The sequence below is a fragment of the Cupressus sempervirens genome, chromosome 7 (assembly GCF_028749045.1).
Source record: "Cupressus sempervirens isolate cs-2001-9-10 chromosome 7, ASM2874904v1, whole genome shotgun sequence".
NCBI lineage: Eukaryota > Viridiplantae > Streptophyta > Pinopsida > Cupressales > Cupressaceae > Cupressus > Cupressus sempervirens.
In genome coordinates, this window is record NC_143124.1 from 444,081,900 (window position 1) to 444,153,988 (window position 72,089).

The window sequence follows — 72,089 nt, forward strand, 5'->3', positions numbered from 1 at the left end:
AAATTTGTACGTACTTGGAAATCTCTTAAACCATGTGCTAATTCTATTTCCCTTTGCATAACATTAGAATCTCCATTACAATGAGCTTCTTTAACCAATGAAGATACACCTTCCCATGTTAATGTCCGACCAGAATGTTGACATCTTTCAATCCATACCATCATCCAATCAAGATTTTTTGCAATATACAAATGTAGTGCATCCCACTCTTGAGCACCTGTACAAAAAAAAATAGACAACTTATAACCGATTTATTTTGAAGATTCAGAAATAATTTATTACAATAACATCTTATAATTTATTAAATCTCACTTTCCTCAATGTACCTTTCCCCATCAAGTACTCCCCTTCTAATTTTTTAAAAGGCTTGAGATTCCAAATGGGATCTACATGGATATTTGATGCAAACTTAGGAAGATATTCAGTAATGTACACCATAGTCTGGTATACCATATATCCCTCTACCATAGAACCCTCAAGATGTGCTCTTTGTTGAACCAAAGCCTTCAAAGATTTCAAGTGCCTCTCAACCATCCACATTGACCTAGTGTGTACAGGTCCACATAATTCAATCTTCTCAACTAGGTGTATGAGGTAGTGTTCCTGTGCATTGAAAAAAGTTGGAGGTAGACACTTTTGCATTTCACAAAGTAAATGAGAAATTCTTCTCTTCCAATAGTTTATATCTTCTTTATGGATTTTTTTAGATGAAAACCACCTACATTAAGAGATTCAAGTCACAAAAAATATATAGATACAAGACTTTACAAAATAATATACAATAGAATACATAGCAAGAAAAATAAATCACGAATATAATAAATATATACAACAAATTGAACAAATATTATTGCTTACCTCATGTATTTTCCAAGATCGTATATCACTTGTTTGATGTTATTGTTAAAGGGCTCTGGGAGAGATAGAGGAAGCACATACTGTAGTAATTATATACCAATCATTTCATTATTTTTCTAACATAACATAACAAATAGTACATGTAGTTTATGAATATGTTGTAAATACAGAAGAACATAACTTACCTTGATGAGAGTATGCCAATCATGCGTTTTGAGCCCTGGCCCAAATTCACTTTTTTTTTATATGAGATTTTTTATGTTCCCAGCAAATCCTGTGGGAAATCAAATTTTTCTTATGACTTCTTTTATGGCATCACTTTGCTGCTCTATTAATAACCAAGGAAGGGCACTTATATTAATCTGATCTCTGTTGCTATTTGAGTGAATGAAATTCTTCAATGCATGATTGGATTCATGAATGTCATTAAAAATTTTGACAATTTTTTCTTTGTCACACCTTCCATCCAATATTTTCCACAATGTCTCTATTATATTCTTTCCAATATGTATAGTATCAAACAAATACACAATTTGTAAGTGCTCATAGTAGGGCAACCTGCTAAATTGTTTGGGATAGCTTTTTAGTCCCTTTGGAAGGTTGTCAATACTACCTTGATGACCTTCATGATCATCAATTACACAATTAGTAAACAAAAATCACAATAGAAATATATAAATTACAAGCATAAACCATTAGGTGGAACGACATTACCTCGATGATTAATTCTATTATATTCCAACTTCCATAGGCAAGGTGTCATTCTTTGTGGCTTTGATGTAGTCTCTTCTTTCCCATTGAAAAGATGTTTTTTCGTACTTCGATACTTATGATTCCAGTGGAGAAAGCATCTACACTCATCAAACACCTACTTTCCTAAAAAAATTGAATGACGAGATTTCATCTTTGGACCACAAACTGGACATGCAAGTTTTCCCTTTGTTTGAAGACCTACAAGATAATGATATAATTAGATTATTAAATATGTTGATTTTTATAATTAGAATTATTGTGTGCAACTTGAATTCACTATAACATACCACAAAAATGTGTTAGCCCTAGGGCATCATGTATTGTCCATGCAAGTATTGCATGGAATTGAAATTGTCTTTGTCCTATTGGTCTAGACACGTCATACGTAGTGACACCATTCCATAACTCCACCAACTCATTGATAAGAGGCTCAATATATACATTCATATCTTTAACTTGATATTTACCTACATGAATGAACAGTAACATTACATAATTATTGTGACCATTCTACTACAAGATTTGTAAGTACATGTAAATTAATAACTATCAAATGATAAGATACCTAGAATAATCATTGCCAACATAATGTGCTCCCTCTTTATTGACATCCATGGAGGAATGTTATTGTTGATAACAAAAATAGGCCACACTGAGTAAATAGATCTCATCTCTCCAAATGGATTAACATCATCCGCTGCCAATGAAAGCCTGAGATTATGAGGTTCTTCTTTGAAGTGTTGCCACTTTTCCTCTATGTGCATCAATTTTGAACCATCCAAAGGGATTCAAATAATTTCATCTCGACTTTTATTGTGTGCATGATAATCCATAAATTGAGCCAAGCTACTACACCTGAATAATTGTCACATCCGTGGAATAATGGGGATGTAAAAAAGAACCTTTTGAGGCACCTTTTTTGTTAGTTGATTTGTTCGATATCTACTCATATGACATACAGGGCATTGTGTTGCAAATTCATGTTCTTTATAATATATAATATGATCATTGGGACAAGCATGTACTGCTTGATACTCCATTTCAATATCTTTCATAATAGCAAATAATTCTCGATATAAGCAAGGTAGAATATTTGATGATGGTAACAAAAACTTGCCTATCAATCTATAGCAAAAAATATAAGTTGTTAATATAAACAATATTAGTGGTACATTATTCACCCTTTGTTAACTATAAAGACATATATGACATACCTTAACATATTTGACATTGTTATGTTGGATAAACCATTCATAACCTTCAAGTTCAACAACAACAATACAACAAAGAGAAGAGTTGTTTGGGAGTCTTTGTATAGGGGCTCGTATTCCTTCTCAAGTAGAGGTACATCGAGGCTATCATCATCATCATGATCAGATACGCTTGGACTAAATGTGTCATGGATCAATGTATGTATACCATCATCTTCAATTGTGTTTTCTAGTGCATGATCGTCATCTTCCATGGGATCATTATCTTCACCTTGGATATTCGCACCTCCATGTTCCTCCACTTTGAAAACCATATTCATCAAATTTTTGTGGTTCATATCATGTACTTCCCTGGGGAGATCAACCTATATAAAATTGATTAACATAAATAACCCATGATCATCAACTCATCGTCAAGTGATTTCATATGTATATAAATTGTTAAAATGATATAATGAATAACTTACCAGTGGATGATAGTCATGCCCCCCTTCAATGTGACCATTCTCCCTACAATGTCTCTTAACTATTTTGATTAGCAGTCTTCTATGGTTTAAGCCCTTAAAAATTTTGCAAGGACAATAACATTTTCCATCACCATTTCTTTTCAAGTTAGGCCACAATCTAGCAATTGTCTCCCTATTTTGTTCTTCACTTATATTATCTGACATGATCGTTCTTTGTAGGAAGCAAAAATTGGGCTATGAAAACTTTGGTCTACAACTTTCACAAACTAACCAAAACTGTTGAAAGTACACAAATCTTCTTAGACCTAGCTAAATACTTTGATATTTTAAAAATACTTTATTTGACTTTATTCCTAAGACATTTAACTCAATCACCTTTTATAACATTCAGTCAATTTCTCTAGGAAAATTTGTGGATAAGATTATTTGTAAAACTTTGACCAACCGCTTGAAGGTCTTATTTCAAGAGACCTTACAACATTAAGCCACTAAAAGAAATTTCAAAACATATAAGCTAAAAGTCTATTTAAAATATACATTAGATTAAAAAATATACAATTTTTATACCTGAGCACATGGCTATAACTCGTGCAACAACCTTCTTTTTTAGCTGTAGAAGCTCTCCAACAATCAAATTATACAAGCTACAAGGCCTAACAGCAATTTCAAAACATATAAGCTACAAGTCTAGTTAAAATATACATTAGATTAAAAAATATACAATTTTCATACCCGAGTGCATGGCTATAATTTGTGCAATGACCTTCTTGCTTAGTTGTAGAAGCTCTCCACCAATCAAATTATACAAGCTACAAGGCCTAACAGCAATTTTAAAACATATGAGCTACAAGTCTAGTTAAAATATACATTAGATAAAAATATATATACAATTTTCATACCGGTCGAGCGTGTGGCTATAACTCGTGCAACGACCTTTTTTCTTAGCTATAGAAGCTCTCCAGCAATCAAATTATACAAGCTACAAGGCCTAACAACAGTTTCAAAACATATAAGCTACAAGGCAAGACATATTACATGACATGGAAAAAGGAACAAAATTTACAAGCTTTAGCAAGACAGATTAAATGACATCATAGTGCTAGAGAGATCACAATTATATGAGTCAAACATAGTCATGAAAAAGCACATTAATTAGTTATTATATGCAATTAAAAGATATATATAGTTAGATACTAACATCCATAGGGCATATTGAAGAAATGAAATGGTCATATAGATTTCATATGGGATTTTGAAGATGTTAGTGTTCTAAGGCAAAGAATCCATTCATATAACCATAATGACTCTATTAAGGTTGATTCTAGTGAAAAAAAGACTTGAAATTTTTGAAACTCTCGTGCAACAAGATATAACTGAAGAGGTTGAGATGCACCTAGTGGAAAAGTAGGAATCTCCAACCATAGTTCAATCATCAATTGAGATCCTGTCTGATGCAGAGTAAAATGCTTTGGAAGCACCAACAAACTTTTGGCACCTTGGAACAACAAAGCAACTAAAATCACCACCAGTCTTCTACAACCTCCACCAAGTTATACAAGGCTTGACTCACCTTACAAGGAGGATTTTACTAAGGTTTGCTACTACTGCTTGAACTCACAGACTTAACACTTCATGAAATGTTGCAACTCTTCTTCTTCTCACTTATACAATCCAAGAATCACACACCAACTTGGCACAAGGTGATCAAGCAACCCCAAACATCATAGCATAAATGGAAACCAAAACAAACATCAATACACCCAAACAAATTAGGTCTTATGACAAACTTGCTATTACCAGTCATAAGGTAAATTGTAGCACTTGACTCTTATACCATACACACACCAAGAATGCAATTGACACTTCAGGGCTTCTAAACACCTTGGACAGTTAAAACAATTCCAACATGACCAAAATAAGGTGAAACAAAGGTTGGAAACCTTGCCAATCACTTACCGTGCAAACTGCTACAACCAACCAAACAAGTACCTAGGTTTCTTAGCACTATTTTTCACCAATAACTCAAATTGTTTACAAAGGACCAAGCAAACAAAAGACACATTCAAACACCCTTTTCAAAGTACCAAAAGACTCCAAAGTTTCAAAACCCAACTCCACTCTAGCATACCATAACCTTAATCTTGCACTCAGGCCTAATTAGTAACTTTAGGCTTGGTGTACAATGAAAAGGCTAAAAATATGGGTGCATGGATTAGTTCTTCAACTCTAGTATGTTCCCCTAGTCAAGTTTAAGATGCCTTGCCTCCACACCAAGTCCCAAGTTCCCCTTTCACTCTAACTCATCAAATTGGAAAAACAAGGTCTAATACATGGGTATTATTAGACCTAGGGCTTGCTCTTAAAAATGCCTGCTGCAATCTCCTGCCTTTGAGCTTTTGACATTTGATAATACACTACCCTAGTTTTCTCCATGCCAAATTGGAGAAAATTCCAACAGTGGGAATTCAAACTAGGGTCATTTCTTTGGCCAAAACCCTTTTTTTGAGGGTTTCATAGGTAGCAAGGAAGAAAAATAGATATCTTGCAAATGAAAATTGATCTTTCCTTGAAGCCAATGCCAAAACCTCTTAAAATGAAACTTCCAACTTTTCAATGCAAAACAGCCATCGTACAACCTTTAGGAGTCCGTATAGTACAGAAAAAATAGTCAAAATGGCCCAAAAATAGCAAATTTTATTGATTTCAAAGCAAGTACATCAATTCTCGTGCATCCAATGGATTTTTTGAGGCTTTATAGGCTTGTACGATGTGGGAAAAACCACCCCATGGTAGTTGTAGCCATTAGGAGTGGTTTTCATTAGGAGTTATAACATTTTGCAAAAAGTTGCTAATGCAACTTTTGCAATTTTGTGCATTTTTTAATATTTTAACTAGCCACCATTCTAAAAAGGTTCTAAACCTTCCAAATGCTTATTCCTAGACTTTAGACCTCTAAAAAAACCTAGAAAACAACGAATAAATCCAACTCCACCCTAGGACCAATTGATGCCCAGGTTCATATTGTTACCTGGGTTCTTGTGTCTATTACAATGGTGGATGGCCTTGAGGATATTTATTAATCCTAGGCCTTATGACATTGCATAAAACATAAAACAAAAAAAAACAAAAAAAATTGTTTAGGTGCTCTGCACCACTGTCTCGGAGTGATGATATTGTGAAGCAGCAAGAAGAAGGGTTGTTAATTGTGGAGTTGGTTGCTAGAGTTGATGCTAATGCTTCTAATTCTAAAGAACCTAAGTCTCAAGGGGTACATTCTAGTGTTGATGTTTAGAATGAAAAAAATGTGACAAATAAATTTTCTCCTAAAGCCATTGAAGGTAGTCAAATCTCTAATACACCAGATATTGAAGAGGGAGATATTCTTGTTGAATTAGATGATGTTGAGATTGCTTCAAGTAATCTGGATAGTTTCACAGGAGATATTGAACTAGTATCTCATGATGAGGATAAGTGTGAAATGCAAGGTGAAGGTTCTACACATCTAGCATTTGTCTTTCCCTCTAAAGAAATGATAGAAAATTTAAATTAGACACCAAAATCAACGTTGGTTAAGCCATCTTCTTTAGTTTTATGTATCCTTGTCTAAAATCAAAGAGTTTATTTGAGAAGCGAGATTAGTTCTTCTTTGTAGTCTATATTTTTAAAATATTTTAAAAATATATTTTCAATCGAAAAACTATTTTCATTTAATTTTCTTTCATTGGATTATTTTCTATTGGATCAAGTCATCTATTTAATGAGAAATCATTAGGAAATTATAATGAGGGTTTTATCTATTTTTCTAAATATTTTATAATGTTTCTATTGGACCAAAATCAAGAATAGTTCATCACAAAATTAAGAAGGGTTCTATCATTCTATATATATATATTGTGTTATATCCATTGGATCAAGTGGTCTAATCAAGGAGATGCCATCGCAAAATCTCAAAGAGGGTTTTATCTTTCCTCTAAATGTTCTATGATGTCTCAATTAGATCAATGATCAAGGAGAGCTCATCAGAAAATCTCAAAGAAGTTTTACCAATTTTTCTAAATAGTCCAACATGTGTCTCTTGGATCAAGCATCAAAGAGAGGTTATCTCAAAATTCCAAAGAGGTTTATCAATTTCTCTATATGTTCTATGATGTCTCTATCAAATCAAGTGGTCTAATCAAGAAAATTTTCCATGTTCAATAATGTCTCCATTAGATCAAGTGGTCAAATCAAGGAAGTGTTCTATGTTCAATAATGTCTATATTGGATCAAGTGGTCCGATCAAGGAGAGGTCATTGCAAAATCTTAAAGAAAGTCTTATCTATTTTTTTATATGTTGTATTATGTCTCTATTGAATCAAGTGATCTAATCAAAGAAAGGTCATCTAAACATTTCCAATACAAACTTGTATATTTCTGAAAGTATTATATAATGTCTGTAATATCTATTGAAAAAGATTTGATTTATTTCTCTAACTGTTATATGTTCTTATTTATGAGGACTAGCCTTAAATAATTTTTTTCTAAATGTGATAAGTGAGCTTATCTCATGGAGGGTCTGAGTATCATTCATTATACCCTCAAGTTGAAGAGGAAGAACCTCGGGGTCCTACAGTTAGGATTTATTGTGTAGCCAACCCCAACTTTTTCATGCCTGCCCATGGCCAGCTTGATGTCCTTTCTTTAGGAACCCCAATGATCCTCACCAGGTAACTTCCTTTTGTAATCTTAAAATATTTTCAGGAAATGTATTATTAATTTACTTGAACTTGAATGTGGCTCTTTTTTAACATCAACATTTATTTCTCTTGGTAGAAATGGATCAAGGTGGATTCGTGGGGTCTTAGGAATAGTGATATTCAATGTAACAGTGATATCAACAGTGCTTTAAGATAGTATGCATCTCTTAGACAGTACGATATCACCAACTTCCTCAACACTTTCTACAAAATTACTATTAGTTACACATTTGACAAATTAATTCTTCATCATTCTGTGAGGATTAGACTCTCACATCCATGGAATGATCATTCTTCCATGTAGAAACTCAAAACTGGTTAGAAAAAGAAAGCAAATTCCTTAACCTTCTCAGCAAATAAATGAACCAAGGTAGCAACAATGGTTTCAAAACATTCACAGAACTTTTATAGAGATCTACTAATGTCCTTAGATCATTGACATGTCATGGAATGTGAAATCAAACAACCATCAATAAGGAAAATGTCAAAATGATTGTTTTGTGAATGATTACGCAATGATTTTGTGAAGATTGTTCTTACCATAGATTGTTCCCTTTTCCTGAAGATGCCCTTGATTTCTATGAAGAATATGAGTATGTTCGAGGTTCTGGAGGAAGAAATGTATGTTGGCCATTTTCTAGTTGGTATTGGAGGGTTTGTGCAAGAACATTATATCCTCTTCTTCTGGTTTTGTCAGTATGTCGGCAGTGCACCCTTCTCCAAATCAATATAATGTGACAGAAGGTCGAAAATGTTTGAAATGGCATATATTTTATGCCACAGAACAAAACCCATGTGCCAAATGTTTTTTTTTTTAATTATAGCCCGACGACATCATAATTGTGACACCTATGTTGCCTGATGTTGCAATTGCGATGTCATCAGGCTATAATTGAAAAAAAAAAGCCAAAAACACATAGCATTTTCCTACCGTCACAAATTAGCGTTGCAAATTGACCCCTAATGTATTAGTGTGTGAATATTGTTATGTTGCAAGTTATTTTTCATGTTATTTTCATTTTACTACAACTCGGTAAAAAATAAGTCCATGGTTGGTAATAACTAATTTTTATTACTATTAATCAGTTAACACAAAACAAAGAATGGATAGTTTTGAATAAAGTGATTAAATGAGTTAAATGCAAAGTTGAATGAATACACCAAGTGAAAGTTCATAATGATTATGATTTTTTTTGGTACTAAAATTGTTTAAAGGGACTATAGATAATTGATCCTATTGGAAATGTAAGAGTAACTGAGAGGAGAGGGGTAAATCATTTACCACAAAAAAAAAAATCCTAGTCCCTTAAGATGTAACTCAGTTAGCATTGAAATACTTGGTTAACATAGTAACTCAGTTTACATTAAGAATGACTTCCACTCAATAAACATTCTATTAATACTAGATGTATGCATTCTTACTTTTTTAACACTAAACATGTAGATCTTATGATATTAACTATGATTAACCTTAATTAACTTAGTTGTAGAATAATAAAGCAAATAACATGAACACAAGAGACACCAAGATTTAACATGGAAACCAAATTTGGGAAAAACCACCAATTGCAACTAGTTACTATTTTTCACTCTTCTAAAGTGAGCTAGGTTAGGAGCCAACCTTGTTAATGGTTACAAAAAATAGCGTTAGGTGTGACCCTATTAAAGGATTTAGTCCACCCTATTAGGAGTGGCCTTGTTAGAGGTCTTTAGACACTTCAATCTAGAAATTCCACCTTGGTAGAGGATTTGGAAAATAGTTGTTAAGCTAACTCTATTAGGAGATTTGATTCATTGCTACAATTATTAGAGAGTAACAATGATATGACCCAATTGTTAATGCAATTGTATTTGCTGATTTTGGATCTCAGTTTTGGCTTAAATACTTGATCCTTCTTGATCAGAATGTTCTTTACATTTCATTCAACTCATAATTCACTTCCTTGATTTATCTTTTCAATCCCATGCTTCTTATCCATTCAATCCTCAACTTGACCTTATACTTATATGTTTTACGTTGTTAAGTTAGCTTGAATACAATTTCAAACAACTAAAATTCAACCCATGACTCAGCTAGAACTAACCAACAAAACTAATATAGGAAAGTCCTTCATTAGCCAACCGAACTTGGTCAACACAAACTCAAAAACAATTTTCCTTCAAACTTCCTTTGGTAACCAAGTGACCTTGGTTAACACTCATTCCATGCCAACTTTTCTTTGGTAACCAAGTGAGCTTGGTAAACATTGTCTTCCTACAAGCTCCCTTTGGTAACTGAGTGAGCTCGGTTAACACTAACTCTAAACTTGGTTAACATTGAGATGCTTGTCATACATTAGAACTTCCTTTGACTCCCGAGTGAGCTTGACATACACTGATTGCTCAATATATACTTGACATTTGTGTAACATCAGAGAGAATGTACAATTGAATAATTGTATCCAATAGATCCCCCCCCCCCCCTCTCAATTATCTAACATGGGCATCATCATTGGAACTGAAACAATCAAAGTTTTTAGGATCACTTATTCAAATGTTGAAAATAGAGAAATAAAAGATAAATAAGGGCATGACATCTATAAAAAAATAAAGCATATACCTGACATACATATCTCATACCTTGCCTTATATTGTTAATGCTCATATGTACAACTTTCCTAAAGAAATGGTTTTTTATCATTTTTCTTTTTCAAGAAATATTCAAAAACTATGATTTTTTACAAAAAAATGTTAAAATAAAAAAGAGAAACCCAAGGCAGCTTGTTTAAGATTCGACATAAATCTTATGATAAGAATGGAATATCGGCATTGGCATAAATCTATAGTTTAATTTTATTGGTTTTATAATTTTTTATGGTCTTGCGGTCAAAATTTTATCATGAAGATGTATATGAACTCCTTGAGGTCTATAAGTCAATAATGAATATAGATTTTCTTCCTCTATAGAGTAGTTTAAATGTCTTCGAGTTGAGATTGGAATATGCATAAATATTGGAAATAAGGTTTATATTTCTCAGTAAGAATGTCTCTAAGATCTGATCGAGAGGGACTTTTAATATGAATTAATATTCTTCAAGTTCTATTTGAGGTCAATTAAATCTATATGATGCAGGAGCATCCAGAGGTATAAGGGCAATCTTGTGTCACCCAAAAAAATGTACTTACACTTAGTTTTTATTTCATGTGTTTTCATTTTTGGACACCCATTTGGGTAAAATAAAGGTTCCAACTCTCACAGTTCCACTATCAGTGTGCTAGAAAATCTCAAAAAAATAGGAGTATGTATTTGGGCCATCATTTTGGTAAACTAGAAGGTGTGAATTAGCCAGATGAATTTAATTGTGATTTAGAGCATTCCAGAAAAAGAATTAGGTCAAGAGGCCCCACGGTTTGAAAGTTATTGCAGTTTTTCAGGTTTTGGAGACCTCTTAAGAATGCTTCAAAGTTAAGTTAGGGGCATTAAATTACCTCAAAAAGGGTCAAAAAATGGGGGACGAGAAAAGATTTTCCATAGAGCTATAGAGCACTTCGAGAGCTTTCCAAAAATGTAAACGGTTCGTCAATCAGAGCTACGGTTCAAAAGTTATACCTCCCGAAAGTTTGGTTACCATTTTTGGATTCTTGTAGATTTGCGCCAACTTCTAATGCAACTTCTAGAGCCTTCTATTTGGTCATTGGATGCCTACTAGCACTTTTTAGAATGTATTCCTAGTCCTTAACCCTTTGGGGTCTATTTAAGAAGATTCCTAGCATTGTAAAAGGCAGTTCGGAGTGGAGTTTGAGAGGAGGTACTAAAAGGAGAAATTATCTCCACATTTATGCTATTGTAAGCCCTTAGGGCATGTTTTGAAGTTTATTTTCTCTATATTTAATGTACTATCTTATTTTTTAGTTAATACGATTTCCCTTTTTTTGTTGTGTCCATTCTGCTCTTGGGTTGTGTCCCCATCACTATATTATTTTTTGATTTACCTAAAGGTCCTCCTAATTACTAGCTCTTGGTCAAGCGGTGGAATATGTTGTGCTTTGCAGATTGATGTTATTGTTATTTCAATTGTACTAGACTTGCTAGAAGGGAAGAAAGCTACCTCTCTATATTTTGTATTTGTCATCAATAAAGGTATCTTCCTTGATGTAAACTTTATATAATTCTTGTGAAGGAAAAATGTAATACTCTTGGAAGGGTTATTAAGACTAATAAATGTATTGTTTAAACTACTAGACATGTAATAATAACCAACTGGTTATTAATTAAAATCTTTGATTGGTCATCTAGGGTAGAAACATGAATTTTAATTTGAATTTGTTTGTTTCCAAACTAAATAAGTCTTGGGCAAGTCTAGAGGTTTTCTTTTCTCTATTCTTTCCTACTACTACCTACACTAAATAGAGTTTGTACTTCATTTTTTAGTAAATTAATAAAATTATTTGGGCCTTGGCCTTTTATCAATAAAAAATTAAAAAATTTAAAAAATAAATTGAAAATCAATAAATCAAAACCAACTAAAAGGTACTCCACATGTAGTACCTTGTTAGGCCATGTCATAATGGTTCACAAGGTAAAAGTACAAACCCATGTCACACTTTTTATAAAGAAAATTGTTAACACCACTAAAATTATTATATTCCAATAACATAAAAAATGGCATTTCTATTTGGAATTTGTATATGAGGTAAACTAATGAAATGTGTTCAAATTGACGAAGTTTATGTCTATTGTTTTCAATATTTTTTTTGAATTGTACTTGGTGTATTTTGGTTTGAAAAAATCTAATATTTCAATTGTTGAGAACTACTAAAAATTAGGGGGTCTAGTTCCCACTAAAGTACTATATGTAAATAAACTTGTTTTCTTCTTATTTTAAAATCAATTGGCATATATAGTCAAGGCATTAAAAATAAATTTTTGTTTTCGATATACATATTTTCTTCATTATAATAATTTGAAATCCAACTTACTCTAATTCAAATGTTAGAATATCTACTTGTAATATTTTATAATTAAAATATATTATATCTAATCAAAACGCTTTAAAATTTATATGAGCATATTTTTAACTTCAACCTCTAAAAAAGGGTATTTTTTTTCTTTAATAGAGTAGATTTTAATAGAGAAATTAGTTGCAAAAGTCATAAGTTCTATAATTGTCAACATTATGTTGATTTAGTTTTCACATCACTGGTTTCTATTAGAATGATCCTAGCTTAAACCACTAGCTGACTACCAAGGTCATGTGGGCAACCATGCCATTTTAGTCTCGTATTTAGAGGGTTTCTTTTGGATTTTAATAAAATAAAAAATACTTATATGTGAATTGATTAAATTAAATTTGTGAATAAATTAATTATTTTTAACAAAGAATTTTTTTGTATTAAAGGGTGATTTTTCAAATAAATTGGAAAAAAGGATTGACTTTTTAAGTAATTTTGTTTTATACTTAACCTTTTCCTATTTTTAATTTATTTTTTGTTTTATTTTTACAAATTAAAAAACTCAAACTAATGAGATTTATGAACTTATAAATATTATAAATCATTTTTTTATTGGGTATATGTGGTTTTCTATGTGTATGTGAATTGAATTTCTAAATTTCAATAGTTTGTACAATGGGGAATAAAAGGACAAGATCAAGGATGTATAATCGAAAAAGAGATGACAAAATAGAAGGTCATATAAAACATAATCAATAACAACTTGATGTTCAAGAACATGTTGATGTTGAAGAAGTTGATGTTGGAAATATAAGAGGGGTAACTGAGAGGGGAGGGGTGAATTAGTTACCACTAAAATTAATCCTAGATCCCTTAGATGTCAGTACATAACATAAACTTCACTGAAAATACTAATGCTCAATAAATACACAGGCACTCGCTTTACACTAGTAAATGTTGTAACTCGGCAAGCACTAAAATAGCAACTGTAACTCAGCAAATGAAAATCTTAAGATATTATCAATAATTAACCTTATTTAACTTAGTTGCATACATAAAAGAAATATCATGAACATAAGTGACACCAAGATTTAACATGGAAACCCAATTTGGGAAAATGACCAATTGCAACTAGTTACTAATTTTTATTCTTCTGAAGTGAGCCTTGTTACGAGCCAACCCTGTTAAAGGTTTCAAAACACACTAGTAGGTGTGACCCTATTAGAGGATTTAATCACCCTATTAGGAGTGGCCTTGTTAGAGGTCTTTAGATACTTCAATCATGAAATGCCACCTTATTAGAGGATTTACTAATAGTTTTTAAGCCAACTCTATTAAGAGATTTAGATCATTGCTACAATGGTTAGAGAGTAACAATGAGATGACTTAATTCCTGATGCAACTAAATTGCTTATTATAGATCTCAATTCTAGCTTGTATACTTGATCCTTTTTTATTGAATGTATCTTTGTAGCTCAACAAGGATATTCTTCTTATCCTTCTAATTCACTTCCTCTAAGCATCTTCAAACCTTCTTTTCCACTTTAACACATTCAATCCTCAACTTGACCTTATATTTATATCATACACATTGTCAAGTCAGCTTGAATACAACTTAGAATACTTACTATTCATCTCCTTAGTCAACTAGAACCAACAAACAAAACTATTGAATTCAATATTCCAAAATAAGAAAATCCTTTGTTAGTCGGCCCTGCTCAGTAGACACTAACTTAGAAATGATTTTCTTATGTTAACCAAGTGAACTCAATAGACACTATCTTCTAAACTTGGAATACTTTGGAATACTTTGGTAGCCACAAGAAACTATCTTCAATGCCCAAGTGAGCTTGGCATACACTAACTAGTAAATATATGACATTTTGTGTAACATCAAAGACAATATATAATTAACCAATTATTTTCAACAATCTCCATCTTTGGCATTGATGGAAACACATGTCATAATAAAATGAATTTTTAGAGCAAGAAAAAAGTAAGGATCGTATCCTTAGTTTAATTCTAATTCTCATCCATGAGAACTCTCTCTATCAGTGTAAACTCCCTCTATCTTCAGTTACTCACTCTATTAGCAAACTTTGTCTTCAACATGCTCTTCTGATAGAAAATTTTGACTCTTTGATATCAGGCCAAGTTCTTCTTCTTCTCTAACATCTTTAAACAAATTTTTTGAAATGTATATTCTTCCTTTTTAGAAAATTTCTTTGATATGACAGCAAACTCTCCCTCTTTTAAATCTCATGCGAAAGATAATAATTTGAGAATACTAGTGTACCTCATGTACTAATTCATATACAATGTGCCTTTTTCAATATTGCATCAACAAACTGATCTTCAACATGTTTTGTTTGATGCATCACTAAACTTCATTTAGTGAGCTTCAAATAAGGGAATGACCCCTAACTTACCTCTTAGATACAAAAATGCATCCTTAAGTAATGGTTGAGTGAATATATCTATAATTTGTTCTTCTGTATTCACATATTCCAATCTTACCTCTTTATCTTGTACCAATTCTCTCAAAAAATGATATTGTATAGGAATGTTCTTGGTTTTGGTATGCATCATAGGGTTCTTTGATATATTAATTGCACTGGTGTTATCACATAAGATAACTACTAGATCCTTGATATCTATCTTCATACCTGCCAATAGTTGCTTGAATCAAATAATATTGGAGCAATTAATTGTTATTGCTACATCCTTTGCCTCTGTTGTAGACTGAGAAATACAATTATGCTTGTCACTTGTCCAAGACACTAGTCTTTTACCAAGAAAGAATGCTCCACCATTGGTGCTCTTCCTGTCACCAACACTTCCTGCCCAATCAGCATCTGTGAATGCTTTCATATCTAAATTACCTCCTTTTTATACCATAATCCATAGTCTTCAATACCCTTTAGATACCTCATGATTCTCTTAATTTCCATCATATAGTTTTCTTTAGGATTTTCTAAGAATCTTTCCACCATACCAACTATTGATCTGATATCAGGCCTTGTATGTACTATATATTGTAGTTTTCCAATTATTGATCTATATGTGGTCTGATCTACCTACTTGGAATAATCATTTTTGGAAAGCTTATGTCCAGTAGACATAGGTGTTCAAATTGGTCTTGAATCTTCTATTCCAAAAAAATTTAGTATCTCCTTGATATATTTGGATTGAGTAATGTAGATACCATCTTTCTTCTATTAAATTTGCAATCCAACAAAGAATTTTATCTCTTCAAACATGGACATTTCAAATTCTTTACTCATCTCTTCTAAAAAAAAATTGCATAAGTCATCATTTCCAATAAATAATGTGTCATCCACAAATATTTCTACCAACACAATCTTCTTGTCTATTCCTTCTTTGATGTGCAAGCTACTATTATTATTTGTTCTTTGAAAACCAATCCTTATCAAGTAGTTATGAAGTCTTACATACCAAGCTCTGGGAGCTTTCTTAAGACAATACAATGCTTTGTGCAATTTACAAACCATATCCTTTTTTCTAGGATCCACAAAACCTTCAAGTTGTTCTATGTAGACTTCCTCTTCAAGAATGTAGATTTTACATCCATTTGATAAACTTTAAATCCTCTATGTGTAGCATAAGCAAGTAAAGTTCTAACACCTTCTAATCTTTCAATAGGAGAAATTTTTTTACCATAATCAATACCTTCTTGAGAATAGCCTTTGCATACTAACCTTGCTTTGTTTCTAGAAACTTCTCAATCTTCATTTAGCTTATTTCTAAAAACCTAATTTGTACCAATTACATTTTTATCCTTGGGTCTAGGAACAAGAGTCCAAGTCTTAGTCCTCTCTATCTATTCTATCTCTTCATTCATAGCTTCAATCTAACTTTCATTATCCAAAGCATCTTTCACTAATCTAGGTTCAAATTCAATAAGCAAACATGTACCTTTCAATTTATTTCTAGTCATTGTTCCATCTGACTTGTCTCCAATGATTTGATCAAGTGTATGGTGCCTTCTAACATATCTTGATAACATAGGTGATTTGGATTTAGAACTTGTTCCACTAGCTTCTCCATGATCTTCTATATCAAGCTTAGGACCCAATGTCTATGACTTAGATCCATTAGACTTTGTTTTGCTCTGGCAATTGCTTGATAGCTTTTGACTACAACTTGGGTCCTTCAGACTATGACTCAAGTTGCAATGGCTGCAACTTGATAGCCATTGGATATTTTGGGGACTCAGGAGGTGAAGTCTACTAACTTCCAATTAGATTTGGCAATGTATTAGGTTCATAATAGACATTCCCAAATTCTTTATTGCTTTCTTCTTTACTTGTTTCTACAAACTCATCAATTATTACATGTGTACTTTCTATGATTTTATGAGTTGATAAGTTCAAACATTTATATGTTTTACTTCTATAGGAGTATCCTAGGAATATGCCTTCATCACCTTTGACATCAAATTTACCTTTCTAGACTCTTTCAAAATATAAAATTTTCTACCAAATACTTTCAAGTAATTTACATTAGGTTTGTAGCCATACCATAGCTCATAAGGAGTTTGATTTGAGTCTTTCTTCAGCTATACACTATTCAAGGTATACACTACAGTACTGATTGCTTACTTCCAGTATTTGATTGCAACACTCTTTTCTATCATCAAAGTTCTTGCACAACCCATGATGGATCCATTCCTTCTTTCAACCATACCATTCTATTGTGGTGTACCAAGGGCTAATACTTGTCTCTTAGTTCCTAGTTCAATGCAAAATTCACTGAATTCATTGGAAATGAATTCACCACCTCTATCTGATGTTAAACACTTCAGCTTCTTTCCAATTTTTCTCTACTCTTGCATATATGTTGCAGTCATCATTCCAAAGTAATCATCAACAAAAGAATAAAATACTTATCTCAACTATAGATTTCTATTATGTATGAACTAGCTCCAAGACTTCTTTAGAATGATAGTCCCTACTTTTGAAACTTGTCTTTGCCATCTTACCAATTTAACAATTTATTCATAGGCCAATATCAAATTTTCTCATACTAAGAATACCTCTCACTCTTTTTTTCTTGCTTATCTTGATTTGATTATCAAATTTCACATGACATAACCTTTTATGCCATAAGTAGTTTTCTTCTACTTGAGCAATAAAACATGAACTTTCATTGAGATCTAGGTAGAATAGTTTACCTTTTGTTTATTTACTAGATCCAACCAGATTTTCTTTTCCATCCAATAGCTTGGCCTTCCCATTTATGAATTCTACCTTAAATCCAATGTTATTTAACTATTCCACACCTAGTAGATTATGCTTTAGTCCTTCAACCCAATAAGCATTATCACATCTAAGTTCATTGGTTAGTGAGATACAACCTTTTCTCTTTATGTAGCATGGTTCATTGTTCCTAAATCTCACACTTCCACCATCATAATATTCTATATGTTCATACTTTATTTTGTCACCAATCATATGATGTGAGTAGCCACTATCAATAATCCATGTATCATTTTTGCTAGCATGAGAGATACATACCATTTTATCTTCTTCATCATTAGATTCATCTTTTACAACAATATAAACCATTTCATAATCTTCACTACTATCTAAATCTTTAGATATAAAATAAGATTTCTTACCTTTGTCCTTGTAGTCCTTGAAGTTCTTGAAATACTTCTTGCCTTTGTACTTGTTGTGCTTATTTTCATCTGTTCCTTCTTTGTTTGGACATTTTGTAGCAATGTGTCCAACTTCTTGACAAGAGAAACATATTAAAGGGATTTTACTTTTATGCTTTCCTTTTCCTTTGGGATACCTTCTTGAAAGCAATGCTTCAATGGCTTAAAGATCATTTTCAAAACTATCTTCATCTTCACTTTTAGATTATTTTCTTTTAGACCTTTTAGCTTTCTTCTTGAGTGATACCTTGACTTCAAATGCAAACTCAAGATTGCTAGAACTAGGAGTATAATTATCATAGTTATCTAGTTCAAATGTAGTCAATCTTCCAATTAGAGCATCCAAATTTATCTTGTTATTTTTATCACATCGCATCTCTTGAATAAGAAACACTCTGATTCTATAGATAGGAAGAAGGGTTTTGAGTACCATGCTTACTGTTGGCCAAATTTACCTTCCTGCAAAAATCACCACATTTGAATTTAAATGATAAATGGATGCTTCCCATGCTTTTAAATATTAAAATACCATGGAGATACTAAATAAATGAAATAAAAACATTATAATATTTCCAAAGTTTATTTATAGCTACTGCAACTTTCCACATCATTAGATCTTGCACAGATCTACGACAGGTGCTTTCCCACTTCTTCAAACTAAATGACCTTTACATAAAGTCAGCAAGTGCCTCGCCACCATGTGGCATGTGGGTCCCATTCCCATGGGTAGAAGATGAAGAAAGGTATCATGTTTGTGGTTAGGTATAAGTTGGAATACAGCTAAGAATCTATTGGTTGATGCTTTCTCACATTCTTTCTTTTGCTAAACCTTCTAACAATGCAGGCAAGTGTCGTTGTGACATCTGTACCAGTGGGTCCATAATTTTAAAGCAAGAATTACAAGTTATGAGAATTTCCATGATTTTTGATCTTTGGAAGATTGCTGATCCACTCTTTACCACTTCATGAAAACACTTGAACATTAACCAAAGTAGTAAAGTGCACTTTTGACACGTGGATTTAGTGATGTCATCACCTTGCTTGTTGAATCAATGTGGAATCATTCGGTAGCTATCAAAACATGAGGATAAAGTGCATCATGTCACTAGTTGACTTGGTTGATAGGGTTAATACAGTGGGACTGACAGATCTTACTATTCATCTCGTAGAGATCAACAGATGGTAGTTCACTGCATTATGGAAGTGTATGAAGGTTAAGAAAAGTGGTAATGCACTACTTGATGTGTGGATAGGTGGAACCACTAGGGCTTGAAAGTGGTTTTGGTTGGATGCCAAATTGTATTGAGTAGTCCATGGGCCCAAGATATTAAATGTGGTAGGCACAGTAATAATAAAGATTTTCATCGATCGTTGATCTTCCGTAGAACAATGATCAATGCTTTCCCACATTGTGAAATTGTGAGAACTTTAGACATTATGGGGAAGCACCTAAAGAATACATGCCTTTATGAGCCCAAGAAGATAACCCTATAGTTAACATTAGCAATTAGGTTGACATTTTTTGTTAACTTCCACAATTAAGTTTGAAGAAGGTGTAATTAGTTAAAAGTGATATGGTCAACTACGTAGAGACTTTGTGGGGTAGAAAAATGAAATAGTATTATTGGTCCATGTGGCCCATCTTGGTTGTAGGATTTGGTTGACCTGTTGATTTTGTTGGTTCATCTAGCCAACTATGAAGAAGAGATCTTTTTCTTGTACAATTCGATCTTCATGATCGATTTCAACCACTCTCCAATGAATGCCATGCCTAGTGAATGGTGGAAAATGCTCCACCACCTCTAGTTTTATCCATCTACTTGGTTAGAGTGACATAATGGTGTCACTCTATCTTTTCAAGGCTCTATTTTGGAAAAATATTGGATTTCATTATATTTGAATCTATACCAAGATCATATTTTTCCCAGAGCTATATGATTATTCTCTGAAGCATTTAAGACAATGGTTGTGGAGTAACTCTAGTTAGAAATATCTCAGTTATGCTTGAGGTATAAAGGAAAATTTTATAATCTTTGTAAGGGTTGATCTTTCTCTAATTCTCTAGTATTTCTTTCATGCATACTACTATAATTTCTCATGGCTCTGAACCATTGTAATCCTCTCCTGAGTCTCTTTTAGCCATTAACACACTATGCAAGGTTATTTGCCTCTGGTTAATTTTTTTGCCTATGTTCTACAAATTGAATGATTTTATCTACTTTTAACATTCGAATGATATTAAGTGAAGATTCTTCCTATAGCATTCTCTTATTTCTTGATCTACATGTAATTATTGAATTAAGCAAGGTCTAAATCTATATTCTTTGAGGTTACAACTAGTTGATTGTACATTCATGGGCAAAGATAAGTTCAAACACTCTATTTTGGTGCATCACCCCTTTAGGTTAGAGTAGGTAGATTTGCTTTCATATGCATCCTTTTTCCTCTCCAAGAGTAGTTAGGTGCACCCTGATAGCAAAGGAAGTCAACCTTCTTTAGAGACTCAACCTTATAGTTAAAGTCCCACAACTTGGAGGTTGTTTCCATGTTTCACAAGGTTTTCCTTAGGTAAAAACTTTGGACAAGGGTGCAAAATTTTGTGACAAAATTTTTTGGCATGCCCAATGGGACTAAGTTCAAGAAGATTTCAATTTGATGCTAAGGAAATAGTTTTGCTCTTAGTAGTCCAGGCCTTAAAAGGTTCATTTCCACAAAGCACTTGGTGACTCTACACCCTTCATATCTGGTTCTAGGCTGAAGTTATTGTCATTCATGCCCAAAGCTGAAACAAGGGCATATTCTAGAGGTAATTTTCAATATCAAGAACTCTCATTTTCAAATACTAAAAGAAGAAAGACTAGATTGTCTCTATAACTAGTTAGGAATATAGAAGAAATACATACCCCTACAAGATCAATTTCCACTCCTCCTATTGTGAGATCTCAACCTAGAATTCCATAAGCTCATATTAATAGAAAACTTGCTTATATGGCTAGAGCTAATGTATTTTCCAACTTTAATGGTGGAATTCCTCTATTATTAGCCCAAAGACATGACATACCAGTAGTTGCACTTAAAAGTATACCTAAATTTATTGGTAAAACTTCTATCTCTCCCTTGGAACATATTCAAGAGGTTGTAAATGTATATAACATCCATGGTATTATAGAATATGATGTGACCATTAGACTCCTAGATTCATTTTTAAAAGGAAAAGCCCTGCAATGGTATAGGAGTCTATCACATGGTTCTATAATAGATTAGGGTGGATTAGGAGTAGGACTTTGTAAACACTTTGAGGAAAAAAGTGACTATTTGTCACTTTTAGAATATCTAACTACTATAAAAAGAATCCCCCATGAATGTATGATCAATTTCAATTATAAATTTCAAAAAACATGGGATAGAATACCTTCAGTGAAGTGTACCCCTAGTAATGCCTTCTTGCATTACCTCAAAGCTTTTAACAATGACATTGCCACCACAATCCAAACCATGGGAGGAGACACTTCACCTGATGATTATGAAATCACAATAAGGGTAGAAAACATATTGATACAAGGAGGAAAGTTAGACTCAAGGCCTCCTATGCACTTCTTCCCTAATGTCTCAAATCACCAACCAGCAATGGCCCCTATTCCCATAAATTCCACATCACAATCCCTTGCTCTAGTCCCTCAAGTTTCCACATCTTCAAATGGAATAGATGAAATAAGGAGATGATCTAGTCTATGATGTTAAACATAGATGAAAGATAGCAAGGCCAAGAGAAAAAATTGGAAGATAGCTTCTCTATGATGCAAAAAGTGGGCAACAAAGCGGTGATGTTGGAGAGGTAGCAAGCTCAAGGTAGTAAAGCTCATCAATTGCAATTTCAAACTCCAAATAGTGGTAGGTCTCTAAATCATAATTATGGGAACAATTCTTTTGATCAAAGTAAGTAGAATAGTCATGCTTCTACCTCAAATGATGACCAAAGCAGGGCCATAGTTCCTCAAAACAATATGGCCCAAGATCAAGTTTTTTGTCCCTCTTGTAACTACTCCTATGACTATTGCATGTGTCAAAAGGTTGAATCCTATTTGGATTTGACCATTCAAGAGCCTATAGTAGGACAATCATACAAGGAGAATCAATCCAAAGATGCCTCATATATGCAAAGACAAGGTGATTTCTCCTTTATGTATCATCGGGTGGAGGAACATTGTAATGTAAACTAGGATTTCCATTGCTCACAACACTAGGAGCAAAAGAAGAGCTATTGAAGATGCTACTCCTCCTCCTCCTCCTAATCAAGCTTCAACTTCAAATGCAATGCCTCATGTACAAGCAACAGATGATTGAGCCAATGCTCCTCTATGAAAAAAATAGAGTAATTCTAGAGGAGATGTGAATAGTCCCCAAGTTGTCCCATCTCAACCTCCTACACATGTAGTTCCCAAGGCTTCTACCAAAGTACCTAATGCCTCATTTAGTGTGGTAGAATAGATGAAGAAGAAAAATGTGAATATTTCTAGTGGGATGTTGTTGCTACTATACCCATGCAAAAGAGGTTGTTGCAGCATGAGTTGGAAAGTATTGAACCAAAGGATCAACCACCTAGAATGGAAAGTGCCACAAGCCTAGTACAATCATCAAAGGAGGTAGAAACAAGTAAAAATGTTAGACCTCCTCCTTTTTATGTTTCTCTAATTATAGGAGATAAGATAGTCCACAATTGCATGATTGATTCAGGGGCTAGTAGTTCAATGATGCCTAGGTGTGTTGATGATGCTTTAGAAATAAAATGTGAGCCCATTGTTAGGGATGTACTACAATTGGATTGTAGTACTATGAAGACTATAGGAATACTTAGGAATGTAGAAATGGCCCTAAATGCATACTCTAGTTGTACTATAACTCAAGATACATCCATTGCTAAAGTCAAGCCACATTTTGCCATTTGTCTGTCAAGAGACTTCACTACCTAAATAGGTGGTTACATATCTTTTGATTGGTCATATATGCTTTTTAGAACAAGATATGGGACCAAGGCTTCAATTAGAGTAGAGCCTCTAGCCCTCCATCATATTGAACCCTACACCCCTAATCTCTTCAATATGAATTGCACTATCCTAGAAATGGATTAGAATGACAGTGTGAATGAGCCATCCACTTCTCTAGCAGAGATACCTGATTTTCTCCTAGATGAATGAGATAATGCATATTAATTTGATCCCATATTAGAAACCCTTGAGATAGGTCTTGGTACATATTATATGTCAAAAAAGGATGTTCTTGTCCCTAACCTTATGAAAACCAAAAAAGATATGAGTGGGATATGGAGTATGTATTTTGATGGATCAAGGAATAAGAATGGATTAGGGGTGGGTGTGATGTTGATTTCTCCTATACATAAGTAAGGTACTACTTATCTTTTAGACTCCAATTTAGTTGTACCAATAATGTGGCCAAGTATGAGTCCTTGATTCAGGGTCTTCTATTGGCTCACAAAAGAGGAATTCAAACTTTGAGTGTATATGAAGATAGTGAGTTGGTGATTAATCAAGTTGGAAATTAGAATATCACTAAGAATGGCACAATGGAGTCTTATAAAAATAGAGTATGGTATTTTCTTGGAATTTTTTATGCATTTAATATTCAGAGCATCCCTAGAAAATAAAATAGACATGTTGATAGACTTGCAGCAATAGATGCATCTTATGATGTACCAAGGAATCTTTGGGAAGAAAAGAGGCAACAAATCAAAATGGTAGTTAGGCATACAATTCTTAAAAACAACACTAATTGGAAAGTCTTTGAGTCTGATGCACAAATTGTAAATTTCTTAGAGAATGAGGTAGAATTATCAAAGAGAAACTAGTCTGGGCTACATGAACAGTATGGAGATCAGATCATCAATCTCAATTTGAGAAAATTGCCTAAAGGTCTCATTACCTTAGAGAGTGTTTTCAACCCTAATGACCAAGCAAGAGGTAGAGTCATGAACTTAGCTATTGACAAAGATAATTATACACTAGTTATGGTTGTTGATGGAAAGACCTTAAACTTAGAAAAGGTATGCTCTAAAAATGAGCAAGAGAATTTCATTCACCTATGTCAATAATTTAATGGTATATTTTCTTGCACATATGATGATTTAAAAGGTTTTGACCCAAGGTTGTTTTAGCATACCATAGACTTAATTGATAGTGTCAAACCAGTAAGACAAAAATAAAGGCAAGTGAATCCTAAAATTGAGCCATTAATGAGAAAAGAGCTATCCATTCTGATTGAGGCTAATATAATTTTCCCTATCAAGAACTTATCATGGGTAGAAAACCTTGTCCTTGTTAGGAAGAAGAATGGAGATATTAGATTGTGTGTGGATTTTAGGGTTCTTAACAAAGCTTCTCTTAATGATCACCATCCCCTTCCTTTCATGGAATAGATTTTTTCCAAGGTCAGTGGCTTGAAGAGGTTCTCATTTCTTGATGAATTCTTTGGTTACAATCAGGTGCTGGTCAAAGAGTCTAATAGATATAAGACTACATTCACCACCAAGTGGGGCACCTATGCTTATAATAAGATGTCTTTTGGTCTAATGAATGTAGGTGCCATGTTTCAAAAGGAAATGTAGATGGCCTTCAAAAATATGATTGAAATTTTTTTATTGGTTTACCTTGATGATATCACAATGTATTCAAAGAATGTAGAAGATCATTTTGGTCATCTCAGATGAGTGCTCATAAGGTGTAGAGAGTTTGAGGTATCCATTAACCCAAGTGTGTCTTCTCTACCAATCAAGGAAAATTATTAGGACACATTGTTTCAAAGGATAGTTTGCCTATTGATCTAGAGAGAACAAAGGTGATACTTGCTCTCTCTTCCTAGTCATAAGAAGGGTCTACATAGTTTTCTTAGTAGAATAAATTTTTGAGGATTTGTATCCCTAATTTAGCTACCATGGGGAAACCTCTTACAGCCATGCTTAAGAAGAATATGGTCTTTTTGTGGAAAAAGGAATGGAAGGTAAGTTTTGAAGAAATCAAAGTAGCAATAGTCTCAATGCCTACTCTTATCAATCTAAACTTTGAGAAGGATTTCATTCTCTATAATTTAGTTGGTGAGTCAAGTATCTTTGCTATCTTGACTCAAACAAATGATAAGAATGAATAACAGCCTATTGCCTTCTTTAGTGAAGGGCTTAAGGGATATGAAGACAAATATAATTATGTAGAGAAGCAAGTCCTTGTAGTCATCAGAGCTTTGAATAAATTTAGACACCTTCTATCTCAGAACAAGATCCATTTATCTGTACCCCATGCCAGTGTAAAGGATTTCCTTTTGAGAAAACATATTAGTGAGAAGAGAGTTGGTTGGATTACTAAAGTAATGGAATATGATGTTGACATCCAGATTACCAATTTGATAAGAGGGAAGGGATTGTGCAAACAGATGATTTTGTCTCAGGAGTTAGATGAGGAGGGATATTGATAGAATAACAAGAAGTAAGAAATGGTAATCCAAAGAATTGGATGAATGAAATGATGACCTTCTTGATAAAAAGTGGATACCCTCAAGGATTAGATAGAACTAAAATGAGACAATATAAGCTACAGTCAATTCCTTATGTCATAGTTGATGGTATCCTTTTCAGGAGAGATTTTAATGGAGCCCTATTAAGATGCATTAACATAGAATAAGCTAAAATAATGATCAAAGAGCTTCATGATGGTCCTAATCGTGGCCACTTCTCAGCAAGGACAACTACAATGAAGATCATGAGGGCTAGTTACTACTGGCTATCCTTGTTCCATGATTGTCATAAGTATGTAAGGAAGTGTGAAAAATGTGTCTTCTTCTCTAGTAAGAAAAAGCTTGCAACTCTTCCTCTTCATCCCATTCAGGTGGATTGGCCTTTTTCTCAATGGGGCTTGGATTTCATAGGCCCTATCAATGCTTCTTCTAGCTCTAGTCACAAGTGGGTTTTAGCTACTATAGATTACTTTACCAGATGGACAGAAGAAATAGAATTAAAGGATGCCACAAAATCTTCTGTTATTGAAATCCTTGATGGAATCATGACCAAGTTTGGTGCCCCTTCAACCATTATTTTAGATAATGTAAAATATTTTGTAGGAGCTCAGATTTGTGCATGGGAAGTTGATCATAATATCTACTTGAGCACATCCTCAAACTACTACCCTCAACGCAATGGATTGGCTAAGTCATCCTAAAAAAACCTAATTAGGATTATGAAAAGGACTATAGAAGACAATAAGAGATGTTGGTATCAAAAGTTGAGGATAGCACTATGGACTAATGGAATAACACCTAAGAGGCCCATAGAAAATTCACCCTTTAAGTTGGTATATGGCAAGGAAGCAAGGCTTCCAATTTCACTAGAGTTTCTATCCCTAGAACTAGCTCATTAGTTGGAGTTAATGGAAAATGATGTCATGATAGTAAGAATAACAAAATTGATGGAACTAGAAGAGAAAAGGAAATAGGCTATGCAAATTCTAGAAACACATCAGCAACAGGTTAAAAAGAGTTTTGATAGGAAGGTTAGGGTCAAAATCTTCATAAAAAGTGATCTAATATTAAGATGGGATGTAGACAGGGAAAAACTAGGGAGTCACTAAAAATTCAATACACTATGGAGTGGTCCCTATGTGGTTATCAGTTGCAAACAGGCCAATGCTTTCATTTAAGCAGACCTAATGGTGAAATTCTGCCTATTCTAGTTAATGGAATATATCTTATATCCTACTTCTGATAAAGGATGAGTACTTCATGTATATAATTTAGGTTAGTTTTCTTTCTTGTTTCTTATTTTACAAGAAGTGCATGAGCATATGTGTTTTGCAAAGGTTGCAAAAGAACTTTGGTTCCTAGTTCCAGTTGTAGAGAGGCAGTTTTGAGGTTTCCTAGGTATGTTTTCTATGATTTTTAGGGTTTTTTGTTGAGTTTTTTTATTTTTATGACCCTATAGCCCAATGGATGCTTCAGGCCACTAGCCTATGCATAGCTGGCTTGCATCCCCTCTGAGTTGCTAGAATTGTTGGTCAAATTTGCCTTCCTGCCAAAATTACCACATTTGAATTTAAATGATAAACAGACACTTCCCACATTTTTAAATATTCAAATACCATGGAAATATGGTTTAATAAAATAAAAACCTTATAATATTTCCAAATTTTTTTTTTGGTTACTACAATTTTCTATACCATCAAATCTTGCCCAAATCTATAGCAGGCGCTTTCCCACTTCTTCAAACTGAATGACCTTTACATAAAGTGGGCAAGTGCCTTGCTGCCATGTTGTGTATGGATCCCATTCCCATGGGTCAAAGATGAAGAAAGGTATTATGTTGGCAGTTAGGTATGAGTTGGAATATGGCTAAGTATCTATTGGTCGTCACTTTCTTGCATTCTATCTTTTGTTAGACCTTCTGACAATGTGGGCAAGCATTGTTGTGACATCTATACTAGTGGGCCTATAATTTTAAAGCAAGAATTACAAGTTATGAGAATTTTTTTGATCGTCAATATTTGGAAGATTGATGATCTATGCTTTATTGCTTCACGAAAATACTCAAATATTAACCAAAGTGGTAAAGTGCCCTGTTGACATGTGGATTTAGTGATATCATTGTCTTTCTTGTTGAATCAATGTGGAATCATTTGGTGGGTGCCAAAACATGTGGATAAAGTACATCATGTCACTGGTTAACTTGGTTGATAGGGTTAATATAGTGGGACCATTAGATCTTACCATTCATCTCATAGAGATCAATGGGTGGCACTTAACCACATTATGGATGTGTCCAAAGGTTAAGAAAAGTGGTAATATGCCTACTTGACACATGGACAGGTGGAGCTACTAGGGCTTAAAAGTGGTGTCAATTGGATATCAGGTCATGTTTAGTAGTTCACAAACCCAAGATATTAAATGGGGTAGGCTTAGTAATAATAAATATTTTCATCGATTGTCGATCTTCTATAGATTGACGATCAACCCTTTCCCACATTATGAAATTGTGAGAACTTTAGACATTGTGAGGAAGCACCTGAAGGACACATGCCTTTGTGGGCCTGAGGAGATAACCATATAGTTAACATTGTCAATTGGGTTAGCATATTTTGTTAACTATTGTGGTTAAGTTTGAAGAAGGTGTGGTTAGTCAAAAGTGATATAGTCAACCACGTAGAGACTTTGTGGAGTGGCAAAATCAAACAAGATTATTGGCCCACGTGGCCCATCTTAGTTGTAGGATTTAGTTGACCTACTAATTTTGTTGGTTCATCGAGCCAACTATGAAGAAGAGATGTTTTTCTTGTATGATCTAATTTTCATGATTGGTTTCAACCACCCTCAAATGAATGCCATGCCCAGTGAATGGTAGAAGGCACTCTACCACCTATGGTTTTATCCATCTACTTGGTCAGAGAAACTTAACGATGCCATTCTATCTTCTTAAGGCTCTATTTTGGAAAAATATTGGATTTCATTGTATTTGAATATGTACCAAGATTAGATTTTCCCAAGAGTTGTATGATTATTCTTTGAAGCATTTAAGATAGTGGTTGTGGAGTAACTCTAGTTAGAAATATCTCAGTTATGCCTAAGCTATAAAGGGATATTTTGTAATCTTTGTAAGGGTTGATCTTTCTTTGATTCTCTAGTATTGCTTTCATGCATACTAATATAATTTCTCATATCTTTGAACCTTTGTAATCCTCTACTGAGTCTCTTTTAGCCATTAACACACTATGCAAGGTTATTTGTCTCTAGTTAATATTTTTGCCTATGTTCTACAATTTTCATGATTGTATCTACTTTTAACATTTGAATGATATTAAGTGAAGCTTCTTCCTATAGCATTATCTTGTTGTCTGATCTACATGTAATTGTTGAATTAAGCAAGGTCTGAATCTATATTCTTTGAGGTTACAACTTGTTGATTGTGCATTCATGGGTAGAGATAAGTTCAAACACTCTATTTTTAGTGCATCACCCCTTTAGGTTAGAGTAGGTAGATTTTATTTCATGCATCCCTTCTCCTTTTTCCTCTCCAAGAGTAGTTAGGTGCACCCTAATAGCAAAGGAAGTTGGCCTTCTCTAGAGACTCAACCTCATAGTTCAAGTCCCATAGCTTGGAGGTTGTTTCCATGTCTCACAAGGTTGTCCTTAGGTAAAAAATTTGGACAAGGGTGTGAAATTTTGTGACAACACTTACCACTTTTACATCTTTAATTGTTCCTCCAGAGGCTTTGATAGCATTGACACCAGCTTTGATTCTCTCAATATATTTTGCAATGTTTTCATCCTCTCTCATTTTCATTTGATCAAACTACCCTCTCAAGGTTTTTGCCTTGTCTCTTTTTATGTTATCATCACCTCTATAGATATCCTTTAGTTTGGTCCACATGTCATGAGTAGTACCACATCCTTTCACCTCACAAAACTCATTATAGTTTAGAGCTTATGCAATGTCAATCATCATGATGTTATGATTTTTCTTTTCAGCAATCTCTTCCATAGTCAATATTCTAGTAGGAGCCTTGTAAGAATTTTCCAAGTATTTCAAAATTGAATCACTAATGGTTTCCAAGTGAAAATTTATAAGTTCTTCCCATGTCTAGAATTTATCTTTGTTCAACTTGGGAATCTCTCTCCTTTAAGAAATCATGATCTTTAGCATAGGTCCTTGAAACCTTGCTCTAAAAGCACCAAGTGGCTCTGATGCCAATTGTTGGAAATATAAGAGGAGTAACTAAGAGGGGAGGGGTGAATCAATTACAACTAAAATAAATCCCAAATCCCTTAGATGTTAGTACATAACATAAAATTCATTGAAAATACTGATGATTGGTAAATACACAAGCACTCAATTTACACTAGTAAATATTATAACTCGGCAAGCACTAAAGTAGTAACTATAACTTAGAAAATGCAAATCTTAAGATATTATAATTGACTAACCTTATTTAACTTAGTTGTATACATAAAATAAATAGCATGAACACAAGTGACACCAAAATTTAACATGGAAACCCAATTTGGGAAAAACAACCAATTGCAACTAGTTACTAATTTTCACACTTCTGAAGTGAGCCCTATTAGGAGCCAACGCTATTAAAGGTTACAAAGCACACTATTAGTTGTGACCCTATTAGAGGATTTAATCACCCTATTAGGAGTGGCCTTGTTAGAGGTCTTTAGACACTTCAATCTAGAAATGCCACCTTGTTAGAGGATTTACAAATAGTTGTTAATCTAACTCCATTAAGAGATTTAGATCACTACTACAATGGTTAGAGAGTAACAATGAGATGAATTGATTTCTAATGAAACTAAATTGCTGATTAAAGATCTCAATTCTAGCTTGTATACTTTATCCTTTATGATTGAATGTATCTTTGTAGCTCAACAAGAATATTTTGCTTATTCTTCTAATTCACTTCCTCTAAGCATCTTCAAATATTCTTTTCAATTTTCACACATTCAATCCTCAACTTGACCATATATTTATATCATACACATTATCAAGTAGGCTTGAATACAACTTAGAATACTTAATATTCATCTCCTTATTCTACTAGAATGAACAAACAAAACTATTAAATTCAATATGCCAAAACAAGAAAATCCTTCGTTAGTTTGCCCTGCTTGGTAGACACTAACTCAAAAATGATTTTCCTGTGTTAACCAAGTGAACTTGGTGTTAGTCTTAGATTGGTTTTGACAATTGAGTGTTAGCACACTTAAGAAATTATCTTAGTTGGTGTTGAGTATAATATAGATGCTCAGTCATAGTATGTACTGAACCATAAATTCAACAAGTGCTAAGTCATTCAAATGCCTAGTGACTAATAGATTTTGAGCTAGTATATGTGTCGAGTAAACTATAGGTGTTGAGCAAGATAGAACTACTACATGTACTACATGCATCGAGCAAAACAGAACTACTACATGTGTCAAGTAGAAAATAACTACTATAGGAGCCGAGAAAGACAAAATTTCTAGAGGAGCTGAGCAATACATAATTCCTATATGTGTCAAGCATCAGTAATCAGTAAGTGTTGAGTAACATAGAATCAACATAAGAGTTTGTTCCCTCACAAACTAAGATATAAACCATTTTTGATCTGACATAAGATGAATCTTGAAGGATTAAAAGATAAGATCAAATCTATTTCATTCCCTATGCAATCAACATGTAACCAATCAGAAAAATGGAAATATTTGAGCAAGAAAGATGAATGAATCTCAATCATAGATTCGTACCTAACCCTAAGTCTTGAAACCTTTTTAAGGAGGTTGAAACCCCATAATTTAGTATTGTGAGAGAGAGCATGCAAGAAGAGCATGCATGCAAGGAGTGAATAGTAGCAAATTTTGAAGGTAGTGAAAGGGGTAAAAAGACTTAGAAGAAGGACAGCATTGTAGAATTAGTTAACATCAAAATAGAGCATCAGTACTTCATAAAAAAATAATATCAGATCAAAGAGAATTAGATCAAATTGGAAAGAACAAGGATCTAAAATCAGCAATTGAAGATTGTAAGTGATCAGGTCAACACATTCTACTATACTTTCTAGCCATTGTATTAGGAGAATGAAAATCCTATGAAGATATATTGGTTTAATAGCCATATTGTAAATCCTTTAATAGGGTGACATTCCAAGTGAGTGTTTGTAAATCCTTTAGATAGGTACACCATTAACAGGGTGTTTGGAGCCTTTAATAGGGTAGGCCTCTCATAGGGTAGACCATTGCTAATGGTCAAACTTTGTAACCTTGACAAGTTACATATTGCTACAGTGATAAGTTGTGGGTGTCATCCCCAACCCAATTTTACCTTCTCATTTTGGAGGGTTTTTGGGTGATCAAATATTGTGTTGTCTATTTTCATGCATGTTTTTACTTTCATGTTAATTAGATATGTTACATGCATGTGTTGATTTTAGTTTTAGAGGTTAAAGTTTGGTACTTCTGATTCCCCCCCCACTCTCAGAAGTGTTCTTCCCACTTGTAAATTCTAGCACTCGGTTAACACTATATTTTGATAAAGTTCCTTTGGTAACCTAGTGAGCTTGGTTGACACTAGTTCCATCCAAATTTTTTTTTCATTAACCAAGTAAGCTTAGTTAACACTTAACTTCTGCAAACTTCTCTTTTTCGCCCAAATGAACTTGATATACAGTATCTTCTAAATTTGGAAAACTCTAGAATTCTTCAGCAGGCATAGGAAATTGTCTTCAATGCCCTAGTGAGCTTGACATACACTAACTAGTACTTACATATATGAAATTTGTGTAACATCAGAGATAACATACAATTAACCAATTTTTTTCAATAGTTGAAACTCAAGTACAAAAATAAATCGATAGTAGTCAAGCTAGAAAAATTCTTCTAACATGGACAATTTGATGGAGATGGATGAGGATTCCCTTTTGAATCAAATTTCATATGAGCGCATGCTACTTGAAAGGAAATTGAAGTTTCATTATAGAAAATTGGAGATGAATATTTTTCAAAATAAATCCCTATTTAGAAGAGCACAATTATTTGCCAAGTTATTTAGTAAAAGAGAAATGATCCATGTTTCAAACTTTTTGGGTGTTGATAATAGGAAAAGATTAGAAAATGTAAAAGAAATAATTGGTGAAAATTTGCAAGAAGAATTGAACCTTATTGATAGCACAAGTTGAGGACTTGATTTAAGTGTTGCACATAGAGAAATGATGACTACAAATTCTAGTAAGAAATTATCCTAGATAAAACAATTTCAAGCAATTTTTGAATTAATTAATGTATGTAGAAGAGCATTCATTCCAAAGATGTATTACAAGGAGAAATATGTTAAATATGAAAATATTTAAAAGAATTGGGTAAATATTAATAGACTTCCTCAAAAATATAGAATTTAAGATGTAAAAATAAAAATCATTGAATATTGGACCAACAACTCTCATGTTTCTTTCAATAGAATGGCCACTATATATATAAAATATGGTGAAAATAGTGGTATGAACATTTTTACATCCAAAACATTTTGCAGATACAATAAAAAGTGAATTTTTTGAAGCAATCAAGAACAAAAAAACGTAGAAGTGAAAATATGTGAAAGAATGTTTGAGAGATTTTGTCTTTTTTTGTACACATTTAAATAAGGTACATGAAACTTGTTGTTGTCAAAATCATATTGAGTTTCACCTAAACCTACAATCATATAAAACATCAATGGTAATAATCAATCCAAAAGCTATCAGTGGAAGTGCAACACAATTTGTGAAGTCTATTTTATGTGATAAATAAAAATATTCGAATTGTTAATCTCATATTGGTTTTGAAAAGGTAGTGACAAAACACTTAGTCATTCTCTATCAATATTATAGTGCAAGCCAAGTGATCAGAGCAAGCCGAGAAATCAGTACAAGTTGAGTGATCAAAGCATGTCATGCATAAGTTACCAGACAATACATGTCGAGCAATATACCTAGTTAGTGTTGAGCACTAGTATGTGTCGAGTAGATAGTATGTGCTAAGTCTCTCATGTATCAAGCAATATATACATGCTAAGTGATTTTGATGTTGAGTAAATAGTGAGTGTCAAGTTATTCAAAAGCTAAGTTATAGCATAATAAGCATAGTATATGTCAAGAATCAGAGTCTTTAGATGTCGACTGAACAATTTTTGACATAGTTGTTTGTAATGGCACAAACTTCTATGTAAACCTTTTTTGGGCTAACATAATGATAGTTTTATGATTCTAAGAGATAAGTATGGAGGTATATTGTGAATTCCTATGTAGTACATGTAACCAATCAAATTAAGGGATGAATTAAGTGGAAATATGGATCAACCATAGTCATTGATTCTTACCTAACCCATTCTACCTATATTTAATTAAGAAGGAAAACCTTAAAGATTTTGTATGCACAAAAGGAGATGAATGCTAAGTGTAGAGAGAGAATTCATGGTGGCTATGGAGGTTATGAAAGTGATATGAATTGTAGAATCAGTTAGAGAGAATAGAGGAAAGCAGAGATAGGACAGAGGAGACATATCTGATCAGAAGGATCCAAGATTTATCAACAAAGAGAAGATCTGACATCTAGCAACAGTGTGCTAACTAAAGGATCATGGTGTTGAATCATTTTGATAGGTGATGCAGAGAAAATCTCCTAACAAATTAGTCTTAATAGGATTTTGTAAATCTCTTAACTAAGTACTTTCTTTATTGTAAGTTTAAATTCTCTAACAAGGTGAGACCTAATAGTCTTTGTAAGCCTTTAACAAGGTAGACCCCTCATAGGGTAGATCATAGTTTATGGTCAAACTCATTGTAACCATAATTGGGTACACTTTATAGCTGTAGTAGTGAAGATTTGTGGGTGTCATCCCCACCCCATTTTTACCCTCTCATTGGAGGGTTTCCAAGTAACCAATTTATTGTGTCATGTATTATTTGTTTCAAGCTATGGATGCAAATGTGTAGTTGGCTATTTTATTTTATATTCTAAATTATGAGATGGATGTGTGGTGAATTTTTTGAAGTGCTTATTCACCCCCCCCTAGAGTTTACTTTCCCATTGTTATTTCCAACACAAATGAGTTCAATATAGAGTCTATAAAAGTGTGTGCATTGATAGTTGATATTTGAAAAAAATCCAATCCAAATTAAGAATATTGATGTTTCAATGTCAGTTTTTTGGAAGAGGTTTGAATATGAGATATACATTAGAGAGGAGATGAATCTAAAAAAAATGGGTTGAAGGAGAAAGCATTTCCCCACATTGAGTTTATGACAAGATTTTGTAATTTCATTTATTCACATATTCAATATTGTCATGGTGCACAATGACAAGCTAAAATATTTCATGATTCAAAATATTGTTTTCAACTAAGTTATATTCTTTCAATTGTAGATTTATCTGAGAACCATATATTTTTCTCTCAATCACAAATTCAATCTCAATAATTATCCTTTTTATCGAGTTGTGACATTTGTATAAGTGACTTACAAAGATGCACAATATCATGTGGATGATGTAGGAAGTACTAGTCCAAATAAATGCATTGTCATCAAGGGAGTTCATTTCTATATTAGTGGTGATAAGGTCATGTTAGGAGCTATGTAGCCCATTTTTTAGCAATGTTTTTTGAAGATAGTAGGAAATGAGGGATACATGCTTAATTGCATTGGATTTGGTCTATGAATCTGTTGGTAAGTCCATATTATAATTGATTTTCATTCTCATTGAAATTATTCTTTATAGTTGAATTGGAATATATAAATTTAATATATTTTTTGTATTTAACATCATTTTTTATTAAGTGATTATGCCGCTTTATCCTAGGACAATTTAAGTCTGCAAAAGATTTGAATTGTCTATCCATGCGACATGCTAGACACATTATAAACTTTCTTTGAAACTTCTTTGAAACTGAACATGGAAAGGGAAGTGTAATGTCCCCTTACAGAATAAGGTTTCAATAATAATAATAAAAGCATTAATGAGCAAGAGCCTACAACACAATGGTAAATTTTGAGCCCCTCATTTGGGAGGAGTTAGGTTTGAGTCTACTCAAGCATACAACATAATAATAATTAATCTCACTAAATAATAATAGTATAAAATATATAATCTAGGCTTTGGCCCATTACCTATCAAAAAACAAATTAAAGCATTAACATTAATAATAATACTTGACTTGAATAATAAAAGTAAAATTATTATATGTCTACATTATTAATATAATAGTGTAAGAGAAAAAGGATGTATACTATATAATGAATGGACCCAATTGTATGGTTAAATATGAAAATATATTCAAATATTATAATGTAATACACATATGTAATGATAATATTGATATGAGATATTTATGCAGGAGCATCCTAGGTGTAAGAATAATCTTGCATCAACAAAAAATATTTCATTTCAGTTGTTTGAATAAAGGTTGTCTTAATGCAGAGTTGTTGTCTATGGTGGCTTACAACTCAATAAATAGGTCATACAAGCTCGAAATGTCCTAATTTCAGAGTTGGAGGTTCATCTCAATCATATCAACCTACCAACTGAGGCTCAATGCCATATTATAAGTATTGGTGAAGTTATTGTAGATTTTTAGTATAAATTTTTAGTACAAAAACTTTGTGCTCAGTTTTGAAGACCTAAATGTTCCCAAATGAGGCCTAAAAACTCAACAAATGGGCACTTGTACAAATTTGAGCTAGTAGATCAAAAGCTTAGAATTCTAAAAAGGGGTTAGAATAGAAAATTGGACCAGCGGTTTAAAATTTATGGCCTTACAAAGTTGGGCCAACCAAAACTTCCAAAATAAATGTCAATGGTGTGTTTGGTTGATTGTATATGTATTGTTAGAGTATGTCAGCCCTAAGTATTAAGTTTGTGTCTAGAAGCTTCCCGAGTGGCATAAAATTACCTATTTAAGAAATGCTCATATAGTGTCTAAGACAGCTTTAGGTGATAGTTCACAACTTTTTCTTGCAAATTACTATAATGAAGGTGCTTGTGTGGGTTACCATATCATAATTTTGAATTTTGTAATTCCACATTTGTAGTGATAATAAGAAGCCCATGTTTTGTTCTCACAAATTTTTGTTATTTCTATATTTTTGTTATGTGTTTAAGGTATTAAGGGGAACACCCTTAATATATATCAATATAGATTATAAAATATAAATTAATTAATATTATTATATCTCAATAACTAAATTTATTATTACTTAAAGAGATGCAACCCTTTACCAATGCAGACACTTATAAAATGGAGAATAAATGATGAAAGATGATATAGAAGAGTTGACTATTTTAGAAAACTAAAAAAATAAATCTTAAAGTAAGTAGCAGGGAAATGGGGACATTACATGAGAGCCTGATAGAGTAGGAGCATGTGCAAAGAGTGCATTTCACCAACATGAACTTGTAGGTACAAATGCTTAGAACTATATATCTAATTATTAATTTATGAGTTGTGAGTTGCACATGATGTCATGATTTTTTATGTATGTATATATCATAAATACACAATAGAGAAATGTTGATATTACAGGAGAGCATGATGGAGTAGGAGTATGTGCAAAGCATGCACTTTGACAACATTAACTTTTAGGTATAAATTCTTATAATTATTTACCTAGCTCTTAATTTATGAGTTGTGAGCTTGCATGTGATGACATAATCTTGTGTGTGTGTGTGTGTGTGTGTGTGTGTGTGTGTGTGTGTGTGTCATATATGTGTATGTGTGTGTGTGTGTGTGTGTGTCTGTATATGTATATGTATCTGCATGTGCATATGTATGTGTGTGTGTGTGTGTGTGTGTGTGTGTGTGTGTGTGTGTGTGTGTGTGTGTGTGTGTGTGTGTGTGTGTAGATAGACAGATAGATAGATTTGCATGTGTACATCATGAATTTTTTTAAAGAAATATAATAAATTACACTACATTTAACTATATATATCTTTCATTAAGGTAACATCTAAATAAAACTTAGTGTAAATGAAATGTCTAGCTCATGGCATATTCAATCTACATCTAACAAATAATATTTTTTATTTAATCATATATGTGTATACACAAATATCATTTATACACCTCTTGAATAAAGAATAAATAAAGTTCTATGAAACAAAAAACAAATTGTGCAAATATAAAGAACTTCTAGTACAGAACATTGTTAAAAATTTGCAAATATAAAACTATATTTGTTAGCATACTACAAATATATAGGTGGAAGTTGCCTAAGTGGAGCTAGGGGCATCGATAAGTGCAATAATCAAATGTATGAGGCAAACAAATGTTAAAATATAAGTGTGTGTATAAGCATATAAACAAACATAACTTAGAGGTAAAGTTGATAATCAGATGTAGAAGTGTACATTTATAAACATAGTAGAGATAAATATATAAATATAAGTACATTTTAGATTAAGGTGTTTAATTAAAAACTATCTAATCTAGTAAAAAATTCAAATCAATAAAAACATATGTAATACAAATAAAAATGCAACAAAACAAAATAATAGTAAATCTATCATCATTCTCCTATATAGAAAATAATATAATAGATTGAGATGTGAGTACATTGAGATATAAACAATGCATGCAAAATAACAAGGATGTTCAAAAAAATCATTGAATAGATTTTAATGATAAAATATACATGTTTTGTTGATAAAAAAAAGTTCTATATGAAAGATATAGGAGGCCTCCCTTTACTTCTAAAAGGATTATATAATTTTCTTAATTATGTTGGAGAATTACGATAAAGTCACTATCATTTAGTTTTGTTGCATTTATATTACATATTTTTATATTGATTTGAGTTTGTTTTATATTAAATTCAAAACAAGTTTTGAAGGGATGTGAAACCCCTAACAAGTATATTTCAAAGGGAATCTAGATCCCACACAAAGATGGAACCTTTCCATATAGATACTACAACTATAGTCTAACAACCCAACTGACAAATAAATAATAGCTTAGAGAGAGAATTAGAACTAAACACCTATTGTCCCTAAAAATCCAGCACCTATGGCCAAATTCTTACAATGATTGGAACAAATAAAAAGAGAGGGTTTTAAAAATAGGCTCCCTCAACCTAGAACAAACAAAAAATGAAAAGATCTACAAACAAACACAAAGGATCGAAGACCCCAATCTATACTAAAAAGGAATCCATCATTAATATTATATTTGGCCCCTTTATAATCGGACCCAAGTGTCATATCAAAAAAGGAAGAAGACTTCTTGGGTAATTTTCCCTTTACTATAATCCAACCTTCTTCCACCTTAGCAAACTCATCTTGTTAAGCCAGAAAATCTGTAGTACAGAACCCAATGCTCATGGAGAGGATAATACACTACATAGAAGTAACAAATTGAGGTCTAGAGCTAGAAAAAATCCAAAAAACACCATTTTCCATAGGGAAAACACTGACATGATCAGCATAAATAATGTTGAAAACACGAATAGATCTAGTAGGAATCTTATCAAAAATACTAGCAGCACCAACACGACCAATAGAAGTGTTATCACAAACACTAGATGGGTCACAAAAACTAGTAGAAACCTTCTTAGTAACACCAATTGATACATCATATGGAAGTACAACACCATAAAAGACTCCATTAGTATCAAAAACTAGTCCACTAGCCACATGCTTAGCATATCCTTCATCAAAAACTTGAGATTCATTCACAGAAAGTTCCTACTCAACCATCTAGGGGCTCTTGATCATTGTGTAATGCTAAGAAGAAACACCTTTCCACCATCAAGAGGCCTTCTTTAATTTTTCTTTCTCTAGCTCATATTTAGCCACTACATGCCTAGTTTTGTAGCACCTTATACAACTAAAGGGAATCCCTTCATAGTAAAAAGGTTAGATCCAACTAATTTAAGGAGACGTAAGTTTAATCTCCATGGGAAACCCCATAGATGCATCAATATCCACCAAATCTTGAGCATAGGTGGAGCAAAAATTATGACAAGACTCGTTCACCATCTACCATTAGAAAATATCCAAGTACCTCGCCCACTTCCTTAAGAAACAATTTCACCCAAAGATGAACTCAAATGTAGGGGAGTCTAACCCATGCATCAAAAGGTTTCAGAAGAAGGATTAAAATCTAGATACTAGAGTTTAGTCATCAAAGGGAAATAATTCTCCTAGCGAAAAAAAATGTTGACATAGAATAACCTTTCTATCCTCATCATTTTTAAATTTGGCAATAAAGAAACCTTTTTCCATAGGAAAGATGTGGACCAAATCCAAGAGAATAGGTTCCCAATGCTTAGAAATCCAATCACATGGCTCTAGAAGACTAGGCCAAAAAAATTAAGTCTACAAATCAACATAAGGGAAGAAAGGTCAGAGGCGAACTGGTCAATATCAAAAACTGTCTCCTTCTCCAATGAAAGAGAAATAGATTTACAAATTGAAAAAGGCCTTGTGTCAACCAAATATTTTTTTGGATCAAGGGAAAAACCCTTTCCCCTACCACCATTCAAGGGGTCAATGTAAGAGCTCCTAATAGCCACAAAATAATTTCCAGGCAGGTTCAATGTAGGACTGAAGGAATGCTACCCAACATAGTAAGCATCAACAACAATACAAGACCTAATTCTACCCTATGTAGGTGACATGGACGATGTAGTGGAGGTAAAAGAGAAAGTAGGAGAGCAATAGTATAAATTATTCAACTCCCCTACCATAGTAGCAAACCCTCTACTAGTGTGTGCCATAGCAGATGCAACACTTGATGCAATAACATCTATAAAAAGAGAAGGGTTTCTATTGATTTGAGTTTGTTACTCAATTAGATAGTTTTTAATTTAAAATATTAATATAAAATGTACCATTTTTAAGTGTACATATAAATGGACAAATAGGTTAGTGAAGTGAACTTGACATAATATGTTATCATGTATCACTATGTATATGTGGTAAGGCATTGCCTCAATTTATAAACCAAAAAAGGGAAATGGAATTAATATCAAAATTTACCGCAACAAAGATATACACATTAATTTTGTGCTACTAAATTTGAATTAGGTGATTATTATGTCAAAGTAACATATGCATGATATAGGCACTTCAATTTAGAGCATAAATACATGTTATACTAAGTGCAATCCTCTAGGTTAAATGACTCTACTATTTTCTTAATTACGTGTTATACTTTGTGTGTTTGAACAAATTTATTAATAAGAGGCCTTTATTTCATATGAAATAGATACAATAAAATGACTTTTAGGAAATTATTTTCTTCATTAATGCTTGGTTAAGTTCATCAAGTATAGTTATGGCATTTTTTGTAGTTCTAATGTGTGCGGATCTATTTTTTTAGTTCTAATTCTCTCAGGTATATTATAGAAGCTAACTTTAACTTACAATAAAAACATTGAAAACAATTTGATATGACCCTTTGTTACCATAAGTGTAATACTAAAGGAAAATAGTAATTGGTTATGTTTGGATAGGGTTATTAGTTGGCTTTTCATAGTTTTGTTTCTTCTTGCCATGCAACACTTTGTTTTGATAGTGGATGTTTTTCTAGATTTAACATTTCTTGTCTTTGTTATGTTTCACCTTGAGAGTAGTTGTTTATTATGGGTTTCAGAGCATTCTAAGACCTTCCTTATAAAGGATTTCAAATCCTTTCAAAACCTATTTTTAACTTAATTAGAAACATTAAATATTATTTTTAAAACATAAATACAATAAATAAAAAATGGCTTAAAATTACAATTAAAATATTTAAAACTATAGAAAAAACATAAAAACTAACATCAAATTACAAAATTTACATTAAAAATACCAATTTTTTAATTAAAAATAACATATTAGTTTTTGGCTTAAAACTTCTCTTAGCTCTCTCTAACTCCATAGGTCACTCAAGTCCAAATGTATCATTAAACACATTTTTGAAGTTTCTATACTTTTTGAAGTTACAATTGGAACACCTCTGCCATGTGGATGCCACTTGGCTTCCACATAGGTTTGGCCCAAAAAAATTTGAACGAACCTATTCTAGCCAAAATTGATTTTGGTTGGAATCCCTCAATTATCCTAAAGTTGAGACAACTCTGTACTTTTACCCCTCATCTTCTCAAAGGTGATGGTCAACCCAACACCATCCATAATCTGATTTAGTAATGCAATGGATCTTTTTCCATCCCTAACTATATAGACCTCCCTTTTCTCATACGTCAAATGGAAATCTTATGCTTGCAACCTATATTCAAAAATCTAATATCATTTATTAACCAAGAGCCATTCTCGAGCTAATTTGTAAAATCAACTATTGGTGACCAAAATTTTCAAGGAAATAAGAGAATTCCTTAAGAAACAACATAGTAATGTTGGAATTCTTTTAGAATAACTAAGGGGGGAAGGGGGGGGGTTGAATTAGTTATTCAAGGTCCAAATGTACAAACAAAAATTTTCACAATTTAGTGAACCCATAAAACACTCTTAACCATGCATGCATTCATTGTGTCTTAACCAAAATTGATATATTACTATTAAATCAACATGCATAAATGTAAAGCACAAAACACAACATATTCATCAGTGCATTTGACACAATGAGTTAACATAGAAACCCAATTTGGAAAAAACCACCACTTAAATGCTACTCCTTTTTCACTCTTTTGAACTGATGCCCTATTAAGGGCCAACCCTGATAAAGGTTACAACACACACTATTAAATGTGACCTGGTTAAGGGATTTCAATCACCCTATTAAAAGTGAGCCTTGTTAGAGGACCTTAGACCATTCACTTAGAATGCCACCCTATTAAAGGATTTACTAATGACTATTAAGTCAACCTTACTCTAAAGGATTTACCCTAATCTGATATAATTGTTAGAAAGTAATAGTAGAGCCTTGATCTAATACAACTTACAACCTTACTTGCAAATTATAGATCACTATTCAGTCCTCAACTCTACTTGGCTTCCAATCTTTGTAGCTCTGACAGCTTGTTCACGCTTCAAGCATTCATCCTCTTTAAGCCTTCTTGCTTAGTTTTCCATTGCAGACTTCTTCTCTTGGGCCACTTGATGAAGTAAACCTTTTTCCTTCTCCTTGTCAAATTTTTGCATCAAAACTCTCTAACCTCTATCCTATTGCTTCATGACTAGACATCTCTACATATCAAAAATTAGAACACTTTTCCTGCTCATTATCCATCACCAAAATTAGAGTTTTTGATGGATTAGGAAGGATACAATGTACCTACCCCATATCTTGTCTTCTCTAGAAACTTCTCCTAGAATCCATTTGAATTCACCTCCAAAATGGTCTATTTAAGATTATGTGCCTCCACCTCATTGATCTTATCTTCCTCCTCATTTACAAGTTCCAAGAAAACAAACTTGTCAGCTTTTAATTAGTGAATCTTTGATCTTTTTCATAATGTAGCAGCTCTGCATTATCAATTTACTAATGCTCGACACATACTATGTTACTCGGCATCTACTATAAAATCACCCATCATCAACTGGATTTATTGGTGCTCAATATCAATTGAAAATCACTCAGCATCTACTAACTTTCTCAACATCTACTAACTTACTCAACATCTACTATAAATTGCTTTCACTTGGCTCCGACTGAATTTTAGCTTGGCTTGCACTAACTTTGCTCGGCACCTTCAATCAAATTGGTCAAGCTTGGCAAATGAACTTTGTTTAACCTTATTCTTCTAAACTTTCTAAGTGTAGCCAATCATTTTGTAAGCTCAAGTATATCATCAATGCATTATGTTATCATTGTCTTAACTAATTCTTGCACTTCAATAGATAATCATAACTCTGCCTTTCCTCTAGGTACTTTTGTTACATCTTGTTGATCAAATACTCCTCATCAATCAACTAAGTGATAGTGATTGAAGCATATAAGCAATTATAACTAAGTGATAGTGCTTGAAACATATAAGAAATTGTCTTACCAACATATGGTAGGTTTGACATCAGTGACAAAACAATGATTGAAACACATAGTCTTCTACAATAGTATTTCTACTCAAATGATCTTTTCAATCATATATCAACAATCTCCCTGTTTGGAATTAATGGAAAACCAAACTGATCAAGCAGTCAAACAAATGATAAACATCTTGTTCCATCAAACTAACTAGGTCAAAATAGTAAGGCAATACTAAAAATAAAGTTTGTGAATAAAACATGTCCCTCTATCAGAAACTCCTTCTTTTGATAAGGTTACAAAATGTAACTCCCTTTGAGTTCCATCTTTTCTTATTCTCTTCTTCTTCCATGGATTAGTAGAATACTAGAATATCTCCCTCTTTTTGTTCTGATCCTTCATTTGAGTGCTTTCTACTTTCTCCCTCTTTCTTTCTTACCAAACTAATCATCTAATGATGTACTTTCCCTCTTGCACTTGATTGGTTTAATAAATATATCCCTCTTTGACAACAATGCTAGGAGACAAATTTTGGATTCTGTCCAGATGGTGCACGAAGTCATCCACTCTCTTGAGGCATCCAAACAGGAAGGTATGCTTCTCAAACTGGATCTTTCTAAAGCTTATGACAGGGTGGACTGGTCTCTCCTTGGGAAGGTCCTCTCGACTTTTGGCTTTGACAGTAAAGTTTGCAAAATTATCTCTCAATTGGTCTCCACCTCCTCCTTGGCTGTTCTGGTTAATGGAGTCCCTTCTAATTTTTTCAAACCTTCCAGAGGCCTCAGACAAGGAGACCCCCTTTCGCCCATTTTGTTCATCATTTTAGCTGAATGCTTAGGAAGTTTTATAGACCGTAGAAAGCGTGAGGCTTGTATCAAAGGGATCCTTCCCTCCTCTAATTGTGTTCCCTTCACTCATCAGCAATTTGTTGACGATACTATCTTGGGGGGGGAAGCTTCTGTCAAAGAGGCCAGAGCCCTGAAGAAGATTCTTGATACTTACTCCAGTGGGACGGGTCAGCTGATTAATTGGAACAAAAGCTCGCTCTTTTTCACCAACACCTCTGATTTTAGACAAAGTAAAATCACCAGGATTCTAGGTTGTGGGGTAGGCTCTTTCCCCTCTACCTATCTTGGTCTTCCCTTGGGATCCTCACCCCTGGAGTCTTTTTGGAATGATATTTTGGATAGATTCAACAAGAAGATGACTGGTTGGAAAGGGGTCTCTCTTAGTCAAGCGGGGAAATGCCTCTTAGTCAAATCTTCTCTTCAAAATCTGCCAATCTACGCCCTGAGCCTCTTTGGAATTCTGGGGAAAATAGCTGAAAGAATGGAGAAAATCCAGAGAGACTTCCTCTGGAATGGTAATGAAGGGAAGAAAAGATATCCTCTTGTTGCTTGGGAGAAGGTATGCCTCCCTATGAGGTACGAAGGTTTGGGCATTAGAAAGATCACTCACCTCAATAAGGCTCTCCTAGCTAAACAAATATGGCGGATCTTCAGTAGCACCGGTGAATGGAGGGACACCCTGGTAAACAAGTACCTTAGAAGACCCACTCTTCTTTTCACCCTTTTTAATGAAGATATCCCAAAAGGATCGAACATTTGGAATGGGATCATGAAAGCCAAGGACCTGGCTAAGGCCAGGATATCATGGAAATTGGGAAATGGGAAGGACATCCAGTTCTGGTCGGATAGATGGCTTTCCCAAGATCCACTTATCAATAACCCTATTTTTGAGAGATGGATGCCAGCTTGTACTGATCAAATTGGGTCCAAAGTTTGTGATTATTGGAATGGCCAGGAATGGAGTGACCTATCCCTCATCTCTGAGGACTTGACTCCTATAATGCTTATGCTCAATTCCATGATTCCTATCAATTTGGGGGATGAGCTGGTCTGGAGGGATAATCCTAATGGAAGATACTCTGTTGCCTCAGGCTATAATTCCCTTTGGAGCTTAAAAGAGAAGGCCCCTTGGGCAGAGGCTTGGATTTCGGGTCTCACTCCAAAGATCAACATTTTTTACTGGCTGCCTCTTCAGAACAAAATCCTTACTCATGACAATCTCATGAAGCGAGGACATGTTATGCCCAGTAGATGTCCCTTGTGTAAGAATCAGGCTGAGACCAGAAATCACATTGTCATCTTATGTGAATATGCTAGGGAGGTGTGGAATGTCATCACACATGATAATGAAACCCTCTGGTGCAAACCGGATAATATCATGGATTTTCTCCATCAGTGGAAAGGTCTTTGTAAGATTGCTAGTCGGCAGGATCACTAGGATTGGATTTTACCCCATTTCTGCTGGGGAATCTGGAAGGAAAGGAATAATAGAATATTTAGAGACAGAGAGGAGCCGGCTATAATCCTTGGTAGGAAGGTCTCAAAGAATATAAAGGAAAATCTCCAAGTGCTGAAGGAGGAAGAAGAAGAAGAAGGGGACAGAAAGATAGCTAAAGAAAAAGACAGGAACCTCAAAAGGCAGGATGCTAGCTGGCTTCTCCCCCCAGATGGTTGGTCAAAAGCCAACTTTGATGGGGCCTCCAAGGGTAACCCAGGCCCTTTAGGCTATGGTGGAATCATAAGAAATAGCTATGGGGAGGGAATAGCTGCCTTTGCTTCCCCGCTGGGAATCCAGACTATTCATCTGGCTGAAGCTAGAGCTGCGAGTAAGGTGGTCAAGTTGGCTTTTGAAGCTGGGATTACTAAACTCTGGCTTGAGGGGGACTCCAAAAACATTATTAATACCATTAATGGTATTTCCCCTCCCTCGTGGATGATTGCGAACATAATTGCTGAGACTTGCGCCACTCTCACAAAGTTCAATGAAGTCCACGTCACTCATGTTTACAGAGAGGCAAACCCAGTCACTGATTGGTTTGCTAATAAAGGGGTTAACGCCACCAATAATCTATCTTGGCATGCCGAAAAAGATTTTTCGGCGGAGGCAAAGTTGCTCATCGACCAAGATAATATCTTGGGAAGGATGGCTCAAATCCAATGCAATTATGGATAATAAAGATTGCTTATTAAATGGTAAGTGCCATTTTTGGCATCGTGATTTGCACCAGCAAAAGGGGTTTCCTCTGACATTTCGACACGTTCGAAAGGACGATACCATTATTTTCAGAAAGGGGTTTATTCATGGGTATCATAAAAGAAACATCATCATTTTTTCGAATGCAAATAACTTGCACAGATTAGAGTTCATGAGAATTGTGGAAGTTGATCGGGTAAACATGACGGGTGAGAGGAGCAGAAAGGAGCCGGTGGGGGAAGTTCAGAAGTGGAAGAACAAGGCCAAAGTTTGGAGAGAGCTGGAAAAGGGTGGGGTTACTAATTTCTTCGAGAAACTTCATGGCTTGGATCCTGAGATCACTAACAGAATGGTGAATTCGTGGAATAATGGTAAGGTTAAGGTGAACAGGGTCTACTTTCAAATTACTGAGGATGTGGTTGCTGAAGTCACGGGGATTCTGAAGGAGGGGCATAAATTTTTTAGAGACAAGAAGATGTCTTCTAATGCTATCAAGGATTTTGTGAAAAACACTGAAGAGCTGAACAAGCTGGGCAAGAAAGAGATTTTTTTGTAACGGATACTATAAAGAAGCTCTGGAGGTATGTTCTCTACACTGTCATTGAATATATAACCTTAGACCCCAGGTTTGATAGGGTTAGGACTCACCATTTTGTGATTCTGAATCATTTTCGGCATGGTAGTAAGATCTCCTTCCCGTATTATCTTTTTAACTCGATGAACAAGGCCATTTCTAGTTTTAAAAAGAAAGCTACCATCAACCCGGCTCTACATGAGGGTCTTCTTCTTCTGATTCATGAGTATTTCCACGCTCAAACGATTAGCAAAAACCCTATCCAGGGGGCGGATGTTGACAAGAGAAGCTCCAGTTTTTCCTCAGATTCTGGCGATGTCGAGAGCATCAGCTCTGATGAGGTTTTTGAGCATTCAGGTAAGAAGACTAAAAGCCATAAGAAGGATTACCCCTCTATCAAATTACCCAGCAGAAAGAGCCCTAGAGGTCATACCCCAGCTAAAATTGACTCTGCTGAGGAGGAGGAGGAAATGGATACTGATGATTCTGACAAGGTTTCGAAGGAGGAGCTGGATGAGGAGAAACTGAGAAAAAGACAGAAGAGGGAAGGAGAGAGCATGGAGCAATCCAGCAGTCAGGGAAAGGATTCTCTGCCCATTCCCCTCTCCCCTATACATCCCCAGCCTCCTTTGGAGGAAAATGATAACTCTGGACAGATTGAGGGGGAAGTGCAAGTTAATAACAGAAGGAAGGCTTGGAAGAACTTCAATGTGAGAACGGCCACTATGGGAATTTACAGAGAGGCGATGAACCCCCAACTCCTGGTGGACGACCTCGAAAAGCCTAGACTCAATGAGCTAATTGACCCGGCTATGGTGGCTATTTCTGATAATGCAAGAGAAACGGGAATGAATCTGTTGAACAATGCTCGCAATAGCATGATCGACAACTTTAGGTCGATTAAATGGCTTTTCCATGAGCTTGAGGATGTCAGAGATAGGGTTTCCCAAATGGAAAAAATCAAGAGCAAGACTGGTGCTGAAAGCCAAGGCAACCGGAACAGCTGGGAGACTCTGATGGAGAGGAGAGTAAAAAATATTGAGAACTACAATCACAACCTGGCTAGTCAAATGATCTCCCTCCTCGCTTCGATCAACGACAACATCCTCTCTCTTTGGGATAATCTCAAAGACAGGAACCAGATGGAGGAAGATGATAAACAGAACAGAGACAAAGATAGGCTGGATGTGGATAAAGCCAAGGACAGCACTATGGAGCAGGATCTGACGAACGCCCAGGACCATAAGGTAGAAGAGCAACAAGAGTGCGCCGAAGCTGCCCAGACCATGCTCGAGATGGAGAAGTAGTCTGCTAGGTTTGGTCTCTGTCCTTTGGTTTTTGTTTCTCCTAGCTTTGGCTTTTTGTCTGGTTTCCATTTTTTCTGGTTCGTTCTCTGGCCTTTTTAGTGGGCAGCTATTTCAGGCTGGGCCTTTGGGCTTATTTTCAGCCATAAGGATTATGATTTGGCTGGGTGATTTTTCGCTTATTTTCAGCCTGTCTTGTTGTTAAACTTATGGGTTTCAGGACCCCTTAAAACCTGTTTACCTTATCAAAAACAATGCCAAATAGATATTCTCAACACTTGACATCTTTGATATATGTAGACATAGGCTTTTGTAGGCTCTTCAAATTTCTCCATCTGTCACCTTGCTTGTGATTGATTTGTAATTCTAGCTCTGGAATTACTTTAGGCAATTTCCTAAAGCAAGATCCACTACATCAATTTGTATGAAATGAATGTCAAATTGTTTGATGCAGGGTACTCCCTCTATCTTTTACATAGCCTTTGATAGGGGTATCCCCCCTAGTTTACATCTTAGATACTCATAAGCATCCTTAGGTAATGCTTTGGTGAAGATATCAACAATTTGCTCCTTTGTGTTGAAATATTCCATCTTCACCTCTTTATCTTGAACCAATTGCCTTACATAATGATACTTTTTTGCAATGTGCTTTGTCTTTGTATGCATTATAGGATTTTTTGATATATTTATAACACTTGTATTATCATAATAAAGTGTCACTTGTTCCATGATTTTTTCCTTCATTCCCTTAAGTAGCTACTTGATCCATACAATGTTTGTGCAATTAATAGCAGTAACAACAACTCTGCTTCTTGCTAGTCCATGTAACAAGTCTTCTACCTAAGAAGAATGCTCCTCCACTGGTGCTCTTTTTTTCATCAATATTTCTAGCCCAATCAGCTTTAGTCTAGGCTTTCAATTCAAATTTTTCATTCTTCTTATAGTATAAACCATACTCTTCTATTCCTTTCAAGTATCTCATTATCCTTTTCACAACCATCAAGTGATTCTCTCTAGGGTTAGCAAAGAATCTTGCAACTATCCCTATAGCTAATGTAATATTAGATCTATTGTGTGCTACATATTGCAATTTTTTAATCATAGATCTGTATAGTGTTTGATTGACCTCAACTGAATCATCATTCTTTGATAGCTTAAGTGTTGTTACCATAGATGTACTTTCTAGTTTTGAATCCTCAAGTCCAAATGTCTTCAATATCTCTTTGACATGTTTTGATTGAGTGATATTTACAACATATTTCATTTGATAGACTTATAATCCCACAAAGAATTTAATCTCACCAAATATTGACATTTCAAACTCTTGCTTCATCTGATTTGCATAATCCTTACACAGCATCTTGTCCTCCAAATATTATATCATCAATAAATATTTTAGATAATAGTATACCTTTTCTCTTTATATGTCTTCATGTACAAATTTTTGTTATCATCTATCCTTTTAAATCCAATCTTAACAAGATAAGTATGAAGTCTCTCATACCATGCTCTTGGTGCTTGTTTCAATCCATATAGGGCTTTATTTAGTCTACATACCATGTTCTTGTTATTTTTATCAACAAAACCTTCTAGTTGTTCTATGTATACTTCTTCTTCTAATATTCCATTAAAAAATGTAAACTTAACATCCATCTAATAAACTCTGAAACCTTTATATGTAGCATAAGCAAGTAGAATTCTTACTCCTTCCTTTCTTGCAATAGGGGAAAATGTTTCACTATAGTCAATTCCTTCTTCTTGTGCATACCCTTTGAAAACTAGTCTTACTTTATTTCTTGTCACTTCACCATTCTCATCTAGCTTGTTTCTAAATGCCCATTTGTGCCAATTACATTTTTGTCTTCTGGTCTAGGAACTAGACTCCAAGTCTTGTTCTTTTCTATTTATTGAATTTCCTCTTTCATAGCCTTGTACCAATCATCATCTTCCAATGCATCTCTTATTGTCTTAGGTTCCTTCATACTTAAAAAACATGATTCACTTCTCAACCTATTTCTTTTCATTGGCCTTGCATCTTTTCCTCCAATGATTTGATCTATAGGATGGTGTCTTTTGAAATATTTGGCCAGTCTAGGCTTAATTCTTGTGGCTGCATTTTTTCTCTCAGCTTGAGTATCACTGTGTGCATCTTTGTCAGGTGTTTTAGCATCTCTTTCATTTGTGCTAATCTTAAATTTAGATTTTGCATTTTCCTCATTCTACAACTTGGCATCTGAATCCAACTCAGCATTCACAAGATATGACTCGGCAGTTGTTGAGACTTGATGTTAGTTTGCTACATGATTTGTAGCATCTTCTTTAGTAGGCATTCCTTTATAGTAATATACAAATGACTTGTAATCTTCTAGTTCTTTTGTAGGTTCAACTTCATGTGCTTTTGTAAACTCATCAAAATTCACATTTGCACTTTTCACAATTTTGTTAGTGTTAGTATTTAAACACTTGTAAGCTTTACTTCTTGTGGAGTAACCAAGGAATATACCTTCTTCACTCTTTGCATTAAAATTTTCACTCCTAATATCTTTATGAATATAGCATTTTCTTCCAAATACCTTAAAATATTTCTCATTAGGTGGAAGACCATACCATAGTTCAAAAGGTGTTGAGTGAGTACCTTTCTTTACTTGCACATGGTTCAAGGTGTATATAGTAGTACTTACAGCTTCTCTCCAATATGTTAGAGAAACATTTTTCTCCATCATGAGTGTCTTGGCATAGTCCATTATAGACCTATTTCTTCTTTCAACAATTCCATTTTGTGGAGGGTTCCTAGGTGCAGACATTTGTCTCTTGATTCCTTTATCATTGTAGAACATATCAAACTCATGTGAAGTGACTTCACCTCCTCTATCTAATCTCAAGCATTTCAAGCTCTTACCTATTTCTTTTTTCACTCTTTCAAAGTACCATTTATACATTTGAAAAGTATCTGATTTTTATTTTAGAAACATGATTATCATCATCCTAAAGAAATCATCAACAAACAATATTATATACTTATATCCTTTGTAGCTTTATACTTCAATAGGTCCACACAAGTTAGTATGAAAAATTTCATGTATTTCCTTAGAGGTGTAAGCTTTACTTTTAAAGCTTGACTTTGTCATCTTGCCTAGTTGACATTGTTTACACATTATATTTTCTAGTTTCTTCAACTTAGAAAAACCTTTAACTCTTTTCATTTTACTAATACTATTCAAATTATCAAAGTTAACATGACATAATCTCTTGTACCAAAGCCATGCATCATCAAATTTTGCAATAAGACAAATAGAATCTTCTATATCCAAATAGAATAGATTACTCCTAGTTTGATCACCTTTTCCAATCAAGTTTCCATTTTTATCATATATCTTGGTTGATTTATTTTAAAACTCAACTTTGTATGCCAAATTATTCAATTGTGACACACTTAACAAGTTATAATTCAATCCTTCAACATAATAAGCATTGTCACATGAAATCTTGTCTATGAGTTTGATAGACCCTTTTTCATTTTGTTAAACATGGTGCATCATTACCAAATCTTACACTATTTCCATCATAATAGGTTAAGGTGATGAACTTACTTTTGTCTCCAATCATGTGATGTGAGTATCCACTATCAATGATCCATTTTTCATTCTTGTTTATGCAAGTCATGCATGTAGTTTCCTCATCCTCATTTGATTCATCATTCATTGTAACATATACCACTTCATCATCATTTTCATCAGAGTCATGTTCATTAGCAATGTAGCATGACTTCTTGCCTTTATCTCTGTAGTCTCTTCCATCATCTTCTCTTCTATTTTTTTTCTTTTTCCCTTCTCTAAATTTCTTCTTCTATGTACATCTTGCTGCAATATGACCAACTTCATTGCAACTAAAACAAATGATAGGTAGCTTACCTTTGAATTTACTTTTTCCTCTATGAAATCTTCTTGCCAGCAATGCTTCCAATTGTTCAATGTCTTCTTCATCTGTACTAATATCAGTAGATGTGTACTTTATTTTTCTTTTCTTCTTCTTTTGCTTCACCTCCTCAAAATCCTTCAGTAACAATTTTGCTTTGAAAGCTAATTCAATACTCTCTGGTCTGTAGTTGTCAAAATTAGATAGCTCAAAAGTAGTGAGTCTTTCTACCAAACCTTCAAGGGTTAGATCATTTCTTGGTATGCATCTTAACTCTTGGATTGCAGACACTCTAATGGCATACATAGGCAATAATGTTCTCAAGACTTTACTTAGCACAGTATCATCATCTATTTTACCAGTAGCACCTTCTATTGCACTAACAACTTCTTTTATTCTAAAAACATAATGAGCAATATTATCACCTTCTTCAATTCTCATGTCATCAAACTTACCTCTGAGGCTCTCTGACTTGGCTCTTTGAACATTTTTGTCTCCTCCATAGATGGTGTCTAGGGCATCCCACATCTAATTTGCATTCTTAAAGCCTTTGATATCATCAAATTCAACATAGCTTAGGGTAGAGACAATCTCCAACATCCCCTAATTGTGTTCTTTCTTTTTCTTCAAATCTTTAGCAATTAGGGCTCCTGCTAGATCAACATGTTCTACTAATATACAAGATTGTGCATAATCTCCAAGTCCTACAAGGTGTAGCTTCATCAAACTTTTCCATGCAAGAAAGTTATCTCTATTGAGCTTGGGTACCTCTCTTTTTGACATCTTGATCTTTATGCTTTTAGTACCTTAAAACTAATCCTCTTAAGCAACTAGGTTCTAATACCAATTGTTGGAATTCTTTTAGAATAGCTAAGAGGGGAGGGGGGGTGAATTAGTTATTCAAGTCCAGATGTACAAATAAAACTTTTCACAATTTAGTGAACCCATAACACACTCTTACCCAAGCATGCATTCATTGTGTGTTAACCAAAACTGATATGTTACTATTAAATCAACATGCAAAAATGTAAAGCAAAAAACACAACATATCCATCAACACATTTGACACAATGATTTAATGTGGAAACCCAATTTGGAAAAAACCACCAATAACATGCTAATCCTTTTTCACTCTTCTAAAGTGATGCTCTGTTAAAGGCCAACCCTATTAAACATTATAGTACACACTATTAAATGTGACTCAGTTAAGGGATTTCAATCACCTTGTTAAAAGTGAGCCTTGTTAGAGGACTTTAGGCCATTCACTTGGAATACCACCCTATTAAAGGATTTACCAATGATTTTCAAGTCAACCTTACTCCAAAGGATTTACCCTAATCTAATACAATTGTTAGAAAGTAATAGTAGAGCTTTGATATGATACAACTTACAACCTTACTTGCAGATTATAAATCACTATTCAGTCCTCAACTCTATTTGGCTTCCAATCTTTGCATCTCTGATAGCTTGTTCACCCTTTAAGCATTCATCCTCTTCAAGCCTTCTTGCTTAGTTCACCATTGCAAACTTCTTCTCTTGGGCCACTTGATGAAGCAAACCTTTTTCCTTCTCCTTGTTAGATTTTTGCATCAAAACTCTCTAACATCTATCCTCTTGCTTCATGACCAGACATCCCTACATATAGGAATTTAGAACACTTTTTCCTGCTCATTGTCCATCACTAAAATTAGGGTTTTCGATGGATTAGATAGGATATAATCTATCTACCCCATATCTTGTCTTCTCTAAAAACTTTTCCTAGAATCCATTTGAATTTCCCTCCAAAATGATTTACTTAAGATTCTATAACTCCATCTCATCAATCTTATCTTCCTCTTGATTCACAAGTTCCAAGAAAACAAACTTGTCAGCTTTAATTGGTGAATCTTTGATCTTTTTCATAATGCAATAGCTTGGCATTATCAATTTGTTGATGCTCGACACATACTATGTTACTCGACATCTACTGTAGAATCACTTTGCATCAATTAGATTTTACTAGTACTTGGCATCAACTAAAAATCACTCAGCATCTACTAACTTGCTCAACATTTACTAACTTACTCAGCATCCACTAGAAATTGCTTTCACTCGGCTCCAAGTGACTTTTTTCTCGGCTTGCACTAGCTTTTGTTGGCACCTTCTATCAACTTGGTCAAGCTTGGCAAATGAACTTTGTTCAACCTTATTCTTATGAACTTTCTAAGTGTAGCCAATCATTTTGTAACCTCAAGTAGATCATCAATACATTATGTTATCATTGTCTTAATTGATTCTTGCACTTCAATACATAATCATAACTCAACCTTTTCTCTAGGTACTTTTGTTACATCTTGTTGATCAAATCCTCCTCATCAATAAACTAAGTGATAGTGCTTGAAACATATAAGCAATTGTAACTAAGTGATATTTCTTGAAATATATAAACAACTGTCTTACCAACATGTGGTAGGTTTGACATCAGCAAAAAAAACAAAGATTGAAACACATAGTCTTCTTCAATAATCTTTCTACTCAAATGATCTTTTCAATCATATATCAACAAGTAAGCACATTCAGAATCCTCCCAAGTATTTCAATAGAAGTTCCAACATATTCCAAGACAAAGAGTATTATGAGCTCTTTTAGTATAGCCCAACAAATCTCTTTCTACATGCAACTATTTTTAGCAAGCGAATGGGAAATATTCTAACTGCCTACAAAATACTATGACAACAAAAATCATTAATATCTACATTTTAGTTAGTAAAAATGTTCCTATGTAACCTACATGGCCCCTTTACCCCTTCAATTCACCAAAGATGAATTATATAGTACTTTCCAATGGTGTACATCCCATTATCATATTTAATTGTTAGTATAATATATTATTAGTCAAAATTAAATGTTCATTTTCTACTTCCAAGATCACAAATTTTCACCAATATCTTATACTTTTTTTTATTCTTGTGATGTTGAAAAATTATTTAAGATATCCTTAGTCTCATTCATTCATTTTTATAGAATCTAGCCCAAGTAGATTTTATTCATTTTTTATGTTTTCACATTTTTGGTAAATTACTTAGTTGTTTTAGTACAAAGAACTGATCTATTTGAAAGACTTTATTTGATCTACATTATATGTATCGAGGCTTTTTTTTTTCAATTTGAGGAGTATCATGGGTTTTCCTATTCATCCTTATACTCCAAGTATGGAAAAGAATGGTGTTGAGCCTCCACAAAATAATATTCCTATACATCATAGGTAGCTTAATCTTTTGCTCTACCTACATGGATTTGAACCTAAACTGACCACATGATGTGTTTTACATAAAACACATTGATCTAGACTTTGGGAGATCCATGTGGTCCCTTGTATCAGTCCACTCCTAAAATATCCTATTGCAAGTTGTCTCATTCCCCTTGCACATTCAAATTATATACCCTTAGATAATGATACTTCAAAGGGGCTTGAGTATATCACATATTTTTTAAGTTGTAATGGTTTGTAGTAATTTTTTTTAGTGCCTCCATTAAGGCCCAATATCCATCATGTGTCATTCTTGATCAACTTGGCATTACTACATCTATGGCTCCTATTGATTTAGTACAACAACACATTCATCATCTTCTAGACATGGCTACTTGGGACTTCGATCTAGGATACACATCATCCCCTTTTGTGAAATTTCACATTAGACATTTGCTAGATAATCTTACAAAATTTCATCTCCTATGTTGATAGCCACATCATTGATGTTATCCCATATCATCACCTTTGTAGCTTATTTCACATTATTTTTCATAGGTTTTTGGATTGACATTGTCTAGTTTCAACATGTAGACATTTTAGTAGTTTGCAAAAGTCACACATCATTTGGATTTGATTTGGATTCATGATCTATCCATATTATAAGAATGCCTTCTCCAATTACTAGTGGATGTGTTTCTTCAGAAGGGAGAAAAAATATTTTTGGAAAATGGATCATATTTTGTATTCAAGTTTTTTACTTTGGCACAAGAGCTATTTCATAATGGGGGATACACATCCACATTTTATCTCCTACTTCAAGGACATAAATTGTATTTATGTGACAAAAAGGTCCTTGAGGCTCACATTGAGTCATCTTCCTTTCCTTTTTGACTAGTATGTTAGTTTCTGGTGACTGATCAGGGAAGTACTGTACATAATCCATAATGTTGAAATCTGATTGAAAAGATCACTATTAAGGAAGGGAGATTGTTGAGAAGAAGGGAGATTGTTGGTAAAGAATGTTTTCAATCATTATTTTGTCATTGATGTTAAACTTGCTATTTGTTGGAATGACAATTGCTTATAAGATCCAAGTACTATCACTTAGTTGATTGATGAAGAGGATTTAATCAATAAGATGTAACAAAAACACCTAAGGGAAAGGTTGAGTTATGGTTTTGTAATGAAGTACAAGGATCAGTTAAGATAATGGTAAAATGATGTATTGATAATACACTTGAAGATACAGAGGTTGGCTACACCTAGAAACTCTAGAAGAATAAGTTGTAACAAAGTTGTCTACAAAGCTTGACTAAATTAATTAGTGGGTGCAAAGAAAGTTAGTTCATGCCAAGTAGATTATCATTAAGTGTTGAGAAAATGTAAAATCTAGTGTGTGTCGAGTGAAATAGAAGTAGTCAAGTGATACAGAAGGTACCTAGCAAGTTTAGGTGTTAAGCTAGACAAAATGTAATAGGTGTTGAGCATCAATAAAACTTGGTTGATGTCGAGTGAATCCACAGTAGGTGTTGAGTAACACAGTATGTGTCAAGCATCAGAAATTCAATAGTGTTGAGCTGCTACATTATTTGAAAAGTAAAAGATTTGCCAAATCTGAGTCGACAAGTTTGTTACCTTGAATTTTGTGAACCAGATAGAAGATAAGGATGATGAGCTAGTGGCACAAAATTCTAGGTTAACTATTTTTAGGTGAACACAAGAGGATTCTACATGATGTTTCTAGAAGAAACAAGATAAGGGGTAGATTCATAGAATCTTACCTAATATATTGAAACCAAAAATAAGAGCAAGAAGATTAGAGCGGACAAAGTATTCTAGACTTCTATTTTAAGAATTATAGGTCAAGAAGAAAGAGTGGTTAGAGAGAGTCTTTGGTGTAATAGAGATGGAGGAATAGAGTACAGAGACTCTTCTTTGATAGGTGACCACAGAGGTGATTGCACTGGCACAATGAGCATGGAGACTCAAGGAGACAAAGCTTGAAAGGAGGACAAGTTTTCAAAGCTACAAAGACTAAAGGCCAGGCAAATTTGTGAGTTTAATTGAGATCTAAAATCTGCAAGTTATATTGTGAGTTGTATTTGATCAAAAGTCCTTATTGTTACTCTCTAGCAATTGTATCAGTTAAGGAAAAATCCTATGGACTTAGGTTAGTTTTGTTGGTCTAATTTTTACAAAATAATTTTTTCCAAATTCTAGGTTAAAAATCATAATTGAATCCATTGTTTGCCTACTAGGGTTTTTGGTTCTTTGGCCTTTCTTTTTAATAACCTTTGAAAAACTTATTAAACCCTAAGTCTTGCATTCCTTTTGAATTCATTCAGGCATGAAGCTTTTCAAATTTTGAATATTCCTTGACCCGTTTAAATATTTTGTGCCCCCAAGTGCCTTTTCCCTTTTTGTTTCACACCATCTGATCTTTATAAGATCTACGGCAGTCGCATCATTGCTATGTGAAGATGCAAGTGTTTTAACCAAAGTGACATAGTGACTATCGTGGAATTGTCTGGCAGTGTCATGAAGTGGAGGCATAGCAATTTGTTTCAAAGTTTTAGTCATGTGCTCCATGGTTGTTTTGTCAGAACTAGAGAAGGAACCAAATCTAATAAAGTGCAAGTGGCGTCACCAAAATCCCATTTTTTTGATGAGTCGCTATGTCATGATCAGAAAAAGTTTACATCCTATCGTTAGTGACATAGTGCCTTGACAAAAAGTCTAGGAGATTGTAGCTTTTGAAAAATCTAGTGACCCTGAAAGTCCAAACTGATATTATGGGCATGTCCTTTTATTACTATGTCAAAGGTATTCATTATTGTAATCATGTTTAAAATGTAGAATATTTTCAGGCACAGGATTTCATCTATATCCATGAGGTCACTATGTCGTAATCAAAAAAATAATGGATCTCATTGGGAGCAACATAGTGCCTTGCCAGAAAGTGAGGAAGATAGGAGATTATGAAATGGATGAGCATTGAAATTCCTTTCATTAAAATTGGTCATGTGACTTTATTTCTTTGTCAGAAGCATTAATTGTGGTAATGATGGTGGAATTGAAACTTAAAGAGGTCACTATGTCATGGTCAAAAAATGAAAGAATCCCACCATTAGTGACATAGTGTCTTGATAGAAAATAGAAATGTAGCAACAATTCCAAGAGGTGGATCCCAAACATCTGCTTCATCAGACATGAATCACACAATCTTCTAGATACAGTGGCATCTTTCTAGAGACATGTATGTAATGAAAGTTTTGATAACACCAAAGGTCACTATGTCATGACCAAAAAATCTTTATGCCTTGTCATTAGCAACATAGCACCTAGCCTGAAAATGTGCATACGGTGTGATCCAAATCACATGGTGTTATAGCTAGGATTAGAATATTAAGTCATATGCCAGCTTGATAGGATGTTCCCACATCACCAGTAACATGGATCCACACCCAAGTCAGAGGTTAGATGAAAGATTGTGATCATTAGATCAAGATTAGATCAATGATCATCGCCAACTCACTATTAGAAGTTGTGCACTATTTACCCAATGTAACATGGTGACCAAGGGACCCACCATAGTTATATGGATTTAATGGCATCTCCTTACCTTTAGATTAAGCTCAAATCTATAGTTGTTACTTCGTCACTATGAAGAGTTGCTCGAGGTTTAAGGATAGTGACATAGAGAATAAGGAAAATAGATATGGGACCCACCAACATTTTTATTAAGTACTAAATAAAATGTCCTCCACTTGATCAAGATGAAATCAATGGTTATCGCTATATCGCATAGGCAATATGCTCACTCTTTATGCATAGCAAGATAGCGACTCGGTGACATGTGTCTTCAATGATTAGTGGGTCCAATGGCAAATGCCAATAATGAAGGAAGAGTGCATATGGGGAATTTTCATTGGTTTAAATGCCAACATGTCAAGTGGAAGATGAGTCATCCTTATTTTCACTCCTAGATCATACAATTTTTTGAGATCAATGGTCTGAATTTAAACATAGAAGGTGCTGCCACTCTGTTTCCCTTACAATTCATTTATGAGGAATGAAAGCATCGCATGTGAGCAAAAAATAGAGTATATTGCAGAAGATCTTGCCATTTTCATCTCTTCAAACAAAAGAAATTAGTGAGAATTTGTGTTGAGCTTGATTAGAATGTGAACCAATTTCCCCTTTGTTCATGAGACATTGCAAGATTATAGAGTAAGCAAGAAAATCAAGTAAGTCTTGTATACTGTAACCTTTGTAAGAAATCTTAGTTTCTACAAACTATATCTAGTATGCCTCCAAAGAACGTGTTTCCTAGGAAGGAGGATTATTTGGCTAGAAATATTCATGATGACCTACTTGAATTGCTCCCTAAATCTACCACTAAAACTATGCAAGTTAAAAAATTAACTTCGTTAAACCCTAGGCTCAAAATCATAGATGGGTTATATGATAAGGGGAACTAGGTCTAGGATGTCAAAACTTCTCAAATTGGCCTTTCTCCATTCAAGAAATGGTTTTTAGAAAGAAATTTATTTTCCCCACATGCCAATATTTAGAATTTTGATTTAGAAAAGTTAGTTGTTCCAAGAGTTTTTATAGATTATGACCTCCTTGAAGCTATTGCAAAAAATTATGATCTAGTTATCAGAGTGGTGAGAAGGATTTCTGGTGAACTACTGATCACAATTAGCCTAAAGGAAATTTGATAGGTATTTGGTTCCAGGCCTCTAACAGACTATCATGTACCCATTGACCTAAAAGAATTAGAAAAGGAATATATGTAAAAGAATGATGCAGTTAGGTAGGGTGCACTGGGGGCACATATAGGAAAAAATGGAAATTTGCTAGCAATAACAACATCCTCCAGGAAACCCTTCAAAAGGGCGTATTTCAATACTAGGGCTATGGAGGCATACAGGACTCTATGTAGAGTTTTTGGTGAAGATGAAGAGGAGTTTATGCCCATAGGTTTTATGTACATGATTACTCAGATTTCATCTTTTGGTGTGGACATTATTTTTTATTTAGCCTCCTATTTAGCAGAAGAAATTCATAATGGCCTAGTTGGGATTGTAAAGGGTAAGGTGGAGAAGATTTTTGGTCACTATTCTTTGTTAATGCATATGTTTTTTTTCAAGGGAGCAACATATTTTGGTAAAGAGATGAAATTGAATAGGGAATAGGATGGGGAAGCACTGCCAGTCCAACTATGGAGTGCAGATATGACTTGGGAAGCAGAAAAAGCTAGTTTTGTTAGGTTTGATACGTACTTTTCTTCAAAGTTGAGGTGCCTATTATTAAGTGACAATCCCAAAGTACCCAAGGCATTGGCAAGTCTTATTAGGCTCCTAGACAATCCTATTGGTTTGAAAGTTTCACATAATTGGGGAGATATCATCCCATATTCAATCTCAACTATCATTAGGATTTATGGTTTCAGAGGTACTCCCCATGTGTTACCTTACTAAGTTCCTTTAAAGGTAGGAGTAGCTGAATTTTTGTGGCAGCAAGGAGGATTAGAGGAAACTTATTTGTTGAAAAGGGGTAGGGGCTCAATATTCCCCACTTGCACTATAGCCCACCAATTTGTGATCACAAAAGGGGGTTGGCTTTCTCTACATAAAATATTAGATCAGTATAAGATGGTTGTTTCTCATCCCCATTTTTGTGATACTGAGGGATTCTATAACTTGGCCTTTAGGCACAGGGTCAAGCTTGGCAAGATTGATCATGAATCATATTTTCCTAAAGACATAATAAGAAATGAGTTATCCTTGCAAGAATAGGAAACCAAGAAAGAAAAATGGAGAGTATTCTCAAGAGTTTTGGATTTTATTCATTATTTTGATGAAAATTATAGTCCTCTAGGTAATGCCATTATAGAGGCAAATAGAATAAATAAGCTTATGATTACTTTCCCTAAAACAATGGAAGCTATGAATGAGAAAAAGAAAAAATTTATTAATTCTTTTCCAGATAAAGCTAAGGAGTTGATGAGGAGACTAGGATTCACCCCCAATTTAGGGGCAAGGCAATTGATTGTTTAGAAAAGGCCAAGGTACACTATCATTCAAAATAAGAAGACCACTGTGGACAAAGGCAAACAAATAATTAGATCCAGTAGTGTTGTATAGGAAGAGTGATCCAGGGTATATGTTTCACCAAAATTTGAAGTATCCCCAAAAATCTATTAATCAATGTTAGATTGAAGTCCTCAGAATTTTGGACCCAACACAACTTGAATGGGTGAAAAAAGAGTTCATATGCTCAAGTTATGGCTAGTCAAATTTGGGTCAAACTCAAGTATAGAGGCCATCAAAAAGGAAAAAATTCAAACTTCTAAGAATCGGTCAAAGTGGGCATCAAACTAAAGGTTTCACTGAGAGCTTTTTGATGACGTTTGTTTCATCAAAATCAAAGCTCAAATGCAAATGTTATGCCTGGTCATAGTTGTGGTCAAACAAGCATCTCATGGGTTGACCAAAAATAGGAGGAAATTTGACCATCTTTGAATTGGTAGAAAGTAGCATCAACTCAAAGGTATCATCACCATGATTCCAATGCCATTTGTTTCGTCAAAAATGAAGTTCATATGCAAGAGTTATGATTGGTCAAAGATGCCCAAGAAAAGGGTTGACCAATGATGTGGTATATCCATATGATGAAATCAGCATGGTGATGTGGTAGCTTAAATTGATGACACATGGCATGTACAATCATCACATTATATCAATGATGACATCAGCAAGTGATGTGGCAGATTTGGCAAGTATAGTCAATGGGATCCAATCATCTTGTGACATGTGTCATCACTATGGCTAGTAAATTTGTGCCACATGGTGGAAGGAACAAGTTTGTTTTATCAAAATTATGCTCGGATTCAAACACATGACCTCCAAGTTGCAAGTTTTTAGTCAGTGGCCATTGCACCAGAGGTGCTCTTCAAAATTACACTGGAGTACATTTTATTTAACCTTTACGTGTCAAAAATTGAAGTTTAAAGAGTCACCAGTGGGGTTTGAACCCCTGACTAGCAGCCTACCCAAAATAACGTGGTTCGTTACACTATCTTAGCACTTTAAACTATAATAGGCACATATGTTATTTAAGACTTATCAACTACCCGACCACCTATTAAAAATAGGTTTATTTGTTAATTTGTTAACAATTCAACCCCCAAATTAGTGATAAGGCTAATCCCCTAAAATGGCCAAAGGGGGAATTTTAGATAAGGGGTTAATTAATAAGCCTTATATTTAAAACAATTTGTTTTAGCCCAATTTTGGCACTTTTTTTAGTATAAAAGGGGGGATTTTTTCTTAGAAGGCATTTTGGATTTTTCAAAGCATCCTGAAGCCGTTTTGGAGGAGAGAATTCTAGAGGAGATTTTTGGAGAGAATTTATGAGAGCCACTCCATGATGTTGATGTTCTAATTCTACTGTCGAACCCTTTTAGGAAAAGTCTTCCCGACTCTTCAGTAAGTGATCTTGCACCTTGGGAGCTTGTTACAAGATAGTTTCAAGTTAGGATTTGTGTAACAACTTTGTGGATGGACTGTAACATGTTGTAAATAAACTTTTAGAGCATCATTTATGCATCGGTCACTCAATTGAGTTAGACCTAGAGACGTAGTCCGCTTAGCTGAATGAACTCTAAAATCAAATTAGTTCTCTCTCCCTCTTTCTCTTCTTTGTGTGCTTATGTGTTCTTTTAGTTTTACTTAACTATCATTTAAGTTATTATTCCACATTGAACTAAATTAAAAAGGTTAAGTAAATTGGCATGAAGCTCGATGTTTTAATGTACTGCACTAGCACGTTGGGTTTCAGAATACTCAACATTTACCTTTCATCTGGTTCATGTCATTCTTAATGTTTAATGTATTTTTAGTTAAACATTATACATTAAGTATTTATACACCTTTAGGTATTTTCACTAGTATATAATTGCCTAGATCCTACTCAGATCAAATTTGGTATCAAAGCCTAGTTTGGCAAGTTTTATACGAAGTGATTACAGGTGTATTCTTTGCAATGGCACCAAAAAATGAGGAATTACCTCCAACTATGATGGCGAGTATTCACTCGATCATAGAGAAAGTGGAACTACTCATTCAAGACCATCAAGAAGAAGATGGTAGAATCTAGGAATTGGAAGAAGCCAATCATCAACTTTGACTGGAGAATGAAAATCTTCGAAGGCTTCTAGAAGAAGCTAATCAGGAAAAGAAAAGCTTACAGATAGTAGAAGAAGTCTTGTTCATTCAAAAACTGTTAACATGTGGGCATTGAGCCCATGATCAAAAGGAACTTCTTCATACTCTCCACTCACCCCACCTAGAAGTTCCTCATACTCTCCACTCACCCCACCTAGAAGTATGTCTGCATCGTTAGCTATGAAGTATTTTCCAAAGCCATAATTCTCTTGTGGCCATGGTAGATGGGCTAATTATGGCTCAAAGGAGAATGTGATCCACTATTCTTTTTGCAAACAACTAGAGTACTTGCAACAATTTTAAGCCCCTACCAACCACAGTGGTTAGATAGAGGCAACTTCCTAAAATTGATCAAAGTTGGCACCAAACTGAAGGTTTCGTCAAGAGCTTTTTGACGACATTCATTTTGTCAAAATTAGAGCCTGGATGCAAATGTTATGCCTGGTCAAAGTTGTGGTCAAATAGGAATCTTAGGGGTTGACCAAAAATAGGAGGAAATTTGACCATCTCTGACTTGGTTGAAAATAGCATCAAGTCAAAGGTCTCATCATCATAATTCCAATGTCGTTCATTTTGTCAAAAATGGATTTTGTATGCAAGAGTTATGATCGATCAAAGATGCCTAAGAAAAGGGTTGACCAATGATGTGGCATGTACATATGATGACATTATCATGGTGATGTGATAGCTTTAAATGATGACATGTGGCATGTACATTCAGTACATTACATCAATAATGACATCAACAAGTGATGTGGCAGACATGGAAAGTACAGTCAACAAGGTCCAATCATCTTGTGACACATGTCATCGCTATGGCAAGTAAATTTGTGCCATGTGTTGGAAGGAACAAGTTTGTTTTATCAAAATTATGTTCGGATTCAAACTTATGACCTCCAAGTTGCAAGTTTCTGGCCGGTGGCAATTACGCCATAGGTTCTCTTCAAAAATACACTGGCACACATTTTATTTAACCTTGACCTGCCAAAAAATGAAGTTTAAAGAGTCACCAGCAGGCTTTGAACCCCTGATTGGCAACCTGCACAAAATAATGTGAGCTGTTGCATTATCTTAGTACTTCAAACTATAATAGGCACATATGTTATTTAAGCATTATCAATTGCCTGATCACCTGTTAAAAATAGGTTTATTTGTTAATTTGTTAACAATTCACCTCCAAATTAGTGATAAGGCTAATCCCCTAAAATGGCCAAAGGGGAATTTTATATAAGGGGTTAATTAATAAACACTTTGTTTTAGCCCAATTTTGGCACATTTTTTTGTATAAAAAGTGGGGATTTTTGCTTAGAAGGCATTTCAGTTTTCCAAAGCATCCCGAAGCCATTTCAGAGGAGAGAATTCTAGAGGATATTTTTGGAAAGAATTTATGAGAGCCATGCCATGATGTTGATGTTCTGAGTCTGTAGTCAAACCCTTTCAGGAAAAGTCTTCCCAGCTCTTCAGTAACCGATCTTGTGCCTTGGGAGCTTGTTACAAGATAGTTTCGAGTTAGGATTTGTGTAACAACTTTGTGGATGGACTATAACATGATGTAAATCAAATTTTAGAGCATTTTATGCATTGGTCACTCAGTTGAGTTAGACTCGAACATGTAGTCTACTTAGCCAGATGAACTCTAAAATCAAATCGGTTCTCTCTCCTTCTTTCTCTTCTTTGTGTGCTTAGGTATGCTTTTAGTTTTACTTAACTATAATTTAAGTTCTTATTCCACATTGAACTAAATTGAAATGGTTAAGTAAATTGGCATGAAGCTCAGTGTTTTAATGCACTGCACTAGCACATTGGGTTTCAGAATACTCAGTATTTACCTTTCATCTGATTCATGTCATTCTTAATGTTTAATGTAATTTCAATTAAACATTAGACATTACGTATTTGTACACCTTTAGGCATTTTCACTAATATATAATTTCCTAGATCCTAATTAGATCAAAGAGAGACTTCCTAAGCCCTCCCCTAAGAGGCAAAAAATAATAAGGGACCAAAGTCCTCACACTTAGGAATATTCACCTTCATAGTCCCCTCTGAGGATTGAAGAGGAACAACTTATTGGGGAGAAAATTGAATAGCTGGGGTCACAAGGAGGAATTTTCATTACCTAGGTAGAAATAGATGAAGGAAACCCCTAGGAGCCTCCTATGCCAAGCCTAGATTTGATAGTAGCAAATTTCAAAGGAAGGGAATTAGACCCTATAATAGAGCAAGCTAGTCAACATTTTTTGTCAGATGATAGTTTTGTTCAATCCAAAGCTTTCCACTAGTTCACATGGAGAAAAAACATAGGAAAATTTTAAGAAAGATGTAATAAGTTAAGAATAGAGCATCCAAAGCTAGAGGAGGTAGCCTTGCAAAATCCAGCAAAAGAAAATATGATGCAAGAATGTCAAAGTATAACTCCTAAAGAGGGGAGGCAAATGGTAAAAGCATTGAATATTTTATCACTACTCAATTGGGATATAGATGATGCTCTGATTTTTAATTCTATTTCAAATAAATTGGACCTACAAGACCAAAATAAAAAGGAATTCATAGGTACTACTTTCAGTGAGGGCTAGGCCACTTTGGTTATATGGTCATTAAGGAAAGGATCTAGGGTTGTTTCATCATATCCAAATGACTCAGGATTAATGGAAAATATCATTATAAGAAGAGTAGTAGATACCTCCCATGTACAGGTAGCTCACATGGGTGTTGGAACATCTCAATTTGTTTTGGCTACTATAGAAAAGGAAGAAAAGAAAATGTTTGAACTATAGAAAAGGAAGAAAAGACAATGTTTGAACTACAGAAAAGGAAGAAAAGATAATGTTTGAACTATAGAGTAAGTATGAGAGAGTTTTGGAGGCTTATAATAAAGAAGTTTGGAAAAGAATTGAACTTGAAACTAAGGTAATGGAGAGGTCTTCCAAGCCAAGAATCACATATCCCCCCCTCCAGTGGAACCTTTTAAATCCACTCCTCTCATAGAAATTCCAAATACCCCACAAAGGCCACAACATTACACTTTTGAAGACTTTGAAGAAGAAAAGAGCAAATTGTGGGGACTACATGTAGAGCTAAATGTACAGTATGAAGATAAATTGAGAAAAGCTCTTATGTATCTGGGAGATAAAATTGAATGGCCATTGTTTTATGATCAACTAGCAAGAACAATAAACATATGGGATGAAATGAAAGCCAATGATGAGGCCTTGAAGCCTATTGTGAATAAGTGGGGAAAGAGGAGGAAAGAAATGACATTCTTGTGCTACTCTATCATAAGGTCTTCACATGATCAGATTGAAAAAACCTATGATATTGTTAATGATTTTCTAGAATTTGATGATAAAAGAGTTCACTTGCAAAGAAGAATAGTTGGCTACTTAAATAAGTATAAGAGTGAGAAATTTGATTCATTCCCTCATGCTTTAGATAGAAAGAATAAATCAGAGAATAAAGATGAATGGGCTAAGGAATTAGATGATTTATTTTGTCTGACAATTAATAAAATCATCAATGAAATAGGACATGCATGGTGGGCCATCACAACACAAGAAATGGTGAGAGCCCAAATATTCTGACTCTTTGGAACAAGATTTTATCGATATTGATAGAGAGGGTGAATATTTTATCAAGAAGCAATAGGATATTCTACAATTTGATTGGCCAAATGACACACTTTTTGACAAGTGGATGGAAAATATTGCTCCCAATAAATAGTTGGAAGAAGCTAAAAGTGATGATGATGATACACATGAAGATGAAATACAAATCATTGACTCACTTTCACTAATACTTGGGAAAGAAGAAGACAAAGAAGGGCAATCATCTAGTGTGAAAAATACAATGGATCAGATGGATGATGTGGCAGAAATGAAACCAAATGGAACTATCACCTTAGTAGTACATGATGATATGTGTGGAAATGCCAGAGTAGAGGTGAATTTTTAGGAATCAAAGCTTGAAACATCACTAGAAAATTTGATAGCTACATATGCCGAGGATTCAGAGTGAATAAAGGTCAATCATGGGATTTGTAGCATGTGAAAATATAACAGAAGAGGGGCCTACCAAGAGAATATTATGATGTATAACCTTTCTATTACATAAATTTTTTTCTTTTCTTGTTAAGCAAAATATAAATATCTTTTGTAAAAGGACACCTGTCAGTTCTCTATTCCTAAAGCTTGTTGCATCTCACACTTTATAAGTGAGATTCCAAGGCTAGAGATGGATCCAATTTCTAGTGCAATTTTAGTTTTACACTAAGTATTTTTTGGTCTAGTTATTGTAGCAAAACTTTTTGATGTATCTTCTCTATAAATTTTCTTAGAATACATTGATGTTAAATGATCCATGTGTCTTTTCTAGAGTCATTTTGAGTTTTATTATGATTGTATACAATTTTCAAGGAAAATTAATACAAAGTTAAGTTGTCCCCATATCTTTTTTTGCTGAAGTTGTCTCCTTTGTTATTACCTAGTTATTCTAATAATTCTATGAGTAAAGCTTGTCCAATTGAATGCAATTCACTTAGGTTGTATGTCAATTCATTATTGCTATTAATTCAATGAATTAAGTAAAGGGTTTAGGGAATTTGATGGGATTGCTATGGTAATGGAAAGGATGTCTGTAAGAATGAATTCTAGTAAGAATTGTTGATAATATTCATTGTAATGCAACAAATTTGATCCTATAAATTGGAGTAGACTCTAAATCCCAATGGAATAGGCATTGATCTAGTTAATCTAGTCTGCAGATTGGTAGATCATGAATAAGCATCAAATCTAAAATCAAAATCAATTGTATTTTACCATTTTGAAGAATTTCAAAGGTGGTCAGCAATTATTTGCATGAAACATTTTAGCTTTAGTTAGCTGCTATTGCTGGAAATACTTGTAAATCTGAGAAGCATTGTGACCAAATCTACTTATACAAGATCTATATCATCTAAAAGTGTCAAGGAATGGATAAACTATGTATATGTTAGAGATAGAAGATGAGAATTAGAATGAAACTAATATAATTCTCATACAACAAAATTCATTTGAATTATCCCCTAGGTATACCCATCTTGTTTTTGTAGAGCCTAAAGAATAGAAAACCATTCCTAGTTTTGTTGAAATTGGTTCCAAATAATATGAAAACATAATTGTTAATGGGAAGTAGCTAGTCCTTAGATTTGTGAACTTATTATTATCTTGGTATTGAGCTTTTGTTGTTCAATAGTTGAAAAACTCCAATAGGTTTAACAACCATTTGTAAATCCTTTAACAGTGTAACATTCTAAGTGAATATTCTAAAGTCCTTTAACCAGGCCTACTTCTAATAGGGTGGTTGAAATCCTTTAACTAGGTCACATTTAACAATGTGTTTTGTAGCCTTTAATGGGGCAAGCCTTTCATAGGGCATCACTTCAGATGAGTGATAAAGGAGTAGCATGTTACTAGTGGTTTTTCTCAAATTGGGTTTCCACGTAAATCATTGCATTATGTGTTGATCTTTCATGTCTTATTTTTGCATGTTAATTTATCAGTAACTTCCTAAGAAGAATGTTTAGCTTGGATATGTATCATTAGTTTAAATGGGCTCACCATACTTAGTGAAAAAATTTTATCAAGACATTTTCACCTTGAATAATTGATTCATCCCCCCTCTCAATTATTCTAAAGCATTTCTAATCATTGGTATCAGAGCCATCTCCTGATTTGGGTTAAAGGTACTAGAAGCAGAAAGATCAAGTTGTCCAAGAGAGAAGTTCTAAATCTTAATAGAGATAAATTTTCTCCATGGAAAAGTTTAATGAAGTTGCATCTTGGATCAATAGGTGATCATGCACAAGCCCCAATTGAAGTGGAACATGTTGATCTAGCTGGAGTCCCTACTATAGAATATTTGAATAAAAAGAAGGAGCACAATCAGGCAATGTTGGAGATTGCCTCTACCCTCAACTATGCTGAATTTATAACACCAAGGGATATAACACTACATTCAAGATGTGGAAAGCCTTGACAGATATTTGTGGAGGAGATCAGAATGTCCAAAGAGCAAAAAGGGAAAGCCTCAAAGGAAAATTTGATGACATGAGAATGGAGGAAGGTGAGAACATTGCTCAGTATTCCTCTAGAACAAAGGAAATAGTAAGTGCAATAAGAAGTTTGGGTGGTCATTTAGATTATGATACTATCAATAGAAAATTCTTAAGAACCTTGCTTCCCATTTATGCTATTAGAGTATTATCCATCCAAGAGATAAGATGCATACTAGGAAATAAGCTAACTCTTGAAGATATAGTGGGAAAACTTACTGAATTTGAGTTATCCAACTTTGATAACTACAAGCCTAAAAATATTGAACCTGCTTTCAAGGCCAAGTTATTGTTGAAAGACATTGAGGAGGTAAAACCAAAGAAGAAGAAAAGAAAGATAAAATATGCATCTAGTGATAGCAACAAAGATGAAAATGATGTAGAACAATTGGAAGCATTACTGGCCAGAATATTTCACAAAGGCAAAGGTAAATTCAAAGGAAAGTTTCTTATCATTTGTTTGAATTGCAATAAAGTAGGACATATTGCTGCAAGGTGCACACAGAAAAAGAACTATAGAGAAGGAAACAAACACAAGAACAAAAGAGAAGATGATGGTAGAGATTATAAAGACAAAGCAAAAAAGTGCTACATTATTGAAGAAGAGGATTCTGATGAAAATAATGATGAGGTAATCTATGTAGCCATGAAGAATGAGTCAAATGAAGATGAGGCAATAGCACTAGTAACTTGTGTAAACAAGAATTACAGATGGATCATAAATAATGGGTGCTCACATCACATGACAGGAGAAAAAAGTAAATTTGTTACTTTTACTCAATATGATGGAAATAGTGTTAGATTTGGAAATGATGCTCCATGTCTAATCAAAGAAAAAGGTTCCATTAAGATTACAGAGAAAATTTTACGTGATAATGCATATTATGTTGAAGGATTGAACTACAATCTACTGAGTGTGTCACAGTTAGGCAATGTAGGATATAAAGTAGAATTTGGAAACAAAATTTTCAAAATCTAAGACACTGATGGAAATCAAATAGGAAAAAGAGACCAAACTAAGAGTAATCTATTTACCTAGATATGGAGAATGTAGTCTGTCTTATTGTAAGATTTGATGATGTATGGCTATGGCATAAAAGGCTATGTCATGTCAACTTTGATAATATGATTAACATCAACAAAATAAAGAAAGTCAAAGGTTTGCCCAAATTGAAGAAGCCTATCAATACAATGTGAAAACAATGTCAGCTAGGAAAGATGACCAAGTCAAGTTTCAAAAGCAAAAAATATACTTCCAAAGAAGTACTAGAGTTAGTCCACACTAATTTATGTGGCCCAATAGAAGTGCAAAGCTATAAAGGAAACAAATATATAATGTTTTTTGTTGATGACTACTCTAGAATGATGACTGTCATGTTCTTAAAACAAAAATCTAATGCTTTTCAAATGTTTAAGTCATATTTGGTTAGGGTTGAGAAGGAAACAAGAGTCTAAAGTTCCTGAGATCAAACAAAGGAGGAGAGTTCACATCAAAAGTATTTGAAACATTTTGCAGTGATAAAGGAATTAAGAGACAAACATTAGCACCTAGAACTCCCCCACATAATGGAATTGTAGAGAGAAGAAATAGATCAGTGATAGACTGTGCC